The following is a 66,270-nucleotide window of genomic DNA, read 5'->3' as shown; positions in this document are numbered from 1 at the left end:
CTGGGAGGATTCACACGTGCAAAGATAGCAGCCACTCCAGTTCCGATTGCCAATCCTGAGGGCCAACAAGCAGTTATTAAACCATATGTGATGGCAGCTCCCCTCAATTTATGGGGGAGGGATTGCTTGTCGCAGTGGGGGGTGAGAATTATCACAGATTTTTAATGGGGGCCACTGTGCTGCAGGGTGTTAGACAACCCATGCTTGTTTTAACTTGGTTAACAAATAACCCTGTGTGGGTGGATCAGTGGCCCCTACCACTTGAAAAAATTAAAGGCCCTGCAAGAATTGGTAGCAGAACAACTAGCTGCCGGACACATTGAACCATCTCACAGTCTGTGGAATGCTCCAGTGTTTGTGAAAAAAACAAACAAACAAAAAAAAAAAGAAATCAGGAAAATGGCGATTTTTGCATGACCTGTGGCAAGTCAATGCTGTCATGGCCATGATGGGGGCTCTGCAACCAGGCATGCCTTCACCTGCCATGATCCCTCAAGATTGGGAAATCATTGTCATGGACCTTAAGGGTTGGTTTTTTTTTTTACAATTCCACTAGCTTCCCAAGACAAAAAAAAAAAAAAAAAAAAAAAATTAAAAAATTTTTGCATTCTCTGTGCCTTCTATCAATCATGCAGAACCGGCAAAAAGATATCAATGGAGAGTTCTGCCACAAAGCATGAAAAATTCACCAACCACTTGTCAATCGTTTGTTGCACAAGCTCTGTCACCTGTACGGGAAAAATTCCCTACTAGTTATAGTTATCACTATATGGATGACATTCTGTTAGCGTCAGACAACAAGGAGCAGTTGAATGGCATGAACAATTTGGCCACGAATTTGCTACAACAATATGAGTTAGTTATTGCCCCTGAAAAAGAGCAAAAAATAGCACCCTGGAAATATTTGGGAATGACAATTACAAATAAGCAGGTTGTGCCCCAACCTGTGAAACTTAACCCTGCAGTTAAGACACTCAGTGATGTACAGAAATTAATGGGATCCTTGAACTGGATCAGGCCCTATCTTGGACTGACCAATTCGCAGTTACAACCTCTATTAGACTTATTAAAAAATTCCAATGATCCAACAGAACCCAGAATATTGAATAAGGAAGTGTTAAATGTAATTCACAGGGTGGAACAATGTATACACCAGAAATTTGTTTCTCAAATTGATCTGTCTCAATTGGTACAATTCTTTGTACTAATTGACAAAACTGTGCCATTTGGTGCTTTGGTGCAGTGGAATTCTGAGTGGGATGACCCATATTTTAGAATGGATGTTTTTGTCATTTCTGGCCACGAAAAACTGCTCCTGGCTTGTTTGAACTTATTGTTGATGTAATCATAAAAGCCAGAAAACGATGTGTAGAACTAACATGACGTGATCCAGCTACTATTGTTTTACCTGTTCAAAATTGGTACTTTGAATGGTGTCTGGCAAACAATTACAAGCTGCAAGTGGCTATGGCGGGTTTTCAAGGACAGATCTCGTATCATCTGCCGTCGCACCTGCTCCTGAAATTTGCTCAAGAAATACCATTTGGTCAGAAAAACTTAAGCCAGCCAGAACCTGTGAAAGGCCCTACTGTCCTCACAGATGGTTCTGGAAAAACAGGTAAAGCAGCAGTAGTATGGTATGAAAACAACAACTGGAACAGCAAAGTAGTGTATCAAAATGGTTCTCCACAAATAGTAGAGCTGTGTGCACATGGCACACTGAAGCAGCAGCTTCAAAAACAAAAAGGGGGAATGATTGGGGAACCACCACAGGCATGTTTAGATAACGTGGTTTATGTTCTTAGCTTTCTCTATTATGGGGATAATTCTTCTCTACCTCCTTTTTTCAACACTTCTCTTTTTTCAACACAGAATTTACAAAGAGGCATCAAAGTGCACATTAAAGATTTAGTTACTGGTCAGTGGAGTGGACCATGTGAGCTGTTAACCTGGGGGTGAGGTTATGCTTGTGTTTCTACAGATACAGGCCCACAATGGACTCCCGCTTGATTTGAATGACCATCATCATCTGGAACATCCCAGAGGGTGCGGCAATATTAATACCACCTCAACCAAAAACTAAGTGTAGGTCACCTTGACCAATATAACAGGTCAAGATTCTCTGTGCATTGCAACCGCATCACAAAGTCCATGAACCAATAGAGAGGATGACTATGACTCATGCAGCGCGCCTGGCCAGCGAGCGCATGCGTCATAGGTTGCAAATGAGGCGGATTTTTGGCACCCGCTGGCCACGTGTGCTGAAATCTGTTCCTCTACAAATGTATAAATACCGGGATTTTCCGAAGAGCATCAGACTGGTGTACGGCAAGGCCATCGTTGCCTCCGTGGGGACGCCCACATAAAGCTGGCACCTACCGATTGCTGGGCTGAATTTGTGGAGCAAGACAGCACGAGAATGTACAGATGGTTCATCTACCTCACAGTCCTCGGATGGACGTAGGCATGGATACCACCGCAAACCAAAGAAAACATCTGGATGACCCTGGCTGACGTGACTGGACAAGATTTCTTATACCTTAGTACAACACCACCAAGCTATCCCTTTTTCACAGGTTTAATAGGGGGTTACACTGACATTGACAAAGTTTAAGAACTTATTGATGGAGACCCCTGTGCAGCAGGTCATGGACTCAATGGATGGGAATGCCTGGTTTTCACGGATCGGGCATTAACCCTCATTGCCACCCCAGGAATCACAAATTCTGGGGTCCCTGAATACAGACTGGTGTAGTATTATCAGATTTACTGCTAGACATTGATAGTGTCAGACATGCTACGCTATAAAATAGAGCTGGAATTGATTTCTTGCTTTTAGCACAAGGACAAAGATATTTGAGGGTTGGGGATTATCTGGATGGTTGATATCTCTGCTCAAGACTGTGGGGGTAGTGATCTTGATTGTGATAACTATGCTTCTAATGTTGCCCTGTCTTTTCAGCCTTCTGCAAAGGGCCCTGCAGAGGGCAGCCAGGATATTTTTAGCACAAATACAAAAAGGGGGAATTGTCGGGGGGATGCAACAAGTCTATGGAATTCCTGACAGTTCGAGAACAGCGCGACCTTGAGCAGCTTGTAGTATATCCTTGAGAAGTCTGGAAAGATCCGAGAAGACCAGTACGAAAACAAGATAGTGATAAGAAGAACCGTCCTGACAAACTCACCAATCATGAATTGTTAGTTACTAACTAAGCTAATCATATACTAACACATACTCTGAAGAAGGGGATAAAAAGGTGTGTTAGAACAATAAAGTAGCCATTTTGTGTGATCTATTACTTGTCGTGTCCGTCTCTACCGCGACACACATTCTTCTCATAAATGTAAAACATAACAATATACCAGCTTCTAGGAAGAAAATTAACTCTATCCCAGCCAAAACCAGGACACTGGCTAATGCTTGAGGCTCTCCATGTTATTCCTATCATCTTCAGTGGCCGTCCTTGTTCTGAATTGCTGCTTTATAGTGAGTGCCTTTCGCTCTGTAAGCAGCAGTACTCGGACTGTGCCTGTCTCGCAACTGCTGGGAAGTAACTCTGCCAAAGGCAAAGAGCAAAACAGCCATGGCACAATCTACAGCAATTCTGTCTCTTGAGGGACCCAGCAGGCCCCTTGCTCTCGCCTCTTACTCTGTCCAGCTAGGCTGGAAAGTATGGTTGTTGCAGAAACTGCTACCCCTGTGTCTCCTTCTTATGTTGTTGGCTTGGCCCTGTGTACAGGCTGCTGAGGTCATCGGCTCTGCATGGGACACAGGCACCCACACAGGCACCCTGGAGAGCTTTACACCAAGTCATTCCTTTCCCTTTGGGCAGCAGTGGTTCTGCCGCTGCTACAGGCAGCTGCTTTCTCAAGGGCAAGGGGCTGGGACAACAACAGGCTGCTGCATGCTCCAGTCAGACTAAGACGCTGTTCTCTGGGGAGCTGGTACAGGGAAAGCTGAGGTACTTTCTGCACTGCAAATGGCTCTGCACAAGGGAAGCATGGTCTGGTTTTAGCAGAAAAAGGTGTTGATCACAGGCAGCCATGTATCAGTGTTTCAGCTATTTGGCAGGTGTCTTGCTTGTTCAAGGGGAGGTGTATTTCTTGCCTTGCAGTCTTGATGCCAAAACCATCAGGGCTTCAAGTTACAAAAGCCTTTTGCCATCAAAGACAGATGACAGCTAGATTTCTACCAGCACTATATTTCAGCTCTGTTGCTAGCTGAAAATGCATGGAGGCCAGGAGATCTTTAGAGGGGTCTGAATTAAAGAAACTGAGTGTTGATGCATTTGTTTTAAGGAGGCAAATTAGGCAGCCAAAGGAACAGAGCTGCTCACCTGACAAATTGGCAGAACAGCCTATCCAGCCTACTAAGTACTGCGTGTTGCAGGCGGCAAAGGGCAATTGTGACGCTTGCTGGCAGGAGCGGCAAGGAGTGCGGAGCCACGCTCCTGTAGGGAGCAAAGATGGAACCTCGAGGGCTCTATGGTCCTCTGCTGAGGACATCTAATATCCCGACAGGCCTCTTTGCTTTTCCTGCTTCATGTCTGATTACTTTGCACGCCGGAGGGCAGGGCGGTAAGTAACACCGTGCAGCGTCTCTTCGATAAGAGACAAGCCCCGCGCAAGAAGCCTTGCGTGCATGTGTGCAGGATTAGGAGAGCAGCGTTCTGATAGCATGGAGGTGCCCACCCCGACTGAGCCCCAGGGTCGCCGGGGTATCGCTCGCTTGCAGGTGGGCCGCTCGCATCTGGTGCGCTGGGCCGCGGCCTTTCCTGCCGAACAGAGCTGCCCCTCTGGCACGAAGCAGCTTTGGGTCTCTTGTGGCCTGCCTGAATTCAGGCTGCCACCTGAACCAGGCGTTATTTTTTGTTGTAAATCTCTCGCCAGCGTCTGCTGACTGGCTGCTGTCGCTCCCGCAACCCTGATGCCACATGCAGAGGGATACAGCAATCCCTGGGGCTTGCTCCAGGGGACACCCCCCCCTTCCCCCCCCCCCCCCCCCCCATTTGCAGGTTCCCTGTGCCGCTTCTCCTCTCTAGATAATGGGGTGTGGGGGCAGGGACAGAAGCGGCCACCCGAATTGTCTGTTCCTTGCACTTGACTGCTGTAAACGCTCCAGCCGCTCGGGTGCTTTTTGGAAGGGAGGCGATGAAGAGGACTGCCCGGGCTGCGAGTGGGGAAAGGGCAGGGCGACGTCAGCCCTGTGCCCCCAGTAAGGAGTTGCCGCCTGCGGCTGGTCTCTACTGGGCTGAGCTGTCAGTCATCCCTCACGCAGCTGACGCTCAGAAGAGGATCGTTACGGCGGGGATGCTGCTGCCCGGCGCCCAAAATCCGGTACTACAGCTCGGAGGCTGCAAGGCGCGGTGGTGCCCCTGTAACGGCACCCGTGGTCCGACGGTACCGGCAGCGCGGCCCCGGGGGAAAGTGCCGCCGCGCTCGTTGCTTCCTCCCTCCCGGTAAGGAAACGCCGCTGCCGCCCCGCGGGCGCGGTGTCGGCGGGCGCTCCGCGCGCAAAGCGCCGAACAGCAGCGCCGGCACCGCACAGGTGCCCAGCAGCGCCGCCACCGCTGGTGCCGCCTTGTGGGCAAAGTGCGGTACTGCAGCCCGGCGTTCGCGCGCCGGCTCTGAGCCCTCCGGCGCGCCGTCGTACGGCCGGCGCGCATGCGCGGTCCCCGGGAGCAGCGTGGCGGCGCGCAGGGCGCGGATGTCGGCGGCAGCGAGCGAGCGCCGGGACCGCGGGTGAGGCGAGCGATCCCCTCCGGCGGGGGCGGGGGCGGCGGCAGGTGCCTCCTGCCCGATGGCCGCCCGGGGCTGGCGGTACGGGAAGCTGCGAAGCGGCCGCCGCGGCAGGCTCCCGGTCCGCCGGAGGCGAGCCGGGCCAGGGCAGCGCCGGGCAGGTCCCCGAGAGCCGACAGAAGGGAAGAGGGGACGGAGGCGGGCACCCCGCAGGCGCGGCCAGCGGGCGCCTCCCCGAGTCGCCGGAGCTCCCCCGGCGCCTTCCCCCGGCCCCGCTCGGCCCGTGCGGCTGCCTCCGGCTGCAGCTCCTCCCCTGAAGCCTGTGCTGCAGCCGCAGGCAGCCCCCGAGCCCTGTCGTGAGGGCGGCAAGCTGGCCCTCCGGTGTTCTCGAGTCTCCCTTAACGCGGGTGCCGTTAGCAGCGGCGCGGGGAAGGAGCGGCGTCCGTCCGCGGAAGCCCCTGCGGACGGAGGGGCTCCGGCCAGGGCGGAGCTGCGGTAATAACGGTCGCTGCTGCCTCTTTCCCTCTGCCAGAGGCCACGCCGTGAGCGCGGTTCTCTCTTGTTCCCTCTTTGGTTTTCTTGTTTTCCGGGTGGCTGGGCCCGGCTACCCGCGGGGGTGCTTCGGCTGGGGGGTTTGGGGGGGGGTGGTGTGGCCTGGCCGTGCCGCTGGTGGCGGGGAAATAAAGCCTGAAACGGCAATCGAGAAGCGTCGCCCTGCCTGTGCTGGGGCTGCCCCGCAGAGGCGTGGGGCCGGGCCCTCCGAAGGACCTGAGCGCTCCCCGAAACTATGTGTGGGGCCCCGGGGGTGCAGGGCTGTGGGGTGGCGACGCTCGGCGTCGCTCGTGGGCGCTGCAGGGTCAGAAATAGAGAACAAGTTTTCTGTTCCTGGGGCTTGACAACAGGCTCGTGTGGCTGATGTGGGGGCTCGGAAACAGACCGAGCTGCCCGGCTTTGGGCCCAGAAACAGAGGTCCGGCCCTGCGTGTTTGGGCCTTGAGAACAGGCTCAGCAGCCGGGTGTTTTGGCTCCCAAATGGGCCCCGAGTCAGCTGGTGTGGAGGCCAAAAGTGGGAGCCGGCTTGGCTGGTTTTGCAGGCGGGTGGGAGGGTGTTGGGGGCTGCGGGGGGAAGCGGGGGGCGGGCAGGGTGCGTGGACCCTCCCCGGAGATGGGGGTCTGGTTGTGTCGGACGCCAAAGTTCGGGAGGCCGGCACGCAGTGGGCCGAACTCAACATCTGCGGTGGTCTGTGGGGGGAAAGGCGCTTTTCAGACCTCACGTGCCCTCTTGGACTCCAGCTCTTCTTTCTGCACTGCTCAGAATAGTTGTTAAGTAATTAATCGCCCAAACTAATGGATATTTACTTGGCGTGTAACTCTGATGTTTAATCCTAATGCTCCAGTTTTGGCAGCAGTTGATATACAGCCTTATGGAAAGCTCAGACCGTTGCACGTAGCTGGAGCTTGTAAGGAGAAGCAGCTGAAATCAGCCGGAGCTTCAGTGCGGAGCTGGGGCTTCAACAAGCCAGAACTGTAGCAAGCAGGAGCTGGAACGAGGTGGGGTGTCCGCTGTCTGGAGCGTGCATTATCCAGAGGCAAAAGTACCTGCGGCTGTAACGAGCAGAAGGCGCGATTAGCTGGAGCATCTTTTCGCTGGAGCGTCCGTCGGCCGGACTGTGCTCCCAGCATGGCCGAAGAGCGGCTGGGCGCAGGCAGGGCTGTCCGCAGCAAGCAGCTCCGAGCAGCAGGGAGGTGAGTTGTCCTTCTGCCAGCAGGGAGCCCGGGCTCTTCCCTCGGGGATGCAATCCACGCCATGCTCCTCTCTCTGTGTGGAGGGTCTCGCCCAGTCCGTTCCCGTGGGCAGAAGCTAGGTGGGGGTCCCCGGCTCTCCTGGGGCAGCCCCCCCACAAGGGGGCGCGGACAAGGTGTCATCGTCCCTTCGGTACCAGGCAAAGGGGAGAGAAACCAGCCAGCAGGAGCTCCTGGGGTGCAGAGCCCTTCCGGCAGAATCCTCCCATGTCTTTTCACCGTTGGCTGGGTGTGACAAGCAGGTTCGTTTCTTTGTCTCCTCTTCTTCCAGTGTCACATTCCGCGTCACACGAAGAAAATCCTGCGTGGTCAATTCCACTTGCTGCTCAGGTAATCGCACGTATCGGGCTGGGGGAGCGGAGAGAAACGCTTGTGAGTTCGAGGGCACTACAGATGCTCCGCGTTAAACCCACAGAGAAGGCAAATATGCTGCTAGTGCAGAAAAGCTGATGGAAAAATTGCTGTTAACAGATCGTGCCCTGTTCCTGAACTGGTCCCTTGATGTGTTTTTGTTTCAGGTGAAAGAATGAAATTTCCTGTCTGGTAAATTCAGAGCTGCCTGTTAGCTTCTTCAGGGTTGAGTGTTTCTCTTCTCTCTGTTCATGTTGATTTTATGGGCAAGTTGGAAATAGCCTTTTACTTTTTTTATGTATAACTGAATTTTTAGGAATATGTGGTGTCCCTGTAGTTCATTTTTGAGCACCTAGATGCCAGTAGAAATGTAGTGAGTGAAACATGATGGGAACTGGTACTTAAACTTGATTTTTATTTGTTGGGTTTTTTTTTTTTTTTCTTCCCCATTAAGAGTGTTGATGGCATGTTGTCCCATGGCACAATCCCCATTCCGTTCAGTGGAGTCTTCAGTCTAGGACTTTTAAGTAAAAAAGTTTGTCCTTCCAAAAAGGGGCTAGTCATTCCTAGGACCGAGGCATAGACTTGGAGAGTCACTTAAGTACGTGATTGGAATTAAAGCCAACTTTCAGTTGAAGTTGCTGCTGTTGGTCTTTGCTTTCACTGATTTCTCCACCACTCCCTTGTGGTTGGGAGCTCTGAATCGTAACGTTTTTCAGTCTAACACATTTCCACCCCCCAAAAAAAGGAGAGGCAGTGTCTAAAAGTTAATTAGTTTCCTCACAAATGCGTGAGTACATAAAATTTGAGTTATGATGATTAAAACCATAAAAATGACGCCAGTCTTGCAGATCTGGACTATTTCTGGACAGGCGTTCATCACACGCAGAAGTCGTCAGGGTACAGATCACCTGCGCTTCATGCTCTGACAAGACAAAATGCTGAGGCAGGGATGAGCTCTGAAAGAAAAAAAAAAAAAAAAAGGATACAGGGTCATGGTTTTGTTGTGTTGTTTGTTTTTAGAGTGCAATACTGACTGGTGCCAGCCTGCAGAGCTCTTCTGCTGCCTGACCTCTCCTTCTCTTTCATGGCTGTAATTGTTGTTTGGATAATTGTAGAAGAGCAGTTAAGTTACTTGCCTCTGTGAATGTGCTGGTAATACCAGGAAGGCAAATGCTTGAACCAGTAGTGAATAACGTGGCTACAGGTAGAATTTCTGAAGGAAGAACAGCAGCAGCAACAGGAAGCCAATAGCAAGTGACCAAAAACTTGCATATGTCAAATGCATCAAAGCTTTATTGCTGAATGTTGTTTGGCAATACGTTCCAAATGGCTTTTTTTGGTAAACGTAAATTTTCAGGAAGTTCAGGGTTGCGTGTGGCAAAACGTGTCCCTCTGCGTCCGCGTCCTGCTACGTAAATAGCATGGGTCAATGGCAAGTCCAGTGGCAGGGCTGCTGTTCCCTACTCTTGACGTTGTCTTAGTAGTATTGCAGCATTTAGACCTTAACGGACGGGCTGAGGAATGGAAGGAGAATGCCCGTTTTCTCTAAGGGCTCAGAATGCCAACCCTTTTCTCTGCCTGCCGCTCCCCTGTGTGTAAGATGAAGTTGTTTTATTTTTCTCCCTTGTTCCTGGTCTAAATATTTCTGGAGCTGTTGCTGCTGTGGGTTTGCAGTTGGTGTTACTGCGTTTTTGTAGTGTCCTAGCGATGGGTCATTTCTGCCGTGGCGAAGCGTCGAGATACGGTTTTCAGTGTAAAGCGTCAGAAACTATGTTCACTACAAACCGGTAACTTGCGGTGCAGGTGAAACCGATCTGGCGCGTGCAGCTGTGCTTGCAGGGATGCTTGGTGGCTCCTCATCAAAACGGCAGGCTGTGTGTGTGGACATCCGTAGGGTTGCACTCTGGGTCCGAGAGCGTTAACGTATTTTTGCTGTTGGAAGGTGGAATGGAGCGTGTGCCTGTTAAATCTCAGGGCAGTCAAAAGCTAGGAGGGACCCTGAGCGGGTTTGGTGGCACAACTGCGGTTTTAAAAGATCTTGCCCGTTTGGAGCAACGGACTGGAAAAAAATGATTCCTTTTTTGCAACAAGGCAGTTCACAAGATGTGTTGCTGTGCTCTTTAGCAAAAATACTCAACTTGGGACGTATAGGTTTGATGGAGCCTTGGCTGTACTAAAGCTTGAGAAAATGTATGTAGGTCTCTGTGTGTATCTAGGAAAGTGAGTTCTAGTGAAAGTAAAGTTGCCAATGAGTCAAAAAAGAAAGGAGAAAATAAAAAAAGGCCCGGTTGTCTGAAAGATGCAAAAGCTCTAGTGGCCTGTGTCAACAACTGTACCGAAGATGACGCAAACATACTTTTTCCTCCGCTCAGTCATAACTGTCTTCACAAACCTTCACAAAAAAAAGGCAGCTTTGGCTTCCTACCCAGCTTTGTGCTAATGTGTTGGGTTTTTTTCTTCTCTCGGCTGGATGTCAGCTGGCACCGTTTCGCTGTGGTTGCCCTTTCTTCTGCCGTGACGGTACAAGACAGAGGGAAAGATTCCGTAGTGGCCTGCAAGTACAAGGTACGCCTACGATGTGTGTCTGCGTTTTTGCAAAGGTACTTGCGGTATATGGACTTTAACATTGAGAGTGTGCCAACTCTCCTTCTACTTTTTTTTACGTGAAATATTTTAACAGAAATACTAAAAATAAGTTCTGTTCTGGAGCATGTTACACCTATACAAAGCTTACTTCCCTCAGTTTATTTTCTCTTCCTGAAAGCATAATCATCTGTTTCTGTGTGCTTGCTAGTAAATGATACTGTGAAAATAATTTTGTACTAAGAGGGAAGAAACTGTTCGTAAGAGTTCAGGTGTTCAGAAGAAACAGACTTTGTTTTCATGATAAAAGCTTTATGCTTTTACAGTCAATGAGTTTTTTAAAATATCTTATAGTAGTACTCAAAAACGTTACGGAGATAATTAGCATCTGTACTAAAAGCAATCAAGGTCAAAGAAGAGACGGGGGGGGGGGGGGGGGGGGGGGGGGGGGGGGGGGGACGACAAAACAGGACAAACGGGCGTCGCATCTGTGTGTTTCCCAGGCAGCATTAGCAGCCTTGTAACTAGTGACAGTGAGCCCTGAGGTGTTTTTGATGAGTTACTGCTTCAGGAATGTATTTTTTCCTTTAACCTACAGTGTGTAATTTTGACTTCAGTTGGAAAGAGATTTTCCAAAATGGAAGTCTTTCTCACTCAAAGAAATTTTGTTTTAGGAACTTCCCATCAGAGTGGATCTTCAGAGGTGATTGACTTGACAGTAGAAGTCATCAGTAACAAGACTTTTCACTCTCTTTAAAAAAAAAGTAAAAAAAAAAAAAGTCCAAAGACCCAAGCACAGCCCATCTTCCTAAAGTTGATGGCATCACTGGTCTTTGGTTTCTCAGTTGTAACAGTCGAGATAACATGAAAACGTGTTACTCTGCCTGCTTCAGTACTGCCAAAAGCATTAGGAAATCCACCAGTGCTTTTTGGTAGTCTGAGGTATTGCAGCACTGGGGATTTTACAAACTGACTTGCATTGTTTAAACTGTAACTGCCAAATAGCTGTAGTATATGATGTGTTAGGTGTATGTAAGCAGTTAGGTATTTTTCTAAACGTTTAAAAAGAGAGGCAACTGAATGTTATGGGGTTTTTTTCCTGATGTTTTGACGGAGTGCTCTGAAGTACTTTCTTTCTGTCTGGCTTTCAATGGTGCATTTCCCTGGCAGTTCAGTAGCGCCTCTCTTGGGCAGCTCAGCTGGCCAGGTGTCCCTCCATGTTACGCAACACGCACAAAACCCCCTAGTCCCATTATAATTGTGTACTTTGGAGAGGGATAACTTAACGGTACGAATTCAGAGCTGTGCAAGTTAAGGTAATAGGAAAGGGAAATCAAATACTTTTACAGTATAAGTGTTTTCATTGGATGTATATAAACATGGGCACACCTTTTTAGTGTAAAGTGAATTACTGAGATTTATTCTTTATTTTTCATTTTGCTCTTTGAAGTTTTCCACTTCACTTTCAGCTTTATTCACCAAACAAGCAAGATGCAAAGCAGCAGCAGCAGCGCAAGGGCTGTAGCTGTTGTGGTGGATCCGTAAGTGTAGATTCTGATTGCGTACGACCTCGTCCTGCAGCCTCCCAGGGTTATCTCCCTGCAGCAGTGCTGTAAGGAAGGAAGGAGACAGTTTTCCAACACCAGCAAGAGTGTTTACTTGTATGCTAAGAAGGTGTTCAAAATGGTATCGATTAGCCTAAATGCTGATTTTAAGTGTTCAAATCTCTCTTAACTTTTAGAGGAGGTGGTGTATTTCGAGCTGACCTTTTTTACCTGGAATCCTCCTTTAGCTCAGCGACTCTTCTTGTGCACCCCCAGCCTCTGCTCGCAGGGCGGTATGAGAAGCTGGAAGGTCCTTGACTTAGTATAAACACTGCTTAGCAACAACTACAGCATCAGTGTGTTGTCAACATTATTCTCATCCCAAATCCAAAATGGCCCTGTACCAGCTACTCAGAAGAAAATTAACTTTATTCCAGCTGAAACCAGGACAACCCCAAACCCCCTGATTCTGGGTCTGCAAAGGAAAAATACCAAACAAATTTGGGACTCCTGGGAAAGCCAAATCCGCCTGGATTTGCGCAGCTGGAAAGCAAAAACCCCACCCCATTTGCATGCACAAACTGCAACCAAAAGATCACCCCTTTTTATGTTGTGGAAAAGCACTGAAACACACCCCAGACTGAGTATTTTGAAAGAGCAAAAAACTCCCCAGTTTGGGGAAGACTGGGGGTGAAGCACAGGCAGTTTGAGGGGCGTTGCTGGGGGTCCTCCCAGCATGGATGATCTGGTGTGGATGCTCTGTTGCGGGTTATCCCAGGTGAGTTACCTGCTGTGGATCATCCTGGGTGGACTCCCTGGGGTAGGTCATCCCCACCCGTGTCCCACCATGCACCTTTGTACCCTCATCTACCCTCTCCCCGGTGTGTGTTTCTCCCCCATATGCCCCCCGCTGCTCCAGCCCGCCCCCTTCACCCATGCGAGTTTTTAACCCACGCGAGTTGTTTCCCCCTGTACCCCCTGCTCTCCTATCTCCTGCTCCCCCCCTGCTTCCTTTCCCTCCTCCATATTCCACACCACCCCCTCCGTGCCCCCATCATCCATCAGGCTCCAGACCCCTGGTGTGCTGCCTGCACCCTGTTCTCTGTCATTTTTTTTCCTCCTTTTCCTTACAAGTTGTTGTTGTTGTTGTTTCTTTTTAATAATGATTAAACTGTTTTCGTTTCAAGCCACGAGTTTTCTCACTTTCACCCTTCCGATTGTCTCCCCAACCCACTGGGGGCGGGGGAGCGAGTGAGCGGTCGCGTGGGCCTTTGTGGTTGGCTGGCATTAAACCACGACACAAGGTGAGTTGCAAGCCCTGCCTGGCTAATGCTGGAGGCTCTCTGTGTTCCTCCTGCCATCTCGCCGTGCCGTCCTTGTTCTTCATCACCGCTTTATAGTGAGCACCTCTCGCTCTGTAAGTGGCAGTACTGGGGCCGTGTTGCAGGCGGCAAAGGGCAATTGTGACGCTTGCTGGCAGGAGCGGCAAGGAGTGCGGAGCCACGCTCCTGTAGGGAGCAAAGATGGAACCTCGAGGGCTCTATGGTCCTCTGCTGAGGACATCTAATATCCCGACAGGCCTCTTTGCTTTTCCTGCTTCATGTCTGATTACTTTGCACGCCGGAGGGCAGGGCGGTAAGTAACACCGTGCAGCGTCTCTTCGATAAGAGACAAGCCCCGCGCAAGAAGCCTTGCGTGCATGTGTGCAGGATTAGGAGAGCAGCGTTCTGATAGCATGGAGGTGCCCACCCCGACTGAGCCCCAGGGTCGCCGGGGTATCGCTCGCTTGCAGGTGGGCCGCTCGCATCTGGTGCGCTGGGCCGCGGCCTTTCCTGCCGAACAGAGCTGCCCCTCTGGCACGAAGCAGCTTTGGGTCTCTTGTGGCCTGCCTGAATTCAGGCTGCCACCTGAACCAGGCGTTATTTTTTGTTGTAAATCTCTCGCCAGCGTCTGCTGACTGGCTGCTGTCGCTCCCGCAACCCTGATGCCACATGCAGAGGGATACAGCAATCCCTGGGGCTTGCTCCAGGGGACACCCCCCCCTTACCCCCCCCCCCCCCCCATTTGCAGGTTCCCTGTGCCGCTTCTCCTCTCTAGATAATGGGGTGTGGGGGCAGGGACAGAAGCGGCCACCCGAATTGTCTGTTCCTTGCACTTGACTGCTGTAAACGCTCCAGCCGCTCGGGTGCTTTTTGGAAGGGAGGCGATGAAGAGGAGTGCCCGGGCTGCGAGTGGGGAAAGGGCAGGGCGACGTCAGCCCTGTGCCCCCAGTAAGGAGTTGCCGCCTGCGGCTGGTCTCTACTGGGCTGAGCTGTCAGTCATCCCTTACGCAGCTGACGCTCAGAAGAGGATCGTTGCGGGGGTGCCAATTCTGCTGCCCCGTGGCCGAAGGTGGGAACTGACGTTGGGGAGGCGCGCATGCGCGGTGGCGTGTGTCGGTGGGCTCCTGCTGTTGACGGGTAAGCGAGACGCGGTAAGGCATCTCGACAGGCGCGCATGCGCAGTGGCGCATGTCCGGCGCTCGCCGCTGTTGCCTGGCAACTAAAGCACATTATGGCAGCTCGGCATGCGCGCTGCGCCGTGTACGTTGCACGCCTTTGTTGCCTGGCAACCAAAGCTCGAAACGACGCCTTGGTAACTGCGCATGCGCAGCGTCGCGGTTTACGGCGCTCCTGTTGTCTCCTAGCAACCAGAACGAGATACGTCGCTCGGCAGCCGCGCATGCGCGCTGCGCCCTGTACGGCGCTCGCTGCTGTTGCCTAGCAACCAGAACGCGTTACGGCAGTTCTGCATCCGCGCATGCGCGCTGCGCCTTGTACAGAGCTCGCCGCTGTTGCCTGGCAACCAGAGCGCGTTACAGCAGCTCGGAATGCGCGCTGCGCCTTGTACGGCGATCCCCGCTGTTGCCAGGCAACCAAAGCGCGACACGGCGCCTCGGTAACCGCGCATGCGCGGCGTCGAGGTTTACGGCGCTCCTGCTGTCGCCTAGCAACCAGAACGCGTTACGGCAGCTGGGCATCCGCGCATGCGCGCTGCGCCCTGTCCGGCGCTTGCCGCTGTTGCCTGGCAACCAAAGCGCGACACGACGCCTCGGTAACTGCGCATGCGCGGCGGCGCTCCTGCTGTCGCCTAGCAACCAGAACGCGTTACGGCAGCTGGGCATCCGCGCATGCGCGCTGCGACTTGTACGGCAGTCGCCGCTGTTGCCTGGCAACCAAAGCACGACACGACGCCTCGGTAACTGCGCATGCGTGGCGGCGCTCCTGCTGTCGCCTAGCAACCAGAACGTGTTACGGCAGCTGGGCATCCGCGCATGCGCGCTGCGTCTTGTAGGGCGCTCGCCGCTGTTGCCTGGCAACCAAAGCGCGACACGACGCCTCGGTAACTACGCATGCGCGGCGGCGCTCCTGCTGTCGCCTAGCAACCAGAACGCGTTCCGGCAGCTGGGCATCCGCGCATGCGCGCTGCGACTTGTACGGCGCTCGCCGCTGTTGCCTGGCAACCAAAGGACGACACGACGCCTCGGTAACTACGCATGCGTGGAGGCGCTTCTGCTGTCGCCTAGCAACCAGAACGCGTTCCGGCAGCTGGGCATCCGCGCATGCGCGCTGCGACTTGTACGGCAGTCGCCGCTGTTGCCTGGCAACCAAAGGACGACACGACGCCTCGGTAACTGCGCATGCGTGGCGGCGCTCCTGCTGTCGCCTAGCAACCAGAACGCGTTCCGGCAGCTGGGCATCCGCGCATGCGCGCTGCGACTTGTACGGCGCTCGCCGCTGTTGCCTGGCAACCAAAGGACGACACGACGCCTCGGTAACTGCGCATGCGTGGAGGCGCTTCTGCTGTCGCCTAGCAACCAGAACGCGTTCCGGCAGCTGGGCATCCGCGCATGCGCGCTGCGACTTGTACGGCGCTCGCCGCTGTTGCCTGGTAACCAAAGCGCGACACGGCGCCTCGGAAACCGCGTATGAGCGGTGTCGCGGTTTACGACAGTCCTGCTGTTGCCTGGCTACCAAACCACGGTACAGCGGCTCGGAAGCCGCGCATGCGCGGTTGCGGCCCCATGCGCCAGCGCTCTCTTTCGCCACCTAACGACCAAAGTCCGATACTGCAGCTGGGGTGCCGCGCATGCGCGCTGGCGCGTTCTGCCAAGCCCTCGCCGCTGCCACCCCGCGACCAATGTTCGGTACTGCAGCTCGGAGGCTGCGAGTGCGCGGGGCTGCCCCGGTCCTGCACGTGCCGTCCGACGGTACCGGCAGTGCGTCCCCGGGGAAAAGTGCCGCCGCGCTCGTTGCTTCCTTCCTCCCGGTAAGGAAACGCCGCTGACCGCCCCGCGGGCGCGGTGTCGGCGGGCGCTCCGCGCGCAAAGCGCCGAACAGCAGCGCCGGCACCGCACAGGTGCGCAGCAGCAGCGCCGCCGCCGCTGGTGCCGCCTTGTGGGCAAAGTGCGGTACTGCAGCCCGGCGTTCGCGTGCCGGCTCTGAGCCCTCCGGCGCGCCGTCGTACGGCCGGCGCGCATGCGCGGTCCGCGGGAGCAGCGTGGCGGCGCGCAGGGCGCGGGTGTCGGCGGCAGCGGGCGAGCGCCGGGACCGCGGGTGAGGCGAGCGATCCCCTCCGGCGGTGGCGGTGGCGGCGGTGGCGGTGGCGGTGGGTGCCTCCTGCCCGCTGGCCGCCCGGGGCCGGCGGGACGGGAAGCTGCGAAGCGGCCGCCGCGGCAGGCTCCCGGTCCGCCGGAGGCGAGCCGGGCCAGGGCAGCGCCGGGCAGGTCCCCGAGCACCGACAGAAGGGAAGAGGGGACGGAGGCGGGCACCCCCCAGGCGCGGCCAGCGGGCGCCTCCCCGAGTCGCCGGAGCTCCCCCGGCGCCTCTCCCCGGCCCCGCTTGGCCCGTGCGGCTGCCCCCAGCTGCAGCCCCTCCCCTGAAGCCTGTGCTACAGCCGCAGGCAGCCCCCGAGCCCTGTCGTGAGGGCGGCAAGCTGGCCCTCCGGTGTTCTCGAGTCTCCCTTAACGCGGGTGCCGTTAGCAGCGGCGCGGGGAAGGAGCGGCATCCGTCCGCGGAAGCCCCTGCAGAAGGAGGCGGCTCCGGCCAGGGCAGAGCTGCGGTAATAACAGTCGCTGCTGCCTCTTTCCCTCTGCCAGAGGCCACGCCGTGAGCGGGGTTGTCCGTTCGTCCCTGGGGATGCCGTTGACTGCAGCAGCCTCAGGCTCGCGTGGGCTGTCTCTTCCCGGCCTCCCTCTCCTCGCGGCACGGGAGTGTTACTGATTGGTTATTGATTATGTTATTGATTTGTTATTGACTAGTTAGTAGCTTTGATTTTTTATTGATTTGGTAGTAGTTAGAATAAATCATGTTTAATAAGAATATAAAATGGTAAGAGGTAGTTTAGCAAAGGTATCTCTATTGTATTTGCACAACCGACAGCTGCTGTGAAACCTTCTGTACAACCCGCTACCAAGGCCGGAGGAATTGGCCAAAATCATTTAATAGGAACATTTAGAACTTAGCTAATAACAAGAACATTTAGAACTTAGCTAATAAGTAACAAGAACATATAGAACTTAGGTAACAAGCTTGAGATTTAAGATGATTTTGATATAGTGTTTGTCAGTAGGAGTATATTATAACAACCTAGAAGAATGGAGAAGATGTCAGAATTTTAAATTAATGGGAACTAATAAGAGTTGAATGAAGCAACTTGTAGTTATTTGCCAAGAAATAGTTACCTGCCAAAGACCAAACTGCGCAGAATCACCTGAAGGAGGTCAAGAAGCGGACAAGTGAGGAAGACTATGAAAGACCACCAGAGGACTCTAGAAGACCACCAGAGACCTTCAATGTGCATGCGTAAAGGACATTAACATATGCTAATAACTTCCCAGAAATCCAATGAATATGCATAACATTTCTCGGAAATCTAATGAATATGAATGAATAAGTTTAATATAAGGTGTATGATTTTGGAGTTCAGGTGTGCATGGTCTTTTGAGAGGACTCACCCACGCACCCGGCCGTTAATAAATAAGTGTCTGCTTATCTACACTAAATTGGTGTTGATAAGTTTTTTACTCCGAGTTTTTCGGTAACAGGAACACAGAGGGACAGGCGGAGCGCTTACTGGCTGGGGAGCTGCTGAAGCTGGAGAGGCCACAGAAAGGTAAAGAAGAAGAAACGGAAGGCCATCTGGCTGGCAGCTGCCTCCCGCTGCAGGCCAGAGAGACCCTGCCTCTGTGGGTGTGGGAGGATCCCTCCTCGTAGTCCACCGCAGGTCAGACCGCCAGGATCTGTATGCATGACCAGCAGCGCAGTACGGACACGTAGTGAGCGAGCGAGCGAGGCTACATGTCTAGGAGGCCTAATCTCGTAAGAGCTGCGAGGGGCTCGCGTGTTCCGTTATGCGGAGGACAGCCAAGCGACTGGAGTTACAGAAGAGAAAGGGAGGAGAGAAGGAGAAAGAAGCGGCTGAACTGGCAAAGTCTCCTGGCAGCGCCAAGAACAAGAGCTGCGGTGAGCCCCAGGCCCTCGGGGCCCTGTCTCCCCTCTTCAGCGTTCTGGTCCCTCCCTGCCCCTCCATCCCCTGGTCCCCTCTCTTTCCCACACCCCTGCCTTTTTTTTTTTTTTTTTTTCTTTCCTCCCTTGTACCTCTGATACTGAAAAGCCGGTCGAAGAAACTCCCTAAGACTCGTTTTGGAGTTTTAGAAAGCAGGCATTCTTCATTGCAGCGCTGGATGCACGGGGGATAGTTCCACCTAGTGTGCATGCCACAGCTTTAGCACAAACAGGTTATATAGAATAACTAATTGCTTATTAATCAGATTAGTATACGTATACATAAAAACGACGGCAACCGATTATCATAGCACTGCCTACATGCGATCACGCGCAATGAAGGATCCACTTGAGACAAAGGGGTGCTTTTGTGACCACCGACCCATTTGAAGTTCTTGCTGGCTGTCCTCGAAGTCTTTATTCTTGTCCTTGTTCTTTGATCTTGAAGTTTAACGCAGTTTCAATCACATGTGGTCAGCTTCAGCATTGTTCCCATTTAGCGTACAGGAACATCTAGTCATAAGAGCAAAGAACTGCAAAACTTAGGAGTACCTACCTCTGCTAGTTAATTGCTCGGCTATACTTTTGTCTGTTGTTTCAGTCGTAGCGTTAGTATAAGATTTCTAACAATTATTTACCAAATCTCACTTTTACAGTCACCTAGCAGCAAACCACAGCTGGTACAAAGTATTAAAACCATCCAAATATTTAGACGTGCCATACAGAATGTATGGAAATATGCTATCAGAGGTGTCTGAGGGGCAGGGGGAGCGCCGGGGGGCGCCCCAAGTCCCGGAGAAGACTCGCTGGCAGGACTCGATAGGCGTGCGACTGACTGAATAGACGCTGGCTGTCCGTCCCCTTTGCCCTCCGGGCTGCATTTGCGCTCCCTCTGCACGGGGCGAGGGGCTGTGAGGGAGCCCAGGGGAGGAGGAGGTGAGGCGCTGGGGGGGGGGGGCGGGCCGTGCCCCCCCTGTTCCTGCTGGGCTCCGGCTGTTGCAAATATTCTGGTAAAGAAATCAACATTTAATCACATAGAAGAGTTAGGTTTGATTAAGAAGTAAAATTGTGAGGCATAACGTATAGGATTGTTAAGTTTGAAACGTAGCCATAGAAACTTTAGGAGCTGTGTTATGTGTGACGCTAGGAACTGTAATATTGTTAAAGTTTGAAACAGCTAACCCTAGAGACCTCACCAGGAAGTTACTGTTTTTTCTGCATGCTGTTTCAGGAAACTAAGGAAACCGTCGTGGACGCCAGTTTGCTGCTTGGAAACCCCCTTACCCTTCCCATCTTGATTTGAGTATCGAAGATGCCAGTCAGCAGAGCCAAGTGTCACTGACCAATGATTGTTTTTAAATAAGAATATTGATAAGGTTATATAATCACAGGACCGATCATTACAAAGGTTAAATTTAAGAACAAGCATAGTATGCGTTTTTATGGAAGGAGCTTAGGTAACAATGACCTGACGGGAAAAGTCTGTAAAAACTGATGGATTTTGATACTAAGTGGGACACGCCTTTGGAGGAGCGATGCCCCGTGTCCCCAGCCCTGCGATAAACAAAGTGCCTGCTTCTTAACTTCATGTTGATGTTAAGGAGTTTTATTCTGGATTTCGGTAATGGTTTTGGCGACCCAGATGGGACCTTGTGAGTGAGACTGGACGAGATCGAGTGTCGATCGAACTCCGGCTGGCACCGAGGTATTCTCTGGGAGAACCGTCACCCTTGACGCGCAAAGCTCCTCGCAGCGTTCCCTGGAAAAAAGGTAAGGCGCTGCTTCTTTGGAATTTGTTTGGAAAGCCTGCCCGTGAGGCGCGGCGAAAGCTTCGCAGGGTTGGGGCTTGGAGGGTGCCCGTCTGGAGTGGAAGCCTAGGCGTCTGCCCGTAAGTCATATGTGGAAGCTATTGCTGGGTTGGACTTTGTGTATTATTTGGGACAGCTGTTGTTTGCATTTGTTTGGTATTTAGTATTTGAATGTATATAAGTATAATGGCATTAGCAAAATTGTTTAAGAATAAGAAGCAGGAAATAGAACTGCTGATGAAAAGTTACCAGAAACATCACCGTTGGGATGTTTATTGGCACATTGGGGTGAATTGCAGGAAAAGTAGTAAACAAACAGAACTTTGAGTTATAATACTATATTGCAATTACTGTTGTTTTGTAGGAGAGAGAGTAAATGGAATAAAGTACCACATGTAGATTTGTTCTTTTTAAGTGAACATATCTGACGGGGACTGGTGGGAAGTCTCCCAGCAGAACCTCTGGTTACAGCTTGTTACAAATATTCTGATAAGTTAAAATTTTATATAAGCTGGGTTTGATGAAAAAGTAAAGACTGTAGAATATATAGCGGTTTGAAGCTCGCAATGTAGTCATCGAAACTTAGGAACATACAAAATGTGCTGTATACAGTCACAAGAAAATAGGTATTGTCTAAAATAAGTTAACCATAGAAACTTCGACCGATTTGTTAGTTTGTAGTGTTTCGTCCTAAGAAACTAAGAGAGATCGTTATGGATCTTAGTTCTGTTGCTTAGAAACACCACTTTGATCAAGATTCCAGTTAGTGGAATTAAGTAAGATTAACCAATGAATGTTTTAGTATAAGAATATTGAAAAGGTGGTGTGACTGAGGGCCAATCACTAGAAACATTAAATTCAAGAATTAACATTGAATGTACTTTTATGTAAATCTAATACATGATGGCAAAAATCATACTGCGCAGAATCACATAAGAGAGGTCAACTATCGGACAAAGTGAAGAAGACTATGGAAGACCACCAGCGGGCTTCTGAAGACCACCAGAGGCTTCACCACGCCTGCGTAGAAGGACATTTACATATGCTAATGATTTATCGGACAATTGATGATTATGTATGACACTTCCCAGAAATTTAGTGAATATGGATAACAGGTGTGTATTTAACCTGCATGATTAAACTAGACAGGTGCACACACTAGGTGGAGTGATCCCCTGTATGCCCAGCGCTGCAATAAAGTACGTGCTTCTTAACTTCTCATTGCTGTTAAAGAGTTTTATTCCGGATTTCAGCAACAAGCTGAACTGGGAGAACAGAAAATTGAGTTGACACTAGAGTCACCTTTTCAGTTTTAAGTACCTTAGAGGGAGAGTTAAGTTTTGAAGAAATTGGTGGTGGTGGTGCAACAAGCGAACGAGAAACTAGACCCTTCTTTAAATCTTTAACAATGAAATTAGGAAAGCAATGGGTCACTCAGCAGTTTTTGTATGTGCCAAATTCTCCTAAACTCCTGTTAAGGAGAGATCTATTTGAGAACTTAGAGGCAGAAATTAAATTTAAAAATGGAGAGATTAAAATTTTAATTCCAGAAACTAAACGTATCGAAGCAGTGGCTTTGTTGTTAACAGGATGTTTACCGAAAGCAGAAGATTATACCAGTCCAAGTATAATGCTGTCATTCCAATCGTCTGGACTGGGAAGTTCCTGGTAAATCCAAAAAGCAGAACCTGTGAGAGTTGATTAAAGCCAGGATCGAATCCGGTAAGAATTAAACAATACCCCCCAAAACCAGAAAGTCAGAAAGGGTTAGTAATGGTAATACAAAAATTTTTAAGATACAAATTGTTAATAGAATGTGAATCCAGATATAACACCCCGATCTTGCCTGTTAAAAGGCTGATGAAAAAGATGACAGATTAGTTCAAGACCTCCTCAGAGCAATAAATCAAATGGTACAAGATATTCATCCGGTAGTGGCAAATCCTTATACTTTGTTAACAACCCTAACGGAGAAACGAGAATGGTTCACAGTGTTACACTGAAAAGATGCCTTTTTCTGTATTCCCTTGGATCCCAATAGTCAAGAGGTTTTTGCTTTGGAATGGGAAAATCCTGAGACTGGGAGAAAAACACAATACACGTGGACAGTCTTGCCTCAAGGATTTAAGAATAGTCTTACCATTTTTGGAAATCAACTGGCACGAGAATTAGAGATTTGGAAGAAAGAAAATAATCAAGAAATCTTGCTGAAATATACGGATGATCTGTTAATTGTAGCTGAGAAGGAAGAACAATGCACAAAGTTAACTGTTAACTTTTTGAACTTTTGGGGAATCAGTGGATATCGAGTGTCAAAAGAAAAAGCCCAAATAACCCAGAAAGAAGAAACTTATTTGAGTTTTAAAATCCTAAAAGGACAGAGACAATTGGGACCTGAGGGAAAAGAGGCAATGTGTCGTCTCCCCGAACCTAAGACTAAAAAAATTAATGACAAGCATTTCCGGGAATGGTTGAGTGGTGTCACCTGTAGATTATAAATTGTGGCTTGCTGGCCTGACCTTTATAGGAGCAGCTCAAAACCTCAAACAATGGATTGGACCGATGCCAAGAAAGCTACTTTCCAAGAATTGAAACAGGTTGTAATAGGGGTGCCAGCCCTAGCGTCTGCCAGATCTCACAAGAGACTTTTTGCTCGTGAAAGAAGAGGTAGAGCTCTGGGTATCCTGGCCCAATATTTAGGGCCAAGTGGGCGAGCTGTGGCCTACTTCTCGAAGCGATTAGATAATGTGAGTCTGGGATGCTCTGGTCGTCCGAGAGCCATCGCTGCAACTGTGCTACTGATCCAGGAAGCTCGTAAGTTCACCTGAGGACAAAGGATTACTGTATATTTCCCATATGATAACTGTTGTGCTAAAACGGAAAGGGGGGCACTGGTTATCCCCTAGCAGAATGCTGAAATACCAAGTGGTGGTGTTGCTGGAACAAGATGATGTTTACCTAAAAACTACTACCGCCGTTAACCCTGTTGCGTTTTCAACAACTGACCAAATTAAAGGAGAACTGGAACGTGACTGCTTGCAGGCAATCGAAATAGTTTACTCCAGCTGACTGGATCTCTGAGATGTGCCACTAGAAGAAACAGATTGGGAACTATATGCCGATGGAAGCGGTTCCATCTGTGAAGGAAAACGTTTATCGAGATAGACAATAACTACTGAGGAGGTAATTGCGTTGCCAAGTTTGCCTTCGATGATATCTGCCCAAAAGGCTGAATTGATAGCTCTTACTCGAGCTCTGGAACTAAGTCAAGGAAAGCGAGTCAACACTTGGACAGACTCAAAGTATGCCTTTGGAGTAGTACGTGCGCATGGAGCGATACGGGGAGAAAGAGGACTGTTATCTGCACCAGGAACCACTGTTCAGCACGCAGAACAAATACTGAAATTGTTAGAAACCATTCAAAACCCAACAGCAGTCACGATAATGCACTGTAAAGCACACCAGTTAGGTAAGACCGGTCCTAATGCAGGTAACCGACTGGCTGATAAAGCTGCTAAAGAGGCTGCAGAAAAAGGCATCTTAGCACTAGTTCCAGAGAAAGGTATAAAATTGCCTAAAGAAACTCCAAATTATAATGAAAAAGATGAAGAATTAATTATTAGATTGCAGGCTAACAAAATGAAACAGGATAGGCTGTAACACCGACAGGTCGAATAATAGTCCCACCCACAATAATAAGAGAAATTGCCCCATTGAACATCACAAAGTATACTGGGAAACAGAAAGTGAAATATGACAAAGATTGTTTAAACAATTATAAGCGGACGTGAAATGTATATGTAAAATTATCCCCGAATCAGTAATAAGATCATCTTTGGGATTATTAAATAAGGAAATTTTTTAGAAGAATATTAGCAAATTGATTTTATAGAATTGCCTTGAAAATAAGGATATATCCTAGTTTTAGTTGATACCTTTACTGGGTGGCCCAAGGCTTTCCCTTGTCGCACCAACAAAGCAAGGGAAGTAGTCAAAGTCTTGCTCGAAGAGATAATACCAAAATATGGGGTGCCTGTAAGAATGCCATCTGACAATGGCCCTCATTTTATAGCAAAGATTATGAGACAAGTTGAGCAAAGTATTATCTATGGATTGAGACTATCACACCCCACATAGACCACAAGTGTGTGTGGGGAGAGAGAGAGAATGAACTATATCCTTAAGCAACAGTCGAGTAAAATTTGTCGGGAAACCTCACTCCTCACATGGGTTAAAGCGTTACCCGTGGCTCTATTAAGAATCAGAGTATAGCCAGAAGAGAAAGAAAAGTCAAGTCTTTATGAAATGTTGTATGAAAGACCATATCAAGAGTCCTATGTTCTGAGTATCTTGAGTGCCTTTGGAGATATGTTTTTAAAAGGTGTTATGATTTCTTTAAGCAATTCTTTTCAAGAACTTTGTCAGTATGTCTCCACAGCTGGACCCTTAGAATTGGATGTAGCAGCGCATCCCTTCCGACCAGGAGATTGAATATATATAAAATCACCGAGAAGTGGAAAGGACCGTATCGAGTCATTTTAACAACACTTGTAGCAGTAAAGGTCTGGGAGAAGAACCTTGGCTTCATTATTCGAGAATAAAGAAAGCACCCAACAAAAAACTGGAAGTCTAAGGAAACTGGCCCTTTAAAACGGAAAATCTATAAGTAAGTTTCACATTACCTATTTGGGAAAACAGTTGTGTAAAGTTTATAATGCTGGGGTTGCTATTAGGAATATTGTCGAGGGCAATAATCTTTTTGTGTGTTTAGAGGGTGTATGTATTTTTTTTGAGGGGTTCTAAACATGAGATAAACAAAATTAAACAATTATTGTTTGAGCTATTAATCTTGATATTAACCGTTTTTGTAATTTGGATTAAAAAAAATAATCTAGTTTTGTAACTGATTCAAAGTTTTGTAAAGACACAAAATTTAACCTCAGTAACAGCCTGCCTTCCGATTCCAAAGTCAGATGAAAATCTAGTTCCGTGGAGAATACTGACATTGAATTTAACCGAAACTTGAGAAAAGAGGTAGAACAATGAGAATCATTTTAGCAGATTAAATTGGATGGTTTTAAAAGGCAATTATTTTTTTTAAATTTGAAAGAAGGAATTATAGCGTTGTGAATTATAACATTACCAAACCATCCACCTCACGGACAAAAGAATTAATTTACTCGCCCTTCGGGAGAAATTTGTACAAGCACCCCTTGGGGCTGTCAGCTGCCAAAACCGTAAAGACAAGTGCAAAAAGGAACTTGGGATCATGTTTAAAATATAAAACGATGTTTAGAACTTACTGGAGTTCCAGGATCCTTGTTAGAGCCACCCAGAGTCGGGACCATCTGTGGAAATTTAGACTGGTTTAGACAACCAGAGAAACATCACACATCCTAAACAGAGCTGTATGAAAGTTTATACTTGCAGCTCCTCTGACCCCAAACTCCCAAGACTTTCTCTAGTAGCTAAAGCTCTAAGATGGGTGTGTATTTGTAGAAAGTATAATAATATTTCACATGATCTTTGGTCCCCTCTTAATAACGGGAAAAATTTAGCTTGGAGTTGACTGCATTAAAGGACAGGTGAAAAGTTCAGGGTTAACTGCTTGGGTGACTAGTGATGCTATATGATCCACTCACCTTTTCATGAAGGAGAAAAGTAAGTCGTGGTCTTTAGACTTAATAACTCTATCCTCTCTCTGGAAGAAATCTCCCTTGTGGCCTCGCTTTCTGGTGGACCTGGGGAAACCGAAAAGATGAGACCTGGCAATCGCCAAGTCTTAGAACTAAAATAAGATGGGTATTAAAATCTGTATTTTGACCCCAGTTAACACCTCTTCCACATCAGATGACTCTTGACATCTGTCACTCAGTCAAGGCAGTGCCTGCTGCTTCACTTCACCTTGGTGTTGAGGAGTTTGGTTCCGGGTTTCGGTACCACAGCTGCGGGCCGGGGCTGGAGGAGCCGCAGGTGCGGGCAGTGAGAGGCTGATGGCGACGCCCCCTCCCTGGCAAGGGGAGGGGCTGCCGGGGGAGGGGCCGCCGGGAGCCCAGGCAGGAGCGGAGCTGAGCAGTGACCGGGCTGCGGCTGCCCCGAGGGAGAAGGTGAGCGGGGCCGGGCGCCCCTCGGAGCGCGAACGTCGGAGGCGGGGGTGGCCCGGGGGAGGTGGGGGCCGCCTGTGCCGAGGCCGGGGGGGAGCCCTGGGGGCTCACAGGGCGGCTGAGAGAACGGGCGCGCGGGGGTGGGGGGGGCGCTGACAGGGCGGCTGAGAGAACGGGCGCGCGGGGGGGCTCACCGGGCCCCGTGGCGGGGCTGCGCAGTCGGCCGGCGGGTCCCGGGGAAAGCCCCGAGGAGGACGGCGGGGTCCCTGTCGGGACGCACGGAGCGGCAGCGGGGCCGCGCCGTGCCGGAGCGGCGGCGGCGGGAGCGCGCCGGAGCTACCCGGAGCGGCGCTGGGGGCTCGGCGAGGACTGCCGCTGCGCCGGCGTGGGGAGGTGGGGGGGAACGGAAGCGGCGTCCCCTCGGGGTCAGGCAGAAGGGCAGGCTGCCTCCCGGGGCATGCCGGGAGCTGTAGTTTTCGCGGAGTCGGCGGCCGGGCAGCAGCGTGGCTCTCGGGCGCGGCGTAGTCCTCGCGGCCCCCGGAGTCCGACCAGGTCAGACTCGGGAGCGTTGCCGGTTTCGCGTGGTTTTCCGCGGGCTTCCCGCTGCGCCCGCTCCCCGACCAGCCGTGCGGACGCGCTTCCCGGGCGCATGCGCCGTGCTTCACGTGGGGCAGCCCGGCGTTTGCTCGCCGGCGCAGGCGCCGTCCCCGGAGGTTTGTGATGTTGGTAAGCCCATGTCCTGAATAGCTGGGGTTGTAGTTTGCAAGCCTGTGACTCCCACCAAGTTCCCAACAAATTCAAACGTAGAAATTGTGCATCAGCCCTCCTCGCCCCCTCCGAGCTGGTCTGTTCTCTGTGGTCACCATTAGTAGCCTCGGTTTCCCACCTGTGGTTCTCCACAAACCCAGAGCCTCGCAGCTCCATGCTGAAGGGAGTGGGGAGCTACACATGGAGAAGGCAGAGGCCCGAGTTTGTCTTTTGGGGATGAGAAGCAGGGAGGAACTGCCATAAATGGGATGCATCCCTGCTTGAGGCATTGCTGTTTCAGCTGTGCACATGCAAAATCCTCAGATATGTTGCATCTACCCTTCCTTTCCATTGACCCCAGGAGAACTGGCCTCCTGTGTCCCCCAAGTTTATTTACTTCATGCTGCAGTGAAGTGGCTATTTTTCTTCTTTTCTCTGAGGATTTTGTGGATCTGGGAGTGGGAAGGACTGCCTTAATGCTGGCTTTCTCAGCCTACTTCTGGGAAGCCAGGCATATCTGCAGATTAGAGCCGGGGTAGTGGCCCAGGCACCTTTTATTCCTCAGAGGGCAGTGGATTTGGGGAGTTAGAGCAAGGCATGCCTGGATGTTGGTCTCCCTGAGGGGGAGGGGGTTTACAGCCAGATGAATGAAAAGCCTCCCACAAGCACTTCTGGGGAAAGGGTTGGGGGGTGGCTTTTAATGTACCCACGGTATCGATGTGGCAGGTGAGCATACACCCCCCTCTTGGCTGGGGGATCTTATGTGGACGCCTGCTGAGCCAGGGCTGGAAGCCCCTCTGCACACTCTGGAGGAGCTGGGTGCAGACTGGGGACGTGAGGGCAGTCGTGACATGGACACAGAGCGGCAGAGAGTCCTGCTCTTTCAGCAGTTAATGGTGCTACCGCGTGGTCAAAACCTCAAGTGCACCCGTCCAACCGTGCATTCTCTTTCCTGGGGTTTGTTTATGGGACAAATAAACTGCCCAGCACTAGATGAGAAGGTTGTCTGCACTCCACCTCAAATCAGGTGCATCACCTCTCCGTCGGGAAAGGAAGTATGGGGGTGGGCATAAAAGGAACAGTAACTCCAATGTCTGGATTCTTTTTGGCTCTGGGCATGCAGCAGATAACCACAGCGATACAGAGAGGGAAGGAGGTGCTGATGGGTTTGTACCTTGGACTTAAACTGTAGAGGATGATCTGTTCAGGACATCCATGTCATAGAGTAGCTGTTGCATGATTTATACTTGTAATCAGGTTCCTACTTGATAGCCTTAACTTTGCGTGGATTGTGTGTTGAACTTTCCAGTAGTTTGTTTGTTTTTACATTTCCTTAAGGTCTAGGCAAAGGTTTAGAAAGTTAGCAGACTTAAGGATAAGTATTTATTACTTTGTCCTGCCACGTTGCCGTTTGAAACCTGTTCTGAGTATTGGTGGTATTCAAGAAATTGCCGAGATTTCGAGGGTGAATCTGTATCTTTAGGTGTACTGAGCAGAAAAGTACAATGGATCTTTTTAGTTGCCAGATAGCTTGCTTTATCCAGGCGGTCAGTTTATCAAGATCAGGCTGCAGTGTCCAGGGGGCCGGGGCGGGAAGGTTGGTTTTCAGACTTCTCATTCCTGTCAGCGGTGACTCTGCTTGCACCACTAAGTGGTGCTGTGTACATATACTTCATTAAATTGGGAGTTGCCTGTGCCTGCCTGCTTGTGCAGTTCGGAGTGGTCATTTTAGAGAAAATGTTCTTTTGGCTGCATTTGTTCTCCTGTGATACAAAAACTTGACAGCTATTGGGGGCAACTACTATTTTAGGAGGATTTCTATAAAGTAAGAAATTGCCGGTTTTATTTTGTCATGATGGGCAAAACAATAACTGATTCAAAATCACGTCCACTGCAGCTTATGCTTCCGTAACACACCACTCAACTGATTTCTATGCGTAAATGTCTTCGGAGAGGAATCACAGGTGCCTGCTGTGACTATAGGGACAAGCAGTATGGGCTCACAGGAACAGAACATGCTTTGCCTTCCCATCACCAGAAGAAAGAAAGAAAGAGGTGAAGAAGGGTGCTCAGGAGCAAGAGGCTGCAAGGAAGTTGCTGTACGTGATCCTTTTGCCTTGCTTTATCTGACAGAAAAGCTGCCTTCTGCTAGTTGGGTCTTGGCTTGAAATACAAGGGGGAAGAGACTCCCGCCCCTCTCCCAGGGAGTGTGCTACTTTTGACTGGCTTGTTCTGACTATGTGATCTGCAATTACAATATTTAGATTGCGTGGTGACAATCTATACCACTGACTCCCTGAATGGTTTTTCATTTCTGTCCCCACTTCCTTCTCCAGCTTTTTTCAATATATCAATTTAAAAAAAAAAAAAGAAAAAAAATTTTTAACCTTACATGAACATCATGCGTTGGCTTTGGCCCCAAACACTTTATTTCCTAGAAATAAGTTGAGTCTTTTCATCAGAATATGTAAAAGATTTCTAGCCACTGTAGTACTATTGTATTGTTTGTTTTTTTTAAATAAGTTTCTATCCAGGTTCCAGCGTGTGCACTAAAGTTCTGCTGCAGTAGAAGATAGTCTTAAGCTGAAGAGAGATTTCATGGTTGGGAGAGAAAAAGAGCAGATCTTGACTCAAAGGTAACTTTTCCAAGGGAAAGGTAAACTCTTTTGTTTCTTTGGGGATTTTTATTCTGATAGCACAAACATCTTGTTCTCTCAGGATTTTGTTATCTCTGGAAAAAAACCCTTGGTGTTGTGTCACTTCCTCCTTCCCTGGTTGTGGGTTTTTTCACTCCTTTCAGAGGAAGTGCTAAAACTGTTATATTTTAGGAAGACATTTTAACTTTTGACTCGGAGGTCTGCAGACATCACTGTAAAGACGATTTCTGTGCATCCAAATGCTGTTAATCCGTTAAAATACGAAATGAAAGATGTGTAACTTGGAGCTGAGACGTCAGACTATTCCAGATGGGTCTGGTTTACTTTGCATTCAGTGTTCCTGTAGCCTGTTGCTTTGGAAGTGCAGGTAATAAGCTTTTCAATTGAATAAATGAGTGGTAGTGGTTTTTTGTTTTCCTCCCCTAGAAATGTAGTGCTTAATCATACTGCACTGACCTGTAGAAGTTGTGGACACTGTGGTGTTCTCCAGAATGCTACTTGGGCTGCCACTACAAGGAGGTCATTTAAAATAATAACCTTAGACTTTAAAAATACATAAAAACTTAATGATGCTTAAAGTATAGAGCAGAGTAGTCACCAGGTTAAAATACCTTCATGTTTATGACATGCACAGCGATGGTTCCTTTCAGGTTTTTTGGTTGGTTTTTTGTTTTTTTTTTTTCCTTCTTCTTTAAGATGGCACTGGTTGCAGTGATCTTCAGTTTTACGACACAGCTAACTGTCTTAGTATGGATATGGTTCCTTTCTGCCTACTCTTTCAGTTTACTGGCAGACATAGTTAAGATAGCTCTTTGGAGTTGTGGAGTGTGCGTGTGTATGTAGATATATGTGTGTGTGTGTGAATGTGTATGAAAATAATAAGACCTAAAGTCCCCTCCCCACATCATTAGTTTTTGCTGACCTGTATTTCAGTGTTACCAAGATTTTAAAGTGACCCAAGTATTGCTGTTGCAAATGTTTCCATGTTTGTCTAACTATTGTGATGACATAAATAAAAAAAAAAAATCAAAACACTAAATGTTTTATTACTTGCCCTATAACTATATAGGCGTTCCCTGTCTAATATCGATTTCTTTTTTCAGGATTCACTGTATTTTTTTTTTTTTTAACCCTATGAAATGGCAAGAGATTTCTGGCTTCCTGTTGGCTTTTAATAGATGTTTTATCCTTGGGGAATTGCCCACCAATTAATTCATAGAGTTTGGAATTTAACTGAAGGACATTTTGCATGCCCGTGTTCAAATATTGATGCTAACAAGCCACCATAAGGTTCATGTTGATAGCTTTATGGATACTTAAAGGTAGGCAATAGTCTTATTTTTTAATAATGCTTAACCTTTTTCTCTTTGGCAAGAACAAGCAAGTCTGCCTGGTTTTGTAGGACTTGCAGCTTTTCCTTAACAACAGACTTTAAAAAGGGGAGAACCGGTATCAGGTACACAGTGAGGATGGTGATTTTTAAAATACGAAGCTGCGTAACAGTCTCGGGAAGAACATGTGTGACTGGGCGTGGGAGTCTGTGGTACAGCATTACTAACATTTGCTAAAAAAAGTTTTGAAGAATGAAGCATTTGCTTTATGAACGGTACTTGAGGACGAATTCTGATGCTGCTAAAGTTTATTGAAAAATAGGCACTGATTTCAGTGATGATGCACGTGTGATTTCTGTTCATGCCTTAAACCTGAAAAGAAGAGAAACCTCCATTTGAAGGAGGGTTTTGTATGAAGGGTAATCAAACCAGTAACCTGCTTTAAGAATGACTTTAACATATTTGGAGCATCGGTTAAAGGCAAATAAGTAAAGTTTATCATATCCTTCTACATAAGCTGTGACTATTGAATACAGTCAGCAGTCCACCTCAGAACTTGTTGGTGTGCAACTGAAACGTGTTAAGTTGTAAGACTTCACAGCCACGAGCTGACGGGCCACAGTTCTGTCTGAGCATAAAGTGCTGTAAGTTTTAGTTTCTTGCACAGCAGTGACTCTTTTCAACATTAGTAACTATACAACAGAGTAAAAGGCAAATTTAGTGAATAATAATGTGTCGTTCTCAGAGTAGCTGTTTGCATTTCACCGTGATGCAGATGCTTTCTATAGCAGTTGTGTTGGCCCGTGTCTTAGAATTCGGTTAATCCTCTCCTGAACTCATTTAAGCTTTTGGCTTCAACTGCATCACTGACAATAAGTTTCACAAGAGAAAAATTATTTCCTTTAAAAAAAAAAAAAAGGGGAGGGGGGGGGTGGGAGAAGAAGAAGGGGTGGAGGAAGTGGGGATAAAAAAATCTGTTGTCTGCCAGTGCTGTGGGCTGCTCACTCATTTTTCTGTAGAACTCCTGGGGGTTTTTTTGTTGTTGTTTTTCTACCTTAGCCTATTAGCCTATCCTCTGCACCTTTGGTCATTTCCTGAAGTTTGTCTGTAGTTTCCTACATTAGTAGGTAAATGTATCTTTTTTACTTTACAGAGCTTTGCTAGTTTTTTAAATTATACAAGTAATTTAAATCTTGGAACAAATGTCTTTGCTTATTGATTTTTGTGAGTAGCTGCAAAAATCTTATTTATTAGTTGCCCCTTTTAAAATTAAAATAAAAATGAATGCTATGCAAGAAATACGTTGCAAGTAAATGTTAGGGTCTTACTACTGCTCGCTGTTGGGAGACCGTGGGAAGTGCAGAGAATTTGTGTTAAAAGTTACGGGCATTTTTCAAGATAGTTTTCCAGTCCTGAGGCGTGCTGAAATATCTCTTTCCTGTGATAGTGTCTTTAGTTTCATTGACTTCAGCGGAATACACAGAATACATTAACTTAAACTAGCTGAGAATCTGATAAGGTTTTATACTCTACCTAACATAGTGTTGTGATGACTTGTCCTATGACCTCAAAATTATGTTTGATGATCTTAACAGGAGGCCGGATCTTTGATCTGGAAATTATGCTGATAGTGACGTTACAGAATCCAGGCTTGTAACTTCACTAGTTTCTTGCAGCCCCTCAAGTTCATGAAGGACAATAAAGACCCATTCTCTTTTGTTCTTGTGCTATAATCAGTGATGGAAGTATGACATTGTCAGTTGTAAGAAGTGGCTTAACTGCTGTTGGAGTCTGCTTTTATGCCTGAAAAACCTGTTGATTTGCATGGGTTTGCACAGCTTATGCTAATGATATGGCTGGAATGAGACAGGATCTTGTGTAGTCTGCAAGGGCTGTATATGGTCCTGGTTTATAGCTGGGTGGGAGGGATTGGTTCAAGTTACTTCTTATTTGCACTATTTAATATCTTAAATAGGAGTGAGCAGGGTAATGGGAACAGTTTCGTTTTTACAAGAGGAAATTTATAAATCAGTTTTTATCCTGTTGTAGAATTAAGATGTGTATTTACTGGAGACAGTGAGTCTAGCCTGAACACTGAAACACCTCCGTTTTGGGCACACTATTAGAACTTTTTTAAAATTTTCAAATCATAACAGTCTGTCAGTTTATGCTTGTTGAGTCTGAGACGTTACATGATGCCTTTTGAACAGGTAAGTATTGCTGATAATTGATATTTGGTTTGTAGACTATACCTTTTGTATGCTCTGAAGTCACATGTAAATAACTTCTGTTGTTTCCCTTTCATTTATAAAAGTTCTGTTCATCAAACCATATAAGTGCATACCTAAATTCAGTGTTAAACTTCCTGAATTGCTATAAACTATTGCGTTGCTGTAAACTGTTTTGGCTGATAAACCTAAGCGGTCAGCTTGGTATTCCTACATGTATATGTGATTAAGATGCAATAGCTCGGAACAAGTTACCAGGCAACTGCATGCTCCAGCTGCATAGGGGGCACAAAGCAGCTGGCCCGTTCCTTGTAATCAGTGGGAAAGTACAGATTCTCCTGTGACCTTGGTCACTCTTGTCTATAACATATTAGATAAGAGTATTTTTATACTCCTCTCGCAGTGGGAGAAACACTGCTTGTGTCTGTGCAGTGTCTGAAAATCACTTTACCAAGATGCTTTTATGTCTAAAACCCTTGGAAAAAAAACTCAAAACAAAGCGGAATTTTAAAACTTTTTTAATCCAAGGCAAACTTCAGGATTCTCATTCTTACAAAGTATTTTACAATTGTGTAACCTTGTAGACTGTACAGAGAATGAGGATCTTGCATGTGTCATATTCAAAAGTTTCATTTTTGGTGTTCTACACGCTTCTGCTGATCGCAGTGCCTTTGTTTCCTAAGGGCAAGTGGCAACAGACAATGCGTATGGGTTTCAAGGCCCTGTGGAACAGAGAAGGTAGTTTGCCAGTGTTCTTACTGCAGTTGCAGACATTGTTTCAGTGGACTGAAAGTGGCACGTTCCAAGTACCTTTTCCTACCATTGCTGCGTATTTTTTTTTTAATCCAGAAGAATGTTTCTGTACTTCCCTTCCCTATAGGTGCATGTTGATTTACATTGCATGCTATTGCAGCGTTCTTAGTCTACCAGTCACAGATTACTCCTTTCAGTTCTTGTGCATTTATGAATGTGTATCTACCTATATACCTACTAAACTCACATTTATTCAGACATGATATGCAACTGCTACGGAAGTCAGCTATTGTGCTAGTTACGGTGTTTGCCCCGTCAGTTGTTTTACTATCTAATAAGTACCCGATGACAGAGAAGGGGAGTGTCAGAAAATGGACAAGTCAGGCTTTATGTTAGAAATGGTTTTCATAAGATTTAAGAGAACGCAGTTTTGGAATAAGGATTTACATACCGCTCCCGGTGTTGTGTTGGGCTAACGTTTTGCAAGAAGCTGAGGTGTTTAACTTTCAAAAGCTGTTTATGTAAATTGGCTTACCTATGAGTACTCTCCTTCAGCTGTGTGTAAGGAAGAAATAAATGTGCATATCTAGACATGTGCATATGCAGATATAATTGTAAGTGCACAGCTGGGGTTGATGCTTGTGTTTGAGGGTAGAAATACAGAGAGGGACAGCAGTGGGGTAAGAAGAACTTTTAAAGATAGTCTAGTGTTGCTCTCATTCTAGAGGTGAATGATCAACTTTCTGTACCATTCTTGACAAATGCTTGCCTAATTTATTCTTAAACGTTTCCTGTAATCATTACTACTGTTGCAAAGATTGCCACAAACCCTAAGTTTTTCAGGTTGTAATTTAAGCCCCATGATTCCGTGTCCTGTGTGCAGTGGATGTACACAAAAGTTCTTCCTTATAGCTACCTTTTAGAGTTTAAACATTGTTATTTCTCTTCAGTATTGCCCTTTCCAGGTTAAGCAGCTGTTTTTCAATTTATACTTTGAAGTCAGACTCCTGTACATCATTGAGCACCCTCTTGGACTTACTGTAGACTCTCGCCAGTTATACTACACCCTTCTTGAAAAGCAGTACATCATCTGGAGGGTTCAGCAGCTAATCCGTGCAAATGTAGCGCTGCAGAAATAATGCTTGGATGTACTACCTCAAGTGTGATGTGTGACGAGGAATCACTGGGCCATTTGATTAGCAAGAAACGGTCCATAAAAACTAGGTGACAGAAATAGGACACGAAGCTGGCATCCTGGTCTTCAAGCTTACAGTGCAGCTCCGTGGGCTTTGGCTGGCTGAAGAAGAGCATGAGGCACAGGAGAGAACTGCTGCTGGATCTTGGTGAAAGACGGTAAGTCATTTGGAGAGAGGTTTTCAAAGTCAGGAATTCAAGTCGGGTGCCCAATTCCAGATTGCCTGTGAAATCACTGTGTACTTCCCTCGCTTGTCTAACTTTGTGTTGTATATTGTCTAGCAGCTTTTATTTCAAAGTTAACAAAGGTACACTTGTGTGATAGGTGATGTAATGATCTCATAATAATAAGCAAAATCCAAGTCACAGAAAATGCCAGCAATTGAAAGAGCCCTGATAAATTGCTAGTGCCTTATACCACTGCCACTTACCATGCCTTCCATTTTACAGCTGTCTTAATCATTGATGCTGTTTCCTCAGACTTGGAGCTGTAATATCTGCTTCTTGTTTCAGGGTATGTTATGAAGTTGCTGATGGTACTGCCTTAGCCCTTTGGCTAAGAAGAATAGCAAATAATCTGTGGATTATCCGTATAAGCAGCAGCCAAACAGCATTCTCTTCGAATCGAATCGATAGGGAAGAAAGCTGCTGCACCGGTTTGTCTGGGTTCCCTCATACCAAAGGTCTTTCTCACATTTATTGATCCTTTTATATTTTCCAGCTTGTTCAGGTTCAGTTGATGACCTGAGGGAACTGTCATGTCTTTGAAAAGTGCTTGTAACTGTGAAAAGAGATTTGTTGACTTCCTCACGTGATAAGTAGACATTGAAGAAATTGCATGTTGCTCATCTCTTAAGTCAGAGACAGGAATTAGATAGATACTGTGTTACTAGAAAATAAAATACAACTGGGCCCCTTGAGACAGAAATGTATTGATGAAATCATGTAATATATTATCACAGGGACATAGTGACTGTTTTCTCAACTAACAAACAGATCGTAGGCAAAAATAATGTTTGTTCCAGGTAATTCTGGTCAGTCTCCCAAGGCAGCGGATCTGCTTTGCAAATGAGAAAAAGTGGACCTAAATGTTGAAACAGGAAGGGCTATTTTTCTTCCCCAGTTCAAAATGGGCACGGTAGAGCCTATATAGTTTTCAGATTGGTAGCAGCTCCTTCGCCTGCTTGTTAGCAGACAGAGCAGAATCTGTACTTTCTCCTGTATGGCTCTTGAATGAAACTTGGTTGAACTTGTTTGCTTGTTGGAAAAAAAAGGTGGGATGTTGGATCAAGTGCAACTGTAGCAAATACTGACCTTCCTGAAACTATTTAGAGTTTTCATGTGTTGATACTCATTAGAAAAAAACAAAACTTGAAAAAAATCCTATAAGGATTAGGCTATAAGATTGTTTTCAGGGGGAAAAAAAAAAGGAAAACTAAATGGAAGATAGTTTTAGAGAAAGTAACTTTCATAGCACTTGGAGGTAACATAGCTGTCTGTAAACAGGATGTTTAAGGAAAAGATACTTGGTCTCTTTGTGATTTGTTCTGTGGCCTTCTAAATGAAAAGTCTGACTGTGTGAACCCTGGTTATCTGTGTTACAGAAAACTGATGTGCTTTGCAAGCTGAGATTCTTCTGCAACAGAGCAAAGTAGGAGAGACATGGTCTTGTGGGTTACTATCCTGTGACGTGTCAGAAGAGGTCAGAAACTGTTTTAAGAGACTCTGGTGTCAGGGCAGAGGTTTCTGGGGAGATTGGAGCTCAGCCCATCAGCTCAGCTCACCCCGGGGGTGCGGGGTTGTGAGGAGGTGGCGGCTGCCGTCAGGTGAGGGTTTCCTCGGGCAGCGCGGGGGTGCGGATGTGTGCGGAGGCGGCGGGAGGCGAGGGAGGGCGAGCGGCTGGAGGGGGTGAGGGGGGCCGGCGGGCAGGGGCGGGGCCGGGCCGGGGGGCCGGGGCCGGGCCGGGGGGCCCGGGCCGGGGGGCCCCGCGCCAGCCTCCCGCGTCGGCGCGGTGGCGGGCGGCGAAGCCCCGTCGCCTTCGCAGCCGCGGTGAAGTGCGCGGGTCTGGCCGCAGCGTCCGGCGTTCTTCGCCGGCGAGGGAAAAATCCTCGCTGGGCCGGGGCTGAGGGGCCGGGGCTGCAGGCGCGGCGGCCCTCCGGGCTCGTCAATCAGGCGTCCGCCTGAGGCCGCGGGGCTTCCCGCCGCTCGGGAGCTGCGGCCGGGCCTGTCAGCGGCGCGGCCCCTGCCCACGGCGGCGGAGAGGCGCTGGGGCGTCCTGGTCTCCGGCGCGGGCAGCGATCGGGGGGGGGGGGTGGCTCCGGGCAAAGGAGGTTTGCAAAGGCCGGCTGGGGACGAGCGTTGTCGCTCGGCAGACCCGCGGTGATGTGCTGCGGCCCGGCAGCACCGAGGTGGAGAGAGGCTCTCGGTGGAGGGAACGTGTTCCTGCGGCCGCAGGAACTTGTGGAGGTACCTATCGGCAGCAGTTGAGGAAGCGGGTTTTTTACTGTGTTTTTTTTCCTGTCTCTTTTTTTCGCCTTCTTTCTGTGCTTTTCACCAGTGCCCGCAGCAATGACTTTTTTTGCCGCCACAGCGTTAAAGTTTTTGCTGCAAAATATGTATGTTCTACAAAGCAATATCTTCTGCCTTTCAATCTACAGAACTTGTGGACAAATGCGTAGGTCCATGCACGCGTTCATGTTGTGATGAAGAGGGATCAGAAATTGTGGGACCGCTTCTAGGACTTGATGACTTTGTCCGTATCCTTTGATGGAGGTGTTTAAGGCTGTCCAGTTTATGCTCCAGCTCAGTGATGTTACTGCTTTTGAGAGGTTTGAGTTCACCGGATAGGAGAGCCTTTTTTGTATGGATCAGTTGTCTTGTTCTGATTTTTTTTATTTTACAGGTAAAATCACAGCTCAGTGTGACATGGAAATAACTGGAAATAGTTTTATTTTTAAATTTGGGGCCTTATTTTCCTTGAAACTGGATTTTCAGATACGGTGCTAGAAGACGTTACAGAATTGCAAGTGTTGTTTCTGCCTCCTGTTCCTCTTGAACATTTGGTTTCCTGGGGAAAAATACTGTGTAAGCTCTGTAAGCAAAGAGGTTTTATGTTTTTGGAATACTTGCCAGCTGAAGGGTTTGTACCTTGGACTTAAACTGTAGAGGATGATCTGTTCAGGACATCCATGTCATAGAGTAGCTGTTGCATGATTTATACTTGTAATCAGGTTCCTACTTGATAGCCTTAACTTTGCGTGGATTGTGTGTTGAACTTTCCAGTAGTTTGTTTGTTTTTACATTTCCTTAAGGTCTAGGCAAAGGTTTAGAAAGTTAGCAGACTTAAGGATAAGTATTTATTACTTTGTCCTGCCACGTTGCTATTTGAAACCTGTTCTGAGTATTGGTGGTATTCAAGAAATTGCCGAGATTTCGAGGGTGAATCTGTATCTTTAGGTGTACTGAGCAGAAAAGTACAATGGATCTTTTTAGTTGCCAGATAGCTTGCTTTATCCAGGCGGTCAGTTTATCAAGATCAGGCTGCAGCGTGGCCAATTCATTTCTTAGTTCCAACAACTGCCATCTTAATGTAGAGACTTATTCTGTAATCAAAACTGGAATTGTTGTCCCTGGTTATGTGTTCTTACTTATTTGTTTTTAACGCTGCTTCAGTGAGATTCCGTCTGAGGGCAGAAGAGTCACAAAGCTAGACCAGATTTTGCTAAATGGAAATAACATAACACTGGTAAGTCATCGTTGTTAAAATGCTGCATGCATTTATTTTCTGTACCTGAGCTCAACTACTTTAAGCTGAGCTTTCCAGACAATTCCATTACACAAGGTAATTTCAAGTAGCTTCTGGGGCATATGTGTGTATGAATGATGCTGGAAAAGTGATCTTGCTGTCTTAGTACATGTTACAGTTTAAAAAAAAAAAAAAAAAAAGAAAAAGCATGTCCCTAACTTTATTTTGGTGAATGTTTTTCTGGTCTTCAGGTGTGCAAGGGAATCACTGGCTTTGTTAAGCGCTCCGTAAGCTGGTTCATACAGTGGCTTTTAACTCACGAGTGTTTGCCTGCATAAGCGTGTAGGTGGAATGCATCTACGTTTTATCCATTATTGTATGTATAGATGTGTTTGCAGCAGTTTGGATGTTTACAAGCTTGTCAAGTCATTTGGCAGTTATGATTGCCATGTGATGCCCAGAGAGCTGTACCTTTACGTGCTCTGAAAAAAATCTGGAGGTCTGTTGGCTTATACCAAATCAGAAGCACTGTGATTTTTAGTTTATTATCTGCTGGTGTATGTAGGTCAGTACTGCAACAGTAATTAAATACTGTGATTATGCATCCCTAAGCTGAATTCTGCAACTTCCTAAATACCACAAGAGCAGACCTAGAATAGTTTTTTGTTTGTCGGCATAGATGGCTACAAAGCCAGGACTTCCTGCGTAAAAGCATTCCTAATTTTGTGGGAAGAGGAGAGGACGACCAACTCGAGTCGAAATCAACTCTGTGTGAATGAGGAACAATCTCCATTTTGCTGTCTTTCCCACCTTGCACCTCCTCACTGTGTGTCTGAGCAAGTGCCATCTTGCCTTAATTTCTAAGCCTTTTTCTGCTTTGGTTACTGTTCTGCCTCCTTAAAGTATAGTGCGTGTTCTGACTTCTTGTATGGGGTAAAATTACTACCCTCCGGTGAAGCTGGTGGTATACTGCGCTTGAAGCAGAAGCTGGTGATGCTTAGAGTGCAAATTTTCAGCGAGACATAGATACATTTCTGTATCGGATCGTGTGCCTCTCTTGCAGACACGTCTCCTGTTGGGAAGTGGCTTGCTGAAAAAGGACATGGGCCTGTGGAAAAGTTGTGCGAGCAGAGTTCTGTGTGAAAGAATGTCGGTTTGAGCAACAAGACTAGGCCTTGGCTGAAAATAGCTGGCTTTACTGATATTGGGAGAAAAACAACAGCTGGTCTCGCTGTTATCAGGAGAAAGACAGGGACGGTGTGACCTTGGCATAACTTCACAAGTAACTTTTGAAGAACTCATGAGAAAGTTACTGAACACGCGTAGCTGCCAACCACAAGTGGGTGTGTTTTAGTAATGAATAAACATTAGCAATGTACCAATCATATTAGGACTAGTAGGCATAATTATCGCAAACTGTATAAATATGAGCTATCCGTGCAAATAAAGTTGAATCACTTCTATCACTCATATTGGGTCGACTTATGTGCATTCCTCCGCCGCTCCAACAGGTGCCATGTAAACCTCCCCATGATCAAAAAATCCCAAATGCCACTGATGGCACCAGCCTCTGAGCCACGTAATCACCAGGTGTGGTTTCCTGTTCCTTTCAGTATATTTCCCTGCCACTAAGGGATTGAGGAAAACACTACCTGTGCTCCTTCCACTAATCGCCCCAGTGCCCTGCCAGCCGCTCGTAGAATGATTCATCCGTCTCTTCGACCTGATCAGGCGGTCTATTACAGACTCTCAGCACAATATCGGCCTTCCCTCTCCTCCTCATCCTGTGGGATGGGTCAGGACTGCATATTGGGCCCTCTGTGCCCCTCAGAAGGGACTCGCCTATGACAATTACCCTCCTTTTTCTTTTTTTCAGGGGCTTTGGGAACGGGTGGGGCTGCCCGACTGAGCCTAGGCGCCTCCCTGGATAGGGCTTCGCCTACACCCTGATCTTCATTGTTCCAGAAGAACCTCAAGTTCCAGAGCCACGCTCCTGTTGCGTAGGGGCAACTGGGAAGGTGAGGGAGACCGGGAGGGGACTCGCCTGCCTCCCCGAGCAGGGACCTGTATCCATTCCCCTCCATCTCTTAGGTCCCCTCCTGCCCGGTGGCGAGGGGCCAGGGGAACCGCCGCTTCTCGCGGAGCCTCCATCCGCTGCCTCTGCCCCAGGGATGGTAGGGTGTGGGTCCACCAATCTATCTCCCTCTCGCACTCCCTGATACTCCTCAACCTTTCCACTTCCTCCTTCAGCTCTGCCACCAGGCTGAGCAGATCATCTACCTGGTCACATCTCACACAGGAGGTGTCCCCGCTGCCCTCCGGCATCACTGATAGACTCGGGCACTCCCCGCAGCCAGATACCCGGTCAGCTGCACGTTTACATGGGAGCTCAGTCTGCGTCACCACGTTTTTCCTAGCGATGGCTTTCACCTCAGTGGCAGCGATACCGGGGTCTCCTCCCGAGGACGATGCCCACCGCTTCAGTAGCCTGCTTGAGCTGGGAAGGGGGGGGCTGCGCCCTGCCCGCACGAACTGCCGCGCAAACTGCCGCACCACGGCACACCTTTCTGACGCACCACGCCCTGCTTGCCACGCTCCCGGTCGCTGGCGCTCCTCGGGGCCATTTAAATCTCCCACGGTTGCCCCTGGCACTGCCCACGCCGCGTCAGCCTCTCTCGCGAGAGCTGCCGGCTCTGCACGGTCCCTCTGCTCTTCCCCGGGGCTCCTGGGCCTCGGGAACCTCCCGGTCCGCCTCAATCTAGCGCTTAGCCGCCAACTTACCATTGCGTCTGCTGGCCTCGCCGTTGACCGATGTGATTTTAATAACTACATTGTTATTGCATTTAACGAGCTAATTTCCTACCTAGTTTAGAGACACATGTGTCTTTTTCTGTCTATGCCTCAGAAAAATTAAGATTAACTCCTTAGCTGGTCACGTTGCCGATGCGATAGTTGTAGATGTAGCACAGGAGCAAGTAGTGTCATTTCCTGGGGGGGTTACTTACTTTCTCTGTTCAGGGTCTCATTTGCTGTAAATTTAAGGCAGGTGAGAACACTCCTGCTGCTCCTCCAGCTGACTTTATAACTGCTGGTGGTTTGCCCTTCCCCTTTCCCAGGTGATTGTGCTAAGGGTGGTGGGTGGGGGCTCGGGGGTATTTGAGCCACAGCCTCTGCTGAGGGAGCTCATTGTGCTCCTGGGTTTCTCTGGTGTTGGTGCTCAGCTCTTCCTTGAGTGCTTTGCAGCTTTTGAGCTGGCTCAGCCCTTTGGGAAGAGGTGTTTGCCTGAGGTGTGAGCTTCAGGACCAGTTAAGGTTCAGCTGCATGTGTGGTAGAAAGTATCATTTGTATGCAGCTACTTTTCCCCCCCCCCCCCCTTTCTTTTTTTGCAGGTCAGTAGTTTTGTTTTGAGTGTTCAGGGGTAGAAAGATGGTTTAATAGTATGCAGTGTTTGTGGGTTTTTTTTGTTGGTGTTTGTGGTTTTTTTTTTTATTCTTCATGCTTTGTGTTTTCCTGCAATTCCAACTTTATTGAAGAAGGAACGTTGGGTTTTTAACAGTTCTGCTGTGTAAGTTGTTATCTCTCTTAACGGGACTGATGGTGACATTGTTTAGCAGGGGTTAGGGTGAGCGTCTTGTATGTAATTGTATATGGAGTTTTAGTATTTCTGAAGAAAGCAGAAGGGCCGTGAGGCACAGTGCCCTTCAGGGTTTGGGGTGCCTTTCCTCATTGCCCACAGAATGCCACATTGTCCTTAGAATCTTTGCAGCTGGTGGCAGGCCCCTCGTAGATTACAAGCCTTGGGACTTGAGTTTATTTTGTGGGCATGTAGCAGAGCTCAAAGTCTCTGGGGAGCTGTAGGTTAGGGGGTGCCCCCAGAATTTGGGATGTGTCTCAGAAGAGCGGCTCTTGAGGAGTAGCCACTGAAGGGGGTTCAGGAGCGCAGATTGAGGGCAGGAGGTGTCAGGAAGCAGTGGGGTTCCTTTCCTGACAGTTGAGGAGAAGAAAAGGGATTTCTTAAGTTTTGGGACTGCTAGGGAAAGGGAGGAGGGTTCACCAGCCCTTCTCAGAGGAGTTTTGCAGTTGGATTTGAATGTCATAGCATCATAGAATGGTTTGGGTTGGGAGGCACCATAAAGATTCTCTAGTTCCAACCCCCCCCCAGGGACGCCGTCCGCGAGACCAGGTTGCTGAAAGCCCCATCTGACTTGGCCTTGAATGCTTCCAGGGAGGGAGCATCCGCAGGTTCTCTGGGCAACGCGTTCCAGTGCCTCGCCACCCCTAGTGAGAAACGTCTTCCTAACGCCTAAACTAAATGTACCCTCTTTAGGACTAAAGCCGTTACCGCCTTGTCCTATGGCTGTACACCCTTGTAAAAAGTCCCTCTGCAGGTTTCTTATAGGCACCCTTTACGTACCGTGAAGTCTGCTCTAAGGTCTCCCGAAAAGATGCGTGCCGGTGAGCGGTCCAAGAAGGTGAGGCGGTCGTCGGCCGGGTCAGTGTTGAATAGCAAAGTATTATGGGGCTGCTCGGTTCAGCATTTACCTTTTTGCCTGGAGGTCCTGTGTGGGCTATCTTTGAGTTGGATGAGCGTTTGAGGTGAGCTGTGGATTAGTGAGGAGGAGCATGGGGCCGATGACTTCTCACGAGTGCCATGCTAACTTGGTGTTTCTTGGTACCTTAGTTACCAGGAGTGACTACGGCTGCAGGGTCTGACTCTGGAATGAGCGGGGAAGCGAGCACGGTGGCACTTGTGAGGAGGGGGGAGTTGGGGAAGTAGTTGGCGTTGGCCAGCGCGATGCTTACTCCCTGTTCTGATTTGTTTGTGTTTGTTTTTTTCATTGCAGATGTTGAAGAGCAATGTGTCCCCTTGAGGAACATCCCAGTTAGCCCGTGTGGTTTTGTGGAGGATGGATTTGGACCCTCGGCCCTCTGGAAGCTAATTTGAGGGACCAGGCTGGGAGGAAGGGACAAAGCTGGGAATAGCAGGGAGGTGTTTTAAAGTTAGCGCAGGATAGAGGGCTGTCCCAAAGCAGTCACCTTTGCGCAGGCAAAGGGAGCGGGTTGCTTTTCGGCACGAGACCCGTGTGTGCCGGGCAGGGCAGTTCCAGCCCGTGTCCGCGGTGGCGTGTAGTTGGTGTAGTCTGTCTTGTGCGCCTAGACCTTCCTCGGGTCTCGAGGTCCTTGTCGCGCTTTGCGCCGGAGGAGCGAGGCATGTGCTTCGGGTGCTGTCCCTAGGGTTTCGAATGCTCTTGCTCGTGGGCCCGGTGCCAATCGGGTGCTTATTTTCTTGTGCTCGGAGCTCTAAAGCATGGATCGGTCTCGGCGGGTTCCGGTCGGTGCTCTATGGCAGCATTTTTTCGGGCTGCATCGGCAGCTCTGCTCTCTAGCCGTCCGTTTTCTCGGACTGGGACTTCTTCCCCGCATCCTGACATCCTTAGGTGTTGACGCCAGGCTTCTGGCACATCACTCGTCTGGATTTTGACAGTGCTGTCTTGTAACGGGCCGCTCCGTTTGACTCCTCTGGGTCTGCCGTGGAGCCTCCTGGCCTCGCGGTTGCAGCCCCATAGGTCATCTTGCCCGACGGCGCCTCCCGCCCGGGGGTCATTCTTCTTGCCGAGAGTTTTCTCTCTCGTTGAATCACCTCGTTGGTAGCCTTCCACGTGGTGACGTTCTGCACACGGTGTGCTTGGCTTGGAGCTGCTCTGCCCGGGGATGTAGAGTCAGGGGTAGGTGGAACAGCGATAAGAGTCTACGGGTGAAACGTTGATGTGCCTAGACCGTTTAGGCGCGGGTTGTACAGTCATCTGGGCTCGAGTAGCCATCAGCGGGCTGCGCGGACAGCCGTGCCGATAGTGTTTCACGGAGACGATTGGAGCCGTGTGGCAGGGGTTGTTGAGGGGCAGTGAGGCGGATTTGACTCTCCAAGGTGTTAAGACTTGCACGTGATGGGCTCCAAGTTTGGCCCTGGTTTTTTTGGTTGGTGGGGTGTAGGTTTTAGGGTTACTCCGTGCGGGGCCCGGACGATAGAACACCAGTATGATGATTAAAGTTGCCCCTTTATTGAGCTTAGCTGATCATTCTTATACAATTCTCTGAGTTGTTTAGAAGCTTTGATTGGCTGCTGCACGCAAGCATGTGGTGTCCACGTGCAGAAGCATAAGTGGTGATTGGTTACATCGATACTGTCCACGCGTATAAACATAAGATACGGTTATACTCGCTCTGTACACACGCATACACACAGGATATAATTGGCGATGTTAGAGCATGCAAAACTTGTCTTAATCCAATCGGTCGAGATAAGCCCCTGAATTGAGGTCGCTTGTGCCAAGTTCCCTTTATCGTGGAATGTGCACCTGTGTTTTTCTAATTGGGATCTTTCTTCTTCTATCTTCTTGTTTGTTCTGTTCAGGGCCTTCCAAAGGTGTCTGGAATGCTCTTGCGACCATGAGCTACTTTCAGGCGCAGTAACTAAGTTCCATACATTTGAACACTACAGTGGGGGGGGGGGGGTGGGGTGGGGTGGCAGCGGTGTGGTTTTTTGTTGTTTTTTGTTTGGTTGGTTTTTGGGTTTTTTTGTTTTTTTGTTTTTTTTTTTTTTTTTTTTTTTTTTTAAAATGACAGGCTGTAGCTGGACTCCAGATGGGCTTTGTCGATGGAATCAAGACCTCTGGAGTTGTGAAGCTCTTGCTCTGCATCCAGGTGACTCGTTCAATATGTTTGTGGGGTTTATTTTCAGATGTGGAGGGACAGGATGCGTCCCACAGAGCGATGGGGGAAGGCAGCAGAGCGTTGTAAGGAGGTGGGCCCATGAGTGGGGTCGGAAGGAAGATGCGGCCGGTGGCTCTATGAGACTGCTTTGCTTTGCTGTGTTCTGCAGTTTTCTTGCATTGTATTGGTCTGTATTTGCCTTTGCCTTGTGTTGTTTTGTTGTGTATTTGTATCGACTGTCATGTGAGACTGTCTCGTATTGCCTGGCCCTGCATTGTGTTTTGTATTGCAGTGCTCTGTACTTGTATCGATTGCCACCTGAGACTGCCTTGCCTTCTGCGGTTCTGTATTGGTTTTGTATTGTTTTGGTCTGTACTTGTATTGACTGTCACGTGAGAGTCTCTTGCATTGGCCCTGTTCCGTTTTGACTGGTATGGCAGTGCTCTGAGTTGTTTTGCCTTGACCGAGGTAAGAGTACTGCCTTGTATGGCATTACATTTGCATGTGAATTACATGGCTCTACGTTCGTGTGTGTCTTGTATGGCATTGTAGAGGCAGCGTAGAAGGCTTAATGACTTTGGGCTCTTTGCATGCAAAGAGTTGAGGGGATCGCAATTGGACTGTGAACTAGCATTGAGTAAGGCAGGAACTGGGCAATGGTGTTCATCTTGTTTATGCGGTTGCTTTGTCGCAAGTCTCTAGAAATGGTCAAGGCCTTGAGGTCTGAGTAGCAGCGTGATGGGTCTTGGAGCGATCGGTAACTTTGGGAGAGCTCTGTGTTTGTGATGCTCTGTTTTTTCTCAAGTGCCATGGAGGACACTGGCTGTGAGGATGTGTTATTTTTGGAATAGGTGGGAAGCAGGGTAGGGGAGCGGTGGAGGACTTGACTTCTCTCTCAAGGATGAAGTGTCTGTTGACAAGCTTTGTGTGTTGTTTTTGCAGGTGATGACAGGGCACGAGAGGTGCTTGAAGGAACCTTGCGTTTAGGTGACGTGGCTGCTACGGAGGTTGGACTGTGACACGTGGCACTGTGAAAGCTCAGTATCGAGTTGAAAATGCGCGGATGGTGGAGATGATGGTGCGTGTTGAAACACTGGTGTAACGGAAGGGCAGTTTGTGGGGAGGTTGGAAGGAGGTTGGGCTGGGGCCTGGGTTTTTGCAGGTAGGGTGATTTTTTGAGGCCCTTGCTGCCGCAGGCACGGGGTGTCGTCCTCTCGAGGCCTGTGGGCGGTAGGATGGATGAGTTGAGAGTGAGGGCTGGCGTGCATGTGATCTGAACGAGTGGTGTGTTGTGAATGTGTCTAACCTTGTAGGGTTATGTGGTTTAGACTTTCTGGTTTTTTTTTCCTTTCAGGTTGGATGTAGAGCTGAGATTTTTTTCAGGGAATTAGGAAAAAGAACCCCAAAACTTAGAATAAAAAACCCCAGCTGGGATCTGGGTTGGTTTTTGGTGTGTCCTCCCCTGCCCCAATTTTTTTCTTTCCCCTGGTGCCAGCTGCTCCATGAGGCAATGCTTATTGCCAATGTTTGGACAGGGGTTCGGCTCGGGCCTGGGTTTTCACAGGCAGGGTGATTTTTTTTCAAGGCTCCCGGGAACGGTGTTCCCGTGGAGTGCTCCCCTGGAACCTGGTAATTGCCAGTCAGCACAAGGAAACATGTTGTGCGGTGGATGGTCTTTGGAAGACAGTTGAGGATTTTGCGGGCGAAGGGTGGGGGGAGTTGGACTAGATGGCCAGCATGGAGTAGGCCAGGGTTGTGAAGTGCGTGAGTGTGACTCTGTTTGTCTGTGGTGGGTTTGTAAAATATTTGGGTGCTCTTTGTAGCTTGTGATGTAATGATATTTTTCAGTTTCTGGTTTTGTGTCGAGGTGTGGAAGTGGACGGTCTGTCAAGATGAGCGGAGCTCCCTCGTTTGCTGCCCGGGAGCAGGGATCGTGCAGGTAATGTCACCTGAGGGAGTAAAACTTCTGGATGTGCAGCAACGGATGTAATGGGAGCGAGGAATGTGGAAAAGACCACTCTGTAGAGCATTGCAGGTACTGAATAGTGGCATTTCTTCTTCAGGTAATGCTAGATTTTTGGAGTTTACATGTATTTGTAAAAATAATGATTAAAAGAGGACTAGAACTAATAGTGTCAAACATTTAACGAGTGAGGCCATAAGTCTTTTCTATATATTGTAGAAAAAGTACATTGTAGAATTGGATTGAAACACTGACATAGCTGAATCTATGTGGAATGAGTAATGGATCAAATGAAGCACTAAAAATAAAATGAAAAAGACAGGTAATTATGTGTCCTTGTGGGAATCACGGGACTAATGGCAATCACAAAGGGAAGCGTAGAGGGAAGCATGGGCGTTTAGTGCCCATAGGTAAACTTAGCTGTTGAAGTAAGTGAAAGTGTCTGTTGGAATTAGGCATCCAAGGGCGAGTTGTAGATACCTTGAGGAAAATGTAGCTGCTGCTGGGTTAATGGAAAGGGGGTGCATTCCTGCCTCTAGTGATTGCACAACTTTGAAATTGGAGCCGGAGCTAGAGAACCGCGAAATGGGCTGGGGCGCGGTGCGGCGCCGAAATGGGCTGGGGCGCGGTGCGGCGCCGAAATGGGCTGGGGCGCGGTGCGGCGCCGAAATGGGCTGGGGCGCGGTGCGGCGCCGAAATGGGCTGGGGCGCGGTGCGGCGCCGAAATGGGCTGGGGCGCGGTGCGGCGCCGAAATGGGCTGGGGCGCGGTGCGGCGCCGAAATGGGCTGGGGCGCGGTGCGGCGCCGAAATGGGCTCGGGCGCGGTGCGGCGCCGAAATGGGCTCGGGCGCGGTGCGCCGCCGAAATGGGCTCGGGCGCGGTGCGGCGCCGAAATGGGCTCGGGCGCGGTGCGGCGCCGAAATGGGCTCGGGCGCGGTGCGGCGCCGAAATGGGCTCGGGCGCGGTGCGGCGCCGAAATGGGCTCGGGCGCGGTGCGCCGCCGAAATGGGCTCGGGCGCGGTGCGCCGCCGAAATGGGCTCGGGCGCGGTGCGCCGCCGAAATGGGCTCGGGCGCGGTGCGCCGCCGAAATGGGCTCGGGCGCGGTGCGCCGCCGAAATGGGCTCGGGCGCGGTGCGCCGCCGAAATGGGCTCGGGCGCGGTGCGGCGCCGAAATGGGCTCGGGCGCGGTGCGCCGCCGAAATGGGCTCGGGCGCGGTGCGCCGCCGAAATGGGCTCGGGCGATGTGTTTTTTTCCTTAAAGGGGCTGGGGTACTGTGTAACTCTGAAATGGGCTTGATAAGTGGATAATAAGGGGGGGGTGTGTGTGTGTGTTTATTCTGTATTTCACTGTCCCTGTTGTCCTTTCTGTTTTTCTCTTTCCCTGACCCTTTGTGGTGCTCCCTACTCTTTTTATTCATGTCTTCTCTCTCTCTCTCCCTCCAACCTCCTGTGTGTTTCATAGTCTCTCTCTATCTGTTGTCATTATTATCATCTGTTGCTCTGTGTTACTTCCTGTCCCATCATGTCATGTTGTATCTGTTCCTCCTGCTTTTTTTCTCCATCTGTCCAGATCCCTGTCCCTTTTTTCTTCTATTGTTGTCCCTCTGCCCTGCTTCCTCTTGCCATCTTTTCTGTATTTCTCTCTGTTCCATTCCCTCTTCCATCCTTTCTAACTGTATTCCCCTCTTGAGCTAGCTGTCCCTTCTCTTTTCTCTCTTCCTCCATGTCTCGCTCACAGGTTTTTTTTCTCCAGTGCTGTCCTGCTCTGTCCCTTGTTTCTCACTCTCGTTCTGTCATGCTCCCTGTGTCTTTTTTGAACTCCTCCATCTCTCTCCTGCAGCCTATCACTATTTTTTCCTCTGCCATCCCTTTGTCCTTCTTCCAGTCTTTGTGTCTCTCTCCCTTTGTTCTCCCTCCCTTCCTTTTTTTCCTTTCTTGCTACATCTCTGTTCTGCTCCCTAGAACTGAATCAAATCGCATTGAATCAAATCGTCAAATTTGGAAAGGACCTCTAAGATCATTAAGTCCAACCATCAACCCAACAGCATCATGCCTGCTAAATCATGTCCCAAAGTACCACAGCTACGTGTGTTTTGAACACCTCCAGGGATGGTGACTCCATCGCTACCCTGGGCAGCCTCTTCCAATGCCTGACAACCCTCTCAGTAAATAATTTTTTTTCTGATATCCACTCTAAATCTTCTCTGGCGCAACTTCAGGCCATTTTCTCTCGTCCTATTTCTAGTTACTTGATAGAAGAGACCGGTACCCACCTCGCTACAATCTCCTTTCAGGTAGTTGTAGAGAGCGATAAGGTCTCCCCTCAGCCTCCTTTTCTCCAGACTAAACCACCCCAGTTCCCTCAGCCGTTCCTCATCAGACTTACGCTCCAGGCCCCTCACCAACTCGGTTGCCCTTCTCCGGACGCGTTCCAGCAACTCAATGTCTTTCCCGTAGCAAGGGGCCCAAAACTGAACGCAGTACTCGAGGTGTGGCCTCACCAGTGCCAAATACAGGGGAACAATTACCTCCCTGCTCCTGCCGGCCACACTATTTCCGATACAGTCCAGGATGCCACTGGCCTTCCTGGCCACCTGGGCACACTGCTGGCTCATATTCAGCCGGCTGTCAACCAGCGCCCCCAGGTCTTCCCCTGCCGGGCAGCTTTCCAGCCACTCTTCCCCAAGCCCATAGCGCTGCACGAGGTCGCCGCGACTGAAGCGTAGGACCCGGCACTCAGCCTCGCTGAACTTCATACAGTTGGCCTCGGCTCATCAATCCAGACTGTCCAGATATCTGCATAGAGCCCTCCTACCCTCAAGGAGATCGACCCTGCCTCTCAAGTTGGTGTCGTCTGCAAACTTGCTGAGGAGGCACTCGATCTCCTCGTCCAAATCGTCGATAAAGGCGTTAAGCAGAACCGGGCCCAACACCGAGCCCTGGGGAACACCACTAGCGACCCGCCGCCAACCGGATTTAACCCCATTCCCCGCAACCCTCTGGGCTCATCCAGCCCCAGCCAGTTTTTCACCCAGCAAAGAGTACGCTTGTGTAAGCGAGGAGACGACAGCTTCTCGAGGAGTATGCCATGAGAGACAGTATCAAAGGCCTTGCTGCAGTCAAGGTAGGTGACATCCACAGCCTTTCCCTCATCCACTAGGTGGGTCACCCGGTCACAGAAGGAGATTGGGTTGGTCAAGCAGAACCTGTCTTTTGTAACCCCACGCTGACCAGGCCCAATCCCCTGCTTGTCCCACACTTGCCACATGAGCGCTCTCGAGGCAAACCGTTCCATAATCTTCCCCGGTACCGAGGTCAGGCTGACAGGCCCGTAGTTCCCCGGATCCTCCCTCCGACCCTTCTCCTAAATGGGCGTCATACCGGCAAGCCTCCAGTCCTCTGGGACCTCCCCCGTTGACCAGGATCGCCAATAGACGATGGAGAGCAGCTTGGGAAGCACCTCTGCCAGTTCCCTCTGCCCTCTTGGATGGATTCCATTTGGTCCCATAGATTTGTGAGCATCCAGATGGCGTAGTAGTAGGTCACTAACTATTTCCTCCCGGATTAATGGATTAAGGGGTGTGTGTGTATATTCTGCTCTTCATCCTCACCTTCCAGCTCAGGAGGCAAGAGTACCCTGAGGATAACCGGTCTCCCTCTTAAAGACTAAGGCAAAGAAGGCATTAAGTACCTCAGCCTTTTCCTCATCTCTGGTGGCAACTTTCCCTTCTGTATCCCTTAAAGGATAGATAAGCTCCTTGGGATTCTTTTGACCGTTAATGTATTTGTAAAAACACTTTTTGTCGTCTCGTACGACAGTGGACAGGGTTCGTTCTAGCTGAGCTTTTGTCTTTCTAATTTCCTTTCTCTATGACCTATCGAGATCCCTGCACTCCTCCCAGGTTGCCCGCCCTTTCTTCCAGAGATGATAAACTCTCCTTTTGTTTCCTGACTCCTAGCAAAAGTCCCCCGTTCAGCCAGGCCGGTCGTTTTCCTCGGCGATTGGACTTGCGGCACGGGGGAATAGCCTGGTCCTGAGCTGTTAAGATTTCCTTCTTAAAGAACGTCCGTCCCTCCTGGACCCCTTTGCCCTTCAGGACCGTCTCCCAAGGGACTCTCTCAACCAGTGCCTCAACGAGGCCAAAGTTTGCCTTCCGGAAGTCCAGAGCGCTGGTTTTGCTAACCCCCTTCCTTGCCTCACCAAGAATTGAGAATTCTGTCATTTCACGGTCGCTAAGCCCCAGACGGCCTGTGACCATCACACCTCCCACCAGTCCTTCCCTGTTCGTAAACAATAGCTCTAGCAAGGCTCCTCCCCTGGTCGGCTCACCTACCGCCTGTGTCGGGAAGTTATCTTCCACACGCTCCAGGAACCTCCTAGACTGTTTACTCTCAGCTGTGGCATATTTCCAGCAGACGTCTGGACAGTTGAAGTCCCCCACGAGAACAAGGGCACGCGATTCTAAGACTACTGCCAGCCGCTTGTAGAACGATTCATCCGTCACTTCGACCCGGTTGGGCGGTCTATAACAGACTCCCAGCACAATATCTGCCTTATCGGCCTTCCCTCTCATCCTCACCCATAAGAACTCCGCCTTGTCATCACACTTGGGTAGCTCTGTACAGTCCAAACCCTGCCTAACATAGAGAGCCACCCCGCCACCTCTTCTACCTTGCCTATCCCTTCTGAAGAGCTCGTAGCCATCCGTCACAGCACTCCGCTCACGGGAGGCGTCCCACCGTGTTTCCGTGATGGGGAGTAAGTCATATCTATCCTGCCGCACGATGGCTTCCAGCTCCTCCCGTTTATCGCCCGTGCTGCGTGCGTTGGCATAGATGCATTCGAGCTGGCCTATCGAATCCACCCCTAACGTCGGCACACGCTGCCCCCAGGCTCATCTCTGGTGCACCTAGTCTTATCCCTTACCCCCTTGAACCCTAGTTTAAAGCCCTCTCTATGAGCCCCGCCATCTCACGAGCGAGGATTCTTTTACCCCTTTGAGATAGCTGGATACCATCTGTCGCTAGCAAGCCCGGTGCCGTGTAAACCTCCCCATGATCAAAAAATCCCAAATGCCACTGATGGCACCAGCCTCTGAGCCACGTAATCACCAGGTGTGGTTTCCTGTTCCTTTCAGTATATTTCCCTGCCACTAAGGGATTGAGGAAAACACTACCTGTGCTCCTTCCACTAATCGCCCCAGTGCCCTGCCAGCCGCTCGTAGAATGATTCATCCGTCTCTTCGACCTGATCAGGCGGTCTATTACAGACTCTCAGCACAATATCGGCCTTCCCTCTCCTCCTCATCCTGTGGGATGGGTCAGGACTGCATATTGGGCCCTCTGTGCCCCTCAGAAGGGACTCGCCTATGACAATTACCCTCCTTTTTCTTTTTTTCAGGGGCTTTGGGAACGGGTGGGGCTGCCCGACTGAGCCTAGGCGCCTCCCTGGATAGGGCTTCGCCTACACCCTGATCTTCATTGTTCCAGAAGAACCTCAAGTTCCAGAGCCACGCTCCTGTTGCGTAGGGGCAACTGGGAAGGTGAGGGAGACCGGGAGGGGACTTGCCTGCCTCCCCGAGCAGGGACCTGTATCCATTCCCCTCCATCTCTTAGGTCCCCTCCTGCCCGGTGGCGAGGGGCCAGGGGAACCGCCGCTTCTCGCGGAGCCTCCATCCGCTGCCTCTGCCCCAGGGATGGTAGGGTGTGGGTCCACCAATCTATCTCCCTCTCGCACTCCCTGATACTCCTCAACCTTTCCACTTCCTCCTTCAGCTCTGCCACCAGGCTGAGCAGATCATCTACCTGGTCACATCTCACACAGGAGGTGTCCCCGCTGCCCTCCGGCATCACTGATAGACTCGGGCACTCCCCGCAGCCAGATACCCGGTCAGCTGCACGTTTACATGGGAGCTCAGTCTGCGTCACCACGTTTTTCCTAGCGATGGCTTTCACCTCAGTGGCAGCGATACCGGGGTCTCCTCCCGAGGACGATGCCCACCGCTTCAGTAGCCTGCTTGAGCTGGGAAGGGGGGGGCTGCGCCCTGCCCGCACGAACTGCCGCGCAAACTGCCGCACCACGGCACACCTTTCTGACGCACCACGCCCTGCTTGCCACGCTCCCGGTCGCTGGCGCTCCTCGGGGCCATTTAAATCTCCCACGGTTGCCCCTGGCACTGCCCACGCCGCGTCAGCCTCTCTCGCGAGAGCTGCCGGCTCTGCACGGTCCCTCTGCTCTTCCCCGGGGCTCCTGGGCCTCGGGAACCTCCCGGTCCGCCTCAATCTAGCGCTTAGCCGCCAACTTACCATTGCGTCTGCTGGCCTCGCCGTTGACCGATGTGATTTTAATAACTACATTGTCATTGCATTTAACGAGCTAATTTCCTACCTAGTTTAGAGACACATGTGTCTTTTTCTGTCTATGCCTCAGAAAAATTAAGATTAACTCCTTAGCTGGTCACGTTGCCGATGCGATAGTTGTAGATGTAGCACAGGAGCAAGTAGTGTCATTTCCTGGGGGGGTTACTTACTTTCTCTGTTCAGGGTCTCATTTGCTGTAAATTTAAGGCAGGTGAGAACACTCCTGCTGCTCCTCCAGCTGACTTTATAACTGCTGGTGGTTTGCCCTTCCCCTTTCCCAGGTGATTGTGCTAAGGGTGGTGGGTGGGGGCTCGGGGGTATTTGAGCCACAGCCTCTGCTGAGGGAGCTCATTGTGCTCCTGGGTTTCTCTGGTGTTGGTGCTCAGCTCTTCCTTGAGTGCTTTGCAGCTTTTGAGCTGGCTCAGCCCTTTGGGAAGAGGTGTTTGCCTGAGGTGTGAGCTTCAGGACCAGTTAAGGTTCAGCTGCATGTGTGGTAGAAAGTATCATTTGTATGCAGCTACTTTCCCCCCCCCCCCCCCCTTTCTTTTTTTGCAGGTCAGTAGTTTTGTTTTGAGTGTTCAGGGGTAGAAAGATGGTTTAATAGTATGCAGTGTTTGTGGGTTTTTTTTGTTGGTGTTTGTGGTTTTTTTTTTATTCTTCATGCATTGTGTTTTCCTGCAATTCCAACTTTATTGAAGAAGGAACGTTGGGTTTTTAACAGTTCTGCTGTGTAAGTTGTTCTCTCTCTTAACGGGACTGATGGTGACATTGTTTAGCAGGGGTTAGGGTGAGCGTCTTGTATGTAATTGTATATGGAGTTTTAGTATTTCTGAAGAAAGCAGAAGGGCCGTGAGGCACAGTGCCCTTCAGGGTTTGGGGTGCCTTTCCTCATTGCCCACAGAATGCCACATTGTCCTTAGAATCTTTGCAGCTGGTGGCAGGCCCCTCGTAGATTACAAGCCTTGGGACTTGAGTTTATTTTGTGGGCATGTAGCAGAGCTCAAAGTCTCTGGGGAGCTGTAGGTTAGGGGGTGCCCCCAGAATTTGGGATGTGTCTCAGAAGAGCGGCTCTTGAGGAGTAGCCACTGAAGGGGGTTCAGGAGCGCAGATTGAGGGCAGGAGGTGTCAGGAAGCAGTGGGGTTCCTTTCCTGACAGTTGAGGAGAAGAAAAGGGGTTTCTTAAGTTTTGGGACTGCTGGAGAAAGGGAGGAGGGTTCACCAGCCCTTCTCAGAGGAGTTTTGCAGTTGGATTTGAATGTCATAGCATCATAGAATGGTTTGGGTTGGAAGGCACCATAAAGATCCTCTAGTTCCAACCCCCCCAGGGGCGCCGTCCGCGAGACCAGGTTGCTAAAAGCCCCATTTGACTTGGCCTTGAATGCTTCCAGGGAGGGAGCATCCGCAGGTTCTCTGGGCAATGCGTTCCAGTGCCTCGCCACCCCTAGTGAGAAACGTCTTCCTAACGCCTAAACTAAACGTACCCTCTTTAGGACTAAAGCCGTTACCGCCTTGTCCTATGGCTGTACACCCTTGTAAAAAGTCCCTCTGCAGGTTTCTTATAGGCACCCTTTACGTACTGTGAAGTCTGCTATAAGGTCTCCCGAAAAGCTGCGTGCCGGTGAGCGGTCCGAGAAGGTGAGACGGTCGTCGGCCGGGTCGGTGTTGAATAGCAAAGTATTATGGGGCTGCTCGGTTCAGCGTTTACCTTCTGTTGTGGAGGTGCTGTGTGGGCTGTCTTTGAATTGGATGAGCGTTTGAGGTGAGCTGTGGATTAGCGAGGAGGAGCATGGGGCCGATGGCTTCTCACGAGTGCCACGCTAACGTGGTTTCTCTCGGTACCTTAGGTACCACGAGTGACGACGGCTGCAGGGTCTGAGTCTGGAATGAGCGGGGAAGCGAACACGGTGGCACTCGTGAGGAGGGGGGAGTTGGGGAAGTAGTTGGCGTTGGCCAGCGGGATGCTTACTCCCTTTTCTGATTTGTTTGTGTTTGTTTTTTTTCATTGCAGATGTTGAAGAGCAATGTGTCCCCTTGAGGAACATCCCAGTTAGCCCGTGTGGTTTTGTGGAGGCTGGATTTGGACCCTTGGTCCTCTGACAGCTAAGTTGAGGGACCAGGCTGGGAGGAAGGGACAAAGCTGGGACTTGCAGGGAGGAGTTTTAAAGTTAGCACAGGAGAGAGGGCTGTCCCAAAGCAGTCGCCTTTGTGCAGGGAAAGGGAGCGGGTTGCTTTCCAGTACGAGACCCGTGTGTACCGGACCGGGCAGTTCCAGCCCGTGTCCGCGGTGGCGTGTAGTTTGTGTAGTCTGTCTTGTGCGCTTAGACCTTCCTCGGGTCTCGATGTCCTTGTCGCGCTTTGCGCCGGAGGAGCAAGGCATGCGCTTCGGGTGCTGTCCCTAGGGTTTCGAATGCTCTTGCTCATCGGCCCGGTGCCAATCGGGTGCTTCTTTTCTTGTGCTCGGAACTCTAAAGCATGGATCGGTCTCGGCGGGTTCCGGTCGGTGCTCTACAGCAGCATTATTTCGGGCTGCATCGGCAGCTCTGCTCTCTAGCTGTCTGTTTTCTCAGACTGGGACTTCTTCCCCGCATCCTGACATCCTTAGGTCCCGACGCCAGGCTTCTGGCGCATCTGTCGTCTGGGTTTTGACAGTGCTGTCTTGTAACGGGCCGTTCCATTTGACTCCTCTTCTCTGGGTCTGCCGTGGAGCCTCCTGGCCTCGCGGTTGCGGCCCCGTAGGTCATCTTGCCTGACGGCGCCTCCCGTCCGGGGGTCATTCTTCTTGCCGAGAGTTTTCTCTCTCTTTGAATCACCTCATTGGTAGCGTTCCGCGTGGTGACGTTCTGCACACGGTGTGCTTGGCTTGGAGCTGCTCTGCCCGGGGATGTAGAGTCAGGGGTAGGTGGAACAGTGATAAGAGTCTACGGGTGAAACGTTGATGTTCCTAGACCGTTTAGGTGAGGGTTGTACAGTCATCTGGGCTCGAGTAGCCATCAGCGGGCTGTGCGGACAGCCGTGCCGATAGTGTTTCACGGAGACGATTGGAGCCGTGTGGCAGGGGCTGTTGAGGGGCAGCGAAGCGGATTTGACTCTCTAAGGTGTTAAGACTTGCACGTGATGGGCTCCAAGTTTGGCCCTGATTATTTTTTTTTGGTTGGTGGGGTGTAGGGTTTAGGGTTACTCCGTGTGGGACCCGGATGATATAACACCAGTATGATGATTAAAGTTGCTCCTTTATTGAGCTTAGCTGATCATTTTTATACAATTCTCTAAGTTGTTTAGAAGCTTTGATTGGCTGCTGCACACAAGCATGTGGTGTCCACACGCACAAGCGTAAGCGGTGATTGGTTACATCGATACTGTCCACGCGTATAAACCTAAGATACAGTTAGTTATACTCGCTCTGTACACGCACATACACACAGGATGTAACTGGCGATGTTAGAGCATGCAAAACTTGTCTTAGTCCAATCGGTCGAGATAAGCCCCTGAATTGAGGTCGGTTGTGCCAAGTCCCTTTATCGCGGAATGTGCACCTGTGTTTTTCTAATAGGGATCTTTCTTCTTCTACCTTCTTGTTTGTTCTGTTCAGGGCCTGGAAAGGTGTCTGGAACGGTCTTGCAACCATGAGCTACTTTCAGGCCCAGCAACTAAGTTCCATATAATTGAACCCTACAGTGGGGGGTGGGGGGTGGGGGGTTGTTGTTTGTTTGTTGGGTTTTTGGTTTTTTTTGTTTGTTTTTCAATGACAGGCTGTAGCTGGACTCCAGATGGTCTTTGTAGATGGAATCAAGACCTCTGGAGTTGTGAAGCTCTTGCTCTGCATCCAGGTGACTCGTTCAATATGTTTGTGGGTTTTTTTTTTTCCAGATGTGGAGGGACAGGATGCGTCCCACAGAGTGATGGGGGAAGGCAGCAGAGCGCTGTAAGGAGGTGGGTCCGTGAGTGGACTCTGAAGGAAGATGGGTCCGGTGGCTCTATGAGACTGCTTTGCTTTGCTGTGTTTTGCAGTTTTCTTGCATTGTATTGGTCTGTATTTGCCTTTGCCTTGTGTTGTTTTGTTGTGTATTTGTATTGACTGTCATGTGAGACTGTCTCGCATTGCCTGGCCCTGCATTGTGTTTGTATTGCAGTGCTCTGTACTTGTATCGATTGCCACCTGAGACTGCCTTGCCTTCTGTGGTTCTGTATTGGTTTTGTATTGTTTTGGTCTGTACTTGTATTGACTGTCACGTGAGAGTCTCTTGCATTGGCCCTGTTCTGTTTTGTCTGGTATGGCAGTGCTCTGAGTTGTTTTGCCTTGACCGAGGTAAGAGTACTGCCTTGTATGGCATTACATTTGCATGTGAATTACATGGCTCTACGTTCGTGTGTGTCCTGTATGGCATTGTAGAGGCAGCGTAGAAGGTTTAATGACTTTGGGCTCTTTGCATGCAAAGAGTTGAGGGGATCGCAATTGGGCTGTGAACTAGCATTGAGTAAGGCAGGAACTGGGCAATGGTGTTCATCTTGTTTATGCGGATGCTTTGTGGCAGGTCTCTAGAACTGGTCAAGGCCTTGAGGTCTGAGTAGCAGCGTGATGGGTCCTGGAGCGATCGGTAACTTTGGGAGAGCTCTGTGTTTGTGATGCTCTGTTTTTTTTTTTCAAGTGCCATGGAGGACACTGGCTGTAAGGATGTGTTATTTTTGGAATAGGTGGGAAGCAGGGTAGGGGAGCGGTGGAGGACTTGACTTCTCTCTCAAGGATGAAGTGTCTGTTGACAAGCTTTGTGTGTTGTTTTTGCAGGTGATGACAGGGCACGAGAGGTGCTTGAAGGAACCTTGCATTTAGGTGACATGGCTGCTACGGAGGTTGGACTGTGACATGTGGTACTGTGAAAGCTCAGTATCGGGTTGAACATGAGTGGATGGTGGAGATGATGGTGCGTGTTGAAACATTGGTGTAACGGAAGGGCAGTTTGTGGGGAGGTTGGAAGGAGGTTGGGCTGGGGCCCGGGGTTTTGCAGGTAGGGCAATTTTTGAGGCCCCTGCTGCTGCAGGCACGGGGTGTCGGCCTCTCCAGGCCTGTGGGCGGTAGGATGGATGAGTTGAGAGTGAGGGCTGGCGTGCGTGTTGTCTGAATGAGTGGTGTGTTGTGAATGTGTCTAACCTTGTAGGGTTATGTGGTTTAGAGTTTTTGGGTTTTTTTCCCTTTCAGGTTGGATGTAGAGTTGAGATGTTTTTTCAGGGAATTAGGAAAAAAACCCCAAAACTTAGAATAAAAAAGCCTAGCTGGGATCTGGGTTGGTTTTTGGTGTGTCCTCCCGTGCCCCATTTTTTTTCTTTTCCCTGGCCCCAGCTGCTCAATGAGGCAATGTTTATTGCCAATGTTTGGACAGGGCTTTGGCTCGTGCCTGGGTTTTCAAAGGCAGGGTGATTTTTTTTCAAGGTTCCCGGGAACGGCATTCCCGTGGAGCGCTCCCCTGGAACCTGGTAATTGCCAGTCAGCACAGGGAAATATGTTGTTCGGTGGACGGTGTTTGGAAGACAGTTGAGGATTTTGTGGGCGAAGGGTGGGGGGAGTTGGACTAGATGGCCAGCATGGAGTAGGCCAGGGTTGTGAAGTGTGTGAGTGTAAGTCTATTTGTCTGTGGTGGGTTTGTAAAATATTTGGTTGCTCTTTCTAGCTTGTGATATAAATATATTTTTCAATTTCTGGTTTTGTGTCGAGGTGTGGAAGTGGATGGTCTGTCAAGATGATCGGAGCTCCCTCGTTTGCTGCCCGGGAACGGGGATCGTGCAGGTAATGTCACCTCAGGGAGTAAAGCTTCTGGATGTGCAGCGACAGATGTAATGGGAGCGAGGAATGTGGAAAAGACCGCTCCGTAGAGCACTGCAGGTACTAAATAGTGGCATTTCTTCTTCAGGCAATGCTAATTTTCTGGAGTTTAAATGTATTTGTAAAAATAAGGATTAAAAGAGGACTAGAACTAATAGTGTCAAATATTTGACAAGTGAGGCCGTAAAGTCTTTTCTATATATTGTAGAAAAAGAAGGTTGTAGAATTGGACTTTAAATACTGACATAGCTGAAAGTATGTGGAATGAGTAATGGACCAAATGAAGCACTAAGAACAAAACGAAAGAAAGACAGGTAATTAGGTGTCCTTGTGGGAATCACAGTACTAATGGCAATCACAAAGGCAAGTGCGGAGCGAAGCATGTGCCCATAGGTAAACTTAGCTGTTGAAGTGAGTGAAAGTGTCTGTTGGCATTAGGCATCCAAGGGCGAGTTGTAGATACCTTGAGGTAAATGTAGCTGCTGCTGGGTTAATGGAGGGGGTGCATTCCTGCCTCTAGTGATTGCACAACTTTGAAATTGGAGCTGTAGCTCCATAAATGTGAAATGGGCTCGGGCGCGGTGCGCCGCCGAAATGGGCTCGGGCGCGGTGCGGCGCCGAAATGGGCTCGGGCGCGGTGCGGCGCCGAAATGGGCTCGGGCGCGGTGCGGCGCCGAAATGGGCTCGGGCGCGGTGCGGCGCCGAAATGGGCTCGGGCGCGGTGCGGCGCCGAAATGGGCTCGGGCGCGGTGCGGCGCCGAAATGGGCTCGGGCGCGGTGCGGCGCCGAAATGGGCTCGGGCGCGGTGCGGCGCCGAAATGGGCTCGGGCGCGGTGCGGCGCCGAAATGGGCTCGGGCGCGGTGCGCCGCCGAAATGGGCTCGGGCGCGGTGCGCCGCCGAAATGGGCTCGGGCGCGGTGCGCCGCCGAAATGGGCTCGGGCGCGGTGCGCCGCCGAAATGGGCTCGGGCGCGGTGCGCCGCCGAAATGGGCTCGGGCGCGGTGCGCCGCCGAAATGGGCTCGGGCGCGGTGCGCCGCCGAAATGGGCTCGGGCGCGGTGCGCCGCCGAAATGGGCTCGGGCGCGGTGCGCCGCCGAAATGGGCTCGGGCGCGGTGCGCCGCCGAAATGGGCTCGGGCGCGGTGCGCCGCCGAAATGGGCTCGGGCGCGGTGCGCCGCCGAAATGGGCTCGGGCGCGGTGCGCCGCCGAAATGGGCTCGGGCGCGGTGTTACTTTTCTTAAAGGGGCTGAAGTACTGTGTAACTCTGAAGTGGGCTTGATAGTGGATTATATGTGTGTAATACGTGAGGGTTTTTTTTTTTTATTCTGTATTTCACTGTCCCTGTTGTCCTTCCTGTTTTTCTCTTTCCCTGACCGTTTGTGGTGTTCCCTACTCTTTTTATTCATGTCTTCTCTTTCTCTCTGCAATCTCCTGTGCTTTTCATAGTCCCTCTCTATCTCTTGTCATTATTCTCATCTGTCATGCTATCTTACTTTCTGTCCCATTGTATCACGTTGTATCTATTCCTCCTGCTTTTTTCTCCATCTGTCCGGATCCTTGTCCCTTTTTTCTTCTATTGCTGTCCCTCTGCCCTGCTTCCTCTTGTGATCTTTTCTGTATTTCTCTGTTTCCTTTCCTCTTCTATCCTTTCTAACTGCATCCCCCTCTCGAGCTAGCTGTCCCTTCTCTTTTCTCTCTTCCTCCATATCTCTCTCACAGCCTGTCAATCACAGTTGTTTTTTCCTCCAGTGCTGTCCTGGTCTGGCCCTTGTTTCTCACTCTCGTTCTGTCATGCTCCCTGTGTCTTTTTTGAACTCCTCCATCTCTCTCCTGCAGCCTATCGCTATTTTTTCCCTCTGTCATCCCTTTGTCCTTCTTCGAGTATTTGTGTCTCTCTCCCTTTGTTCTCCCTCCCTTCCTTTTTTTCCTTTCTTGCTACATCTCTGTTCTGCTCCCTACAATGGAATCAAATCCAGCCAGTTTTTCACCCAGCAAAGAGTACGCTTGTCTAAGCCAGGAGATGACAGCTTCTCGAGGAGTATGCCATGAGAGACGGTATCAAAGGCCTTGCTGCAGTCAAGGTAGGTAACATCCACAGCCTTTCCCTCATCCACTAGGTGGGTCACCTGGTCACAGAAGGAGATTGGGTTGGTCAAGCAGAACCTGTCTTTCATAAACCCACGCTGACCAGGCCCAATCCCCTGCTTGTCCCACACTTGCCACGTGAGCGCTCTAGGCAAACTGTTCCATAATCTTCCCCGGTACCAAGGTCAGGCTGACAGGCCCGTAGTTCCCCAGATCCTTCCTCCAACCCTTCTCGTAAATGGGCATCATACCGGCAAGCCTCCAGTCCTCTGGGACCTCCCCCATTGACCAGGATCACCAATAGATGATGGAGAGCAGCTTGGGAAGCACCTCTGCCAGTTCCCTCTCCCCTCTTGGATGGATTCCATCTGGTCCCATGGATTTGTGAGCATCTGGATAGCGTAGTAGGTCACTAACTATTTGCTCCTGGATTAACGGGGGGGTGTGTGTGTGTGTGCATATATTCTGCTCTTCATTCTCACCTTCCAGCTCAGGAGGCAAGAGTACCCTGAGGACAACTGGTCTCCCTCTTAAAGACTAAGGCAAAGAAGGCACTAACTATCTCAGCCTTTTCCTCATCTCTGGTGGCAACGTTCCCTTCTGTATCCCTTAAAGGATAGATATGTTCCTTGGGATTCTTTTGACCGTTAATGTGTTTGTAAAAACATTTTTTGTCGTCTCTTATGACAGCGGACAGATTTCCTTCTAGCTGAGCTTTTGTCTTTCTAATTTCCTTTCTCTATGACCTAACAGGATCCCTGCACTCCTCCCAGGTTGCCCACCCTTTCTTCCAGAGATGATAAACTCTCCTTTTGTTTCCTGACTCCTAGCAAAAGCCCCCTGTTCAGCCAGGCCTGTCGTTTTTCTCGGCGATTCGACATTGTGGCACGGGGGAATAGCCTGGTCCCGAGCTGTTAAGATCTCCTTCTTAAAGAACGTCCGTCCTTCCTGGACCCCTTTGCCCTTTAGGACCATCTCCCAAGGGACTCTCTCAACCAGTGCCTCAAAGAGGCCAAAGTTTGCCCTCCGCAAGTCCAGAGCACTGGTTTTGCTACCCCCCTTCCTTGCCTCACCAAGAATTGAGAATTCTGTCATTTCACGGTCGCTAAGCCCAAGACGGCCTGTGACCATCACACCTCCCACCAGTCCTTCCCTGTTCGTAAACAATAGATCTAGCAAGGCTCCTCCCCTGGTCGGCTCACCTACCGCCTGTGTTGGGAAGTTATCTTCCACACGCTCCAGGAACCTCCTAGACTGTTTACTCTCTGCTGTGGCATATTTCCAGCAGACATCTGGACACTTGAAGTCCCCCACGAGAACAAGGGCACGCGATTCTAAGACTACTGCCAGCCGCTTGTAGAACGATTCATCTGTCACTTTGACCCGGTCGGGCGGTCTATAACAGACTCCCAGCACAATATCTGCCTTATCGGCCTTCCCTCTCATCCTTACCCATAAGCGCTCCACCTTGTCATTGCACTCGGGTAGCTCTGTACGGTCCAAACCCTGCCTAACATAGAGAGCCACCCCGCCACCTCTTCTACCTTGCCGATCCCTTCTGAAGAGCTCGTAGCCATCCGTCGCATCACTCCGCTCACAGGAGGCGTCCCACCATGTTTCCGTGATGGGGAGTAAGTCATATGTATCCTGCCGCGCAATGGCTTCCAGCTCCTCCCGTTTATCGCCTGTGCTGCGTGCGTTGGCATAGATGCATTCGAGCTGGCCTATCGAATCCACCCCTAACGTCGGCACACGCTGCCCCCAGGCTCACCTCTGGTGCACCTAGTCTTATCCCTTACCTGCGGAGAGTTGCGAGCAGGGAAGACACAGAACACTCAATATGAGATCCTGCAAGCGTCTTCAATCTTTATTTCTAACAGGGTTCTTTTATATGATTTCTATAACATATGCCTACTAGTCATTCTCTTATTCGTTACATGATAAAAAAGCTACACTCACATACTGCACATACTTACGGTTACAGGCTACTTATTTTTACATTTCTTCAACCACAACTTCTCTTCACAAAGTTCCTTGCTTTCGCCACTGTCTTGTCGAAGCAGAAATCTTCTTGCTTGCACAACGCCTCTGCAGACTTGTGACCCTGTTCCATTTAGCATTCCTCAACACTTACCCCCTTCAATCCTAGTTTAAAGCCCTCTCTCTGAGGCCCACCATCTCACGAGCGAGGATTCTTTTACCCCTTTGAGATAGCCGGATACCATCTGTCACTAGCAAGCCCGGTGCCGTGTAAACCTCCCCGTGATCAAAAAACCCCAAACGCCACCGATGGCGCCAGCCTCTGAGCCACGTCATCACCAGGTGTGGTTTCCTGTTCCTTTCAGTATATTTCCCTGCCACTAAGGGATTGAGGAAAACAGTACCTGTGCTCCTTCCACTAATCGCCCCAGTGCCCTGCCAGCCGCTTGTAGAATGGTTCATCCGTCTCTTCAACCTGGTCAGGTGGTCTGTTACAGACTCTCAGCACAATATCTGCCTTATCGGCCTTCCCTCTCCTCCTCAACCTGTGGGATGGGTCAGGACTGCATATTGGGCCCTCTGTCCCCCTCAGAAGGGACTCGCCTATGACAATTACCCTCCTTTTTCTTTTTTTTGGGGGCTTTGGGAACGCATGGGGCTGCCCGACTGAGCCTGGGCACCTCCCTGGATAGGGCTTCACCTACACCCTGATCTTCATTGACCTGGTCCTCAAGTTCCAGAGCCACGTTCCTGTTCCGTAGGGGCAACTGGGAAGGTGAGGGAGACCGGGAGGGGACTCGCCTGCCTCCCCGAGCAGGGACCTGTATCCATTCCCCTGCATCTCTTAGGTCCCCTCCTGCCCGGTGGCGATGGGGCAGGGGAACCTCCGCTTCTCACGGAGCCTCCATCCGCTGCCTCTGCCCCAGGGATGGTAGGGTGTGGGTCCACCAATCTATCTCCCTCTCATGCTCCTTGATACTCCTCAACCTTTCCACTTCCTCCTTCAGCTCTGCCACCAGGCTGAGCAGATCATCTACCTGGTCACATCTCACACAAGAGGTGTCCCCGCTGCCCTCCAGCATCAGTGATAGACTCGGGCACTCCCCGCAGCCAGATACCTGGACAGCTGCACGTTTACATGGGAGCTCAGTCTGCGTCACCACATTTTTCCTAGCGATGGCTTTCACCTCAGTGGCAGCGATACTGGGCTCCCCTTCTGAGGACGATGCCCACCGCTTCAGTAGCCTGCTTGAGCTGGGGGGGGGGGGGGGGGAGGCTGCGCCCTGCCCTCACGAACTGCAGCGCAAACTGCCGCACCACGGCACACCTGTCTGACGCACCACGCGCTGCTTCCTGTGCTCCTCAGGGCCATTTAAATCTCCCACAGTTGCCCCTGGCAATGCCCATGCCGCGGCAGCCTGTCTCGTGAGAGCTGCCTGCTCTGCTCGGTCCCTCTGCTCTTCCCCGGGGCTCCTGGACCTCAGGAACCTCCCGGTCTGCCTCAATCTATCGCTTAGTTGCCAACTTACCATTGCGTCTGCTGGCCTCGCCGTTGACCGATGTGATTTTAATAACTACATTGTTATTGCATTTAACGAGCTAATTTCCTACCTAGTTTAAAGACACACATGTCTTTTTCTGTCTACATCTCAGAAAAATTAAAATTAACTCCTTACCTGGTCACATTGCCGATGCAGTAGTTGTAGCTGTAGTACAGGAGCAGGTATTGTAGTTGCCAGTAAGTGTTGCTTTCTCTGTTCAGGGTCTCATTTGCTGTAAATTTAATGCAGGTGAAAACAGTGCTGCTGCTCCTCCAGTTGACTTTATATCTTCTGGTGGTTTGCCCTTCCCCTTTCCCAGGTGATTGTGCTAAGGGTGGTGGGCGGGGGCTCAGGGGTATTTGAGCCACAGCCTCTGCTGAGGGAGCTCATTGTGCTCCTGGGTTTCTCTGGTGTTGGTGCTCAGCTCTTCCTTGAGTGCTTTGCAGCTTTTGAGTTGGCTCAGCCCTTTAGGAAGAGGTGTCTGCCTGAGGTAAGAGCTTCAGGACCAGTCAACGTTCTGCAGCATGTGTGGTGGAAAGTAACACTTGTATGCAGCTTTTTTTCCCCTTTTCTTTTTTTCAGGTCAGTAGTTTTGTTTTGAGTGTTCAGGGGTAGAAAGACAGTTTAATAGTATGCATTGTTTGTTTTTGTTTGTTTTTTTTTTCTTTTAATTCTTCATG

At 49.8% G+C, this 66,270-nt stretch overlaps 3 long non-coding RNA genes across 4 annotated transcripts; all 3 read left to right on the top strand.

Moving 5' to 3' along the window:
- The first annotated feature begins 5,573 nt into the window (after positions 1 to 5,573).
- Positions 5,574 to 13,298, top strand: LOC126046078 (uncharacterized). 2 transcript variants are annotated; one of them, XR_007508210.1, is made up of 5 exons: positions 5,574 to 5,742; positions 7,136 to 7,484; positions 7,813 to 7,871; positions 10,373 to 10,460; positions 11,153 to 13,290. It is a non-coding gene; the product is annotated as an uncharacterized LOC126046078 (long non-coding RNA). The 2 variants fall into 2 exon arrangements; XR_007508209.1 differs by having other exon boundaries at positions 7,813 to 10,460; positions 11,153 to 13,298.
- Positions 13,299 to 18,121: 4,823 nt separating this feature from the next.
- LOC126046079 (uncharacterized) lies at positions 18,122 to 21,569 on the top strand. Its single transcript, XR_007508211.1, has 3 exons — positions 18,122 to 18,525; positions 19,799 to 20,337; positions 21,302 to 21,569. It is a non-coding gene; the product is annotated as an uncharacterized LOC126046079 (long non-coding RNA).
- A 12,357-nt stretch (positions 21,570 to 33,926) lies between these two features.
- LOC126046128 (uncharacterized) lies at positions 33,927 to 38,132 on the top strand. The gene is made up of 4 exons (XR_007508232.1): positions 33,927 to 35,548; positions 35,903 to 36,072; positions 36,994 to 37,215; positions 38,047 to 38,132. It is a non-coding gene; the product is annotated as an uncharacterized LOC126046128 (long non-coding RNA).
- The last annotated feature ends 28,138 nt before the right edge of the window (positions 38,133 to 66,270 follow it).

The sequence above is a fragment of the Accipiter gentilis genome, chromosome 15, assembly GCF_929443795.1.
Source record: "Accipiter gentilis chromosome 15, bAccGen1.1, whole genome shotgun sequence".
NCBI classification, from domain to species: domain Eukaryota; kingdom Metazoa; phylum Chordata; class Aves; order Accipitriformes; family Accipitridae; genus Astur; species Astur gentilis.
This window is presented reverse-complemented; position numbering and strand designations above follow the sequence as displayed.